General features: G+C 37.3%; 1 protein-coding gene across 2 annotated transcripts; it reads right to left on the reverse strand.

Annotated features, from left to right (window-relative positions):
* Positions 1-17,714: 17,714 nt before the first annotated feature.
* Positions 17,715-49,189, reverse strand: LOC149565387 (cytochrome b-c1 complex subunit Rieske-4, mitochondrial-like). 2 transcript variants are annotated; one of them, XM_089818892.1, is made up of 3 exons: positions 49,082-49,189; positions 48,764-48,931; positions 17,715-18,558 (listed from the first exon to the last, which is right to left on the reverse strand). In XM_089818892.1, the coding sequence occupies exons 2-3, from the start codon at positions 48,924-48,926 to the stop codon at positions 17,918-17,920; spliced, it is 804 nt and encodes a 267-aa protein (XP_089675018.1). In that variant the 5' UTR covers positions 48,927-48,931; positions 49,082-49,189; the 3' UTR covers positions 17,715-17,917. The 2 variants fall into 2 exon arrangements, with proteins under 2 accessions (XP_089675018.1, XP_089675017.1); XM_089818891.1 differs by having other exon boundaries at positions 48,764-48,943.
* Between the last annotated feature and the right edge of the window lie 22,900 nt (positions 49,190-72,089).

A 72,089-nucleotide genomic window follows, 5' to 3' on the forward strand; every position in this document is an offset into this window, starting at 1 on the left:
GTATATAAATATGTAGTGAATACAAAATAACATGAATTACCTTAATAAATGTATACCAATCGTGTGTTTTCAACCCTAGCCCAAATTCACTTTTATTTGATATGACATTGTTTATGTTCGCAGCAAATCCTGTGGAAAATCGTATTTTTTTATGACTTATTTTATAGCATTGCTCTGCTACTCTGACAATAACCAACTAAGGGCACTTGTATCAATCTGGTCTCCATTATTATTTGATCGACTGCCATTTTTCATTGCATGGTTGGATTCTTCAATGTCACTACAAGTTTTGACAATTTGATCTTTGTCACGCCTTCCATCCAAGATTTTCCATAATGTCTCTGCTACATTCTTTCCAATATGCATAGGATCAAACAAATGCACAATTGGGAGTTTCTTGTAGTACGGCAACCTAGTAAATTACGTAGGATAAATTTTTAGTCCTTTTGGAAGTTGGTCATTAATGTCTTGACGACCTTCACAAGCATCAATCACATCATCAGTAAACAAAACACAATATTGAAATATAAATTTGAAACAAAAATCATCAAATGGAATGACATTACCTCGACGATTTATTTTATTGTATGCCAACTTCCATAGGCGAGGTGTCATTCTCTGTGGCTTTGACGTAGTCTCTTCTAGACCATTGAAAAGATGTTTTTCGGTAATTCAGTACTTATGATTTTTGTGCAAAACATGTCTATTCTCATCAAACACCTGCTTTCTTAAACTTTTTGAATGACGAGATTTCATCTTTGGACCACAAACTGGACATGCAAATTTACCCTTTTTCTGAAGACCTACAAGATCGTGTATAATTGGATTAAATGTGTTAACTTTGACATACCAAAAAAGAGGTGTCAAGAAGAGAACATACCATAAAAATGTGTTAGCCTAGGGGCATCGTGTATTGTTCATACAAGCATTGCATGAAATTGAAATTGTCTTTGTCCTATTGGTCTACAAATGTCATACATAGTAACCCCATTCCATAACACCACCAACTCGTCGATAAGGGGTTCAATATATACGTTGATATATTTAACTTGGTACTTACGTAGTTGAATGAGCAACAACATTACATAATTATTTTGACCATTTGATGGATTAGTAATAATAAATTAATTTAGATGACCACTAAATAAAAAAATACCTGGAACAATCAGTGTCAACATTATGTGCTCTCTCTTTATGGACTACCAAAGAGGTATGTTATTGTTGATAACAAAAACAGGCCACACCGAGTAAGTAGATCTCATCTCTCCATAAGGATTGACACCGTCTGCTGCCAATGAAAGCTTGAGATTACGAGGTTCTTCTTTAAAGTGTGGCCATTTTTCCTCTATTTCCTTAAATTTCAAACCATTTGCAGGCATTTGCATAATGTCATCTTGACTTCTATTGTGTGCATGGTAATCCATAACTTGTGCCAAGCTATTGTACTTGAATAATCATTGCAGACGTGGAATAATGGGAATATGTCGAAGAACCTTGCGAGGCACCTTTTTTGTTAATCGATCTGATTGATATCTACGGATATGACAAGTAGGGCATTGTGTTGCAAATTCATGTTGTTTATGATATATAATATGATCATTCAGACTATCAACCTACAACCAAAATTATAATTTCTTAATTTAAAGAATATTAATTGCTACACGAACCCAATGTTAATTGTAAGGAAACTACAAGTAAAATAATGAAAGACGATGCCATACCTTAACATACGTGTCATTGCTACGTTGGATAAACCATTCATAACCTTCAAGTTCACCAATAGCAATACAGTGTCAAGAAGAGTTGTTTTGGAGCCTTCATATAGGGATTGTTGTGCCTTCTCAAGTAAAGGTACATCAAGCTCTTCGTCGTCATCATCATCATCATCATCTTGATCATCGTGATCATTTTGATCATCGTGATCTTCATCATCCTTGTCTTCTTCCATGGTATCATTACCTTCTACTTCAATATTCACACATCCATGTTTCCTCGTTTGGAAATCCGCATTCTCTGAATTGTCATGGTCCATAACATGAAACTCAGGGATGTTGACCTATATGAAAATGATGACCTTATATTAACCATGACCATGATGTCATCATCAAATCATGTCTTATGTAATGTATAAACTATTAAAATACATACCAATGGGTGATACTCGTTTCCCCCTTCAATGTGACCATGTTGCCTACAATGTTGCTCACCTGTTGTGATTAGATATCTTCGAGTCTTTAAGCCCTTAAACATTTTGCAAGGACAATAACATTTTCCATCACCTTTTCTTTTTAAGTTAGACCACAGTCTAGCAATTGTCTCCCTATTTCATTGTGCGTTGATATTGTCAAACATGGTCTTTCTTGAATGGAATGACTCGTTGGTGGAATAAGGATGATTTTTTTGCAACCTGCAGATGGAGTAGTAAGAGGAAGACACATATAAAAAGGAGTTAGGTCTCTAAACCAAGTAGGAGTTAGGACATGTTGGAGTGGGGTCAGCCTAAGATATTTTGGAATCTTGAAGAACCTGGTAAAGGGTATCTAGAAAGGTGAAAATAAACAAGTATTTTTATAGCTACAAAGAAGGAATTGAAAGCATTATAAATAATGAAGAAGAAACTTAAATCCATACAACTTCACCTCTATTTACAATTTGACCTTTCTACAAGTGAAATATGACAACATACAAACTTTCCAATCACATTTTCACTTAAAAAAGAACACCAAATATACCTTTGCTACAATATCTTCTTCAAATTCTTCGCTATCAGATTCTTCAGAACTGCAAGCTCCTGTGCAGAAAAAAGATGAGATGTACTAAGTCATTTTTGATGGGCAATATTTAAACAAATCAACCATCAAAAAAATAATTTATGAAATTTAGTTGCTTTATTATGTACTGAAGACTTGGCAAGATGTTCCCAAGTCTATCTATAGAATGCCTATCTGCATGGTTGTTTGCAAATAGTCTAGTATGGTGCTGCTTTTGAACAACAACAAGTGTCACTAGGGCTAGTAATTTGGCTCAAGAGATGCACAAGCCTATTGACACCACAGAACTTTTAGTTCATATAGCATTTAGCTATCTTCTTTAACAAAATCCAAAGAGAATACAAACAAACTAATGAGCCGTGTCTATCTCAATTAAATAGCAAGTACTATAGTGAGTATTAGGAAATTGACCTTGCAAATAGCATCTAGTTCATAAAGTATTAGGAAAGTGACCTTGCTGATTAGTTTAACATAGATTTGTGAACAGAAAATTCGTAATAAAAAAAAATTTCCACACTTGTTCAAACTATATAATGAAATGACAAAAAATGAATTGTATACGAGTCACTCCAAACCCTTAGCTTTTAATATGCTTCATAGATGAGATTGTATTATATGTTTTGAACAAGATATGGAAAAAAATCAAATGACATAGATATAAGCATTTTCACACCATGAGTGAAGCAATAATTGCATAAAGCTTTATTGCAAAAAAATTGTCAATATTATTTATATTGTACATACTTGTTTATATTCTTAAACTAAGAAACTATAGCTAGTGTTCTAACCATGCATAAAAATAAAATTACAATGCAAATGTATGAAATTATATGCATAACTACTCCTATACTAGTTTATAATACTAGATTATAATACAAAAAATCTTCATCTGAGATTTAGAATACTACTTTGATGATAAGCTCGAGGCTTTTGTGACCTAGACCAACACACAAGCTGATGGAATAAGATGGTCACATAATAAGGAGAAGAAAGAGGATCAAAAGTTTAGAGTTACTAACTCGAAAAACTTAAAAATGATCCCCTTGAGGTCTTCTATGAGGGACTCTCATGCACATTAAAAACTACACATGCACCCATATATGTAAAACTTCAAAAGATGAAAATAAAAAGCCTGCATGCAGTTTGGCAGGCACTACTCCATGTGGGAACGGTTAGTTAAATGGCACAATTCCCATCAAAACATGAAAAATTACCTACTAATTATTAAGAAGCAACACTTTGAAAACAAAATTCTTGAGGCATATGGGAAAGTGATGAGAGGATTGCCATTACTAAGGGAAGCCAACTCTTTTTTCTCATCCATATTGGATCTTGCGAATGAGATCCAACTTTAGGATATGTCCTGAGGATTTCTACTTCTCATCCACTGAAGAAAAGTATGTCTGATTGTAAAAACGTATGTCATTTGGTAAGCCAATAAAATTGCTAGAAGTCTTCACAATCTACATTATGTCATTTGGTAAGCCCATGAGAGAGAACAAAAAAAATGATCAAGAAATTGAAGTGGGTTATAGGATCAAACATTTCACATACATTTCCATGTAATTATTGGTCTAAAAGGTTGAGCCATATCTTCCTTATGAGAGTAATTTTGGTTTGGATAATATTTTATAAAGAAAAAAAGCTATGTTGTGGACTAAATCCTTTGGTAGATACATATCCGAATTAGAGAAGATTATAGTGCCAGGTTTAATTATAAATGCTTTTTTTGTGATTTGACTTCCATATCCTTGAATCTTGATCTTAATGTTTTGTTTTAATTTTTATTTTGATTATGTAGGTATAATGGGAGAGAATTGGGGTATGTATAATTTCTTTTGTTCCTCGTAAAATTGAGCTTCAAATGAGGTTCAGGGGTGGACCCAATATCCATTTGCAATGGATTTTTTGTAAGGTTTATAGTTTTGGCAGGTTTGAATTACATTGTGAATGGGTGTCATGGGTGGTGGCGGCATTGCTCTATTCCAGCATTGCTTCAAAAATCCAGAGGTGAGTCATTTTATCCAATTAGATTGGATTTGCTGAAAGTTTTTAACATTCTAGTTAATTGGAAAATTATTTTATTCTTTTAGTTGTCATCTTTTCTTAGTTTTCAATCTTATCCTTATTAGACATGGTTTGTTACTCTTGTTAATTGAGACCTTCACTCCTTTATTAATATTGAATCTCTAGGTAATCATTTTGTGTGTCATTACATTTTGCAATACTCCTGTCCCCGAGATGTTTTGGATATCCAGGCATTATATCAATCCTAGCCATGCATCCACATGGAATTTCATTTTAAGCCACTAAAATCTATATATTCAATGATATACTCCTCTCTAATTAGTTTCTGATAAAATAGATACTAACAATATAATTACGCTGTGGGATTTATCCTTCTATGAAATACATAAATTCTGAAATCTTTGAACTTAGGAAAATTTGACATATCTATCTATGAAGTCTTCAAAGATAACTAAAAATATCATGACTTTATCTTTGATGCCTTCACAGATCACACAAAGTGAATTTTTTTTTTGAAGCCCTTGAAGATTACTAAAAATATTGTAAATTAATCTATGAATCCTTCAAAGATTAGTCAAAAATAATTATAAATTTTGATCTATGAAGCCTCCAAACATGATCGGGATCTCAACGTCGAAGAACAATGTGGCTGCATCACAGATCATCTACTGTAAAAAAAAACATGTTAACAAGGTTATAGTAGTATATTAGTTCATGTTAAGGGTTCCAATATCTATCTTCATAAGTCACACAATATGATCATATCCCCCATATTTCATTAATTTTCTATATCCATTAGGAATGATTTTTGAATATTTATGTGCATTGATGAATTTTTTTGTGAATTGACTCTTTTCTAACAAAATGAATATGTTGAGAAATCTTTTCTAACAGTGCCTTATCAACCATGAACATGCTTGTGAGGTAATATGTTTGATGTCCAACCTCAACAAAATTTGGTTCCGTAGAATAAGAGCATAGCATAATTTCATAAGCTATGTCAGCTTCTTCCCCTGCATGCTCCAAGAGGCTTGAAAATTATATTTGGAAAATAAATGTTGATGACAGTCCTCGTTAATTATAATCCACCTTTTTCTATTCTATTTAGAATAATATTTACTCTATTAGATCTAATCTGTTAGTATATCAAATAAGATTTGGGGACATTACATTGTGATAGAGGAGTGAATCTAAGTAAGCAAAAGACTAAAACTACACTAGCAACCAAAGTAGGTCATTGAGTTACAAGCTCAATCATAATCACAATCACAAGAAATAGCTCATGGATAGATGAATGAAAGGGGGTATATTTTTTGGATGATAATAGCTCACAGAGACCGCAAATCAGACTTTACAGTCCATCAAGCTTGAGTTCCCTTCTAACATCTCAATGTATCGTACCTTGAATACATAGGATTAGCAGCACATAGATCAGCAAAATGGAGCAATTCCAATTGACAGATGAATATGTTTAAGTTCATTTCTATCATCTCGGTGTATTAGACCCTTGATGTACAACAATATCAACTCATTGATCATGGCATATGCTTGCAGTTTTGCGAATTGACTATTTATTATTTATTCAATATTTTTAGGCATCTGTCCCAATTGATTTTGTAGTTCCAATATCTCTATTCTTCTGCATTACTATTTTCTGTCTTATTTTTCATTCTATGACTTGTTTCAATACATACATAGACTATTGTCTTAAGATTTCTTCCTTTTGTCTATTTCTTATAGGTAGCCCAGAAGTGGGTATTATAATGGGCTCAGATTCTAATCTGCCAGTCATGACAACTGCTGCAAAAATTCTCAAATCATTTAGTGTCTCATATAAGGTTGGTTTGTGAAGCTTATTTGAATTGCACACAATTTCCTAAAGAATAATTTTAAGAAATGCTTAAGTGAATGGAATGCAACAATATTTGGTACCACACATTTTGATAAGATATTTGAATTCTGGTTGTGTTGCAGATAACCATTGAATCTGCTCATTGAACACCTGATGGAATGGCAGAATATGCTAAAGAGGCCCATGGAAAAGGAATCAAAGTCATAAAAGCAAGTGCAGGTGGAGCAGCACCCCTGCCTAGTGAGTGAACCTCTAATGAATGAAATAATAATGTATAAAGTCATTTTTGGTTCACATCTCTAAAAAGAAACAAAATGTTTGATAGGTTCTTGAATCTTTATTAATGAAACAATTAACTTATAACACAGGTATGATAGCTTCGATGACTACAGTTACTGTTCTTGGTGTCCCAGTTAAAGGTCCATCACTGGATGAAATGGACTCCCTATTATCAATACTTCAGGTGTTTGAAATGCTAATTCATCTTTCATGTTTGAAATAGACCAAAAAAATAGATTTGCATGACAAGAGACAAGATCGTGAAAGACCATATCCATCCAAATAAAAGAAGGATAGACTAGAAAAAAAACTAGTCAAGTCCTACCACCAACAAAAAGACACTAAGAGCTACCATTCTTCTTTCCCATATATGAGATCGAATAGTCATATCAAAAGAGAAGACAAATTTAGAGTTTTTTTCCTTTTTACAATAATCCAATCCTCTTTCAGCTTTGTAGCCTCAACTTGCTAGAAAATGGAATCTAGTAATGGAGTCCCCAGACAAATCAAAGAGCCAACAAAAACTAAGGAAACAAAAGCACCAATAGAAAAGGAACCAACATTCACTAAATAGATAGCACTAGAAACACCTTCAAGAAGCATAGAAGAGGCACTAATTGAGGCCTTATCAAAAATATTAGCAAAACCATAAATTCGAAATGGAACACTATTACTTGTTGAGCCTACAGAAAGAAAAGAACTAGTAGGAAAAACCAAAGAAGCAACAACATAACCAATAGTGCCAACAAGGACAATAGTGTATGCTAAGCCAGAAAAATGAGAAGAACTACAAAGAAAATTCTCATAAACACCTACAATAGCATCATCCCCCATCTGGGAAGAATCTATCCCAACTGCACCTACCAGAGGAGAAGAAATAGGATAATCATGAGCAACCATCTAGGACAAGCTCAGCATGGATGAATTCTTCTCAATAGTATAATGTTGGAAAGAGTAATCTTCCCACTAAGAAACAGATTATTTAGACTTCACAAGGTCGTAATTAGCAACAACGTGACATATTTTAAAGAAATTTCTACATATGAAGGGGATCCCTTCATAATTGAAAGGTTGAATCCAACTACCCGGTGCCATGGCTAAGATTGAGGAAAAAATGGCAGAAAAATGTGATAAGCACCTTGATTCCTTGCCTCTTCCTCAATTTTTGCCTCTTCTCCTAAATTGCTTGTGTAGCTCCCCCACGTGCGCTACGTAGAATCTTTCAAACCACCGGAAATGAGAAAGATGGTGTTCACATCCGTATCCCAAGCATATTCACATCCAAATCGAGATGCCCTACGAGCGATATACCTCCCACCCTCTGCCCTAACTCCTCTCAATTTAACAAAATGCAATGAAACGGGTGGCCAAACCCTTATTTAACAAAACATTGAAATGGGTGGGTGCAACTCTTTTTCATTTTGACATGTTCAACTAAGTGTTCGTCGAAATTTTGACCAACGCTAAGTGTTGGTCAAAATTTCGACCAACACGGGCATGGATATTTTTTTTAAAAGAGATTTTTCCATCCATTTTGCGACCAATCTAAAACATTTTAATAAATGGTTGCAAATTTTGGTCGCAAAATCACCTCAAATGTACTAGTGAACTACAATCCTTAAATAAATTTAAAAATAAAAAAGCAAGCTTAAAAATCAATGGCCTATATGATTTTCAGGTCGATTATCATTGCTGGTTAGAGTCATCCAAAATTGTGACATAAGAAACACTACACATGTCACATTGACTCTTGAGTGACTTTGGGACACATGTCCTGATTTCGAGAAGAAATAGACTTTAAGTTATAACTTTTAAAATTAGGCTCAAAATAGAGGCTTGGTCATTGATCTATCTTTCATTCAGCAATCTAGATCAATTCCTTAAAGCTTTTGCATAACAAATATTAAATTGTCAAATTGTTGCAAAATGCATTAAATTATTTCTCAAATTTACTATATTAATTGTAAGGAAACTTGCAACAGAGAATATAACCGTTTCCACATAACCCATAATATATCTTAAATAAATATACAATTATAATCCACATGCAAGAGAAAAGACAACATACCCACAAAAATGTGACACAATATATACCCTGGGAAACCCTCATTGAGGGAAAAAACCCAGCCTCCAAAAGCATCCATTACCATGTATTATTCAGCAAAAACATTATTGCAATACAACCATGGAAGCCTTCAAAGTCATGGCCACTACCAAGCAATCCATGTAAACAAGTATGAATTCACACATCCCATCCCATGCTTCCAACCTTCACAAATACTCCCTTGGCTAACCTGTCAAGCCTTGTCTTATTCAACTCTTGCTTTTTTGTCTTTTTCATTTTTTCCCCTACACCAACAATGACCCTTTTGTCTGCTTATATAGTAGAAAATTCCACAAAACCACCAAGTGGTATTACATAAACCATGTGCAACCTAACCCATTGACCCCACATTTAATATTGGGCATCTAATTCTTTTCCCCAATATTAAATAATTGCATGAAATATTATCACAATGTTACAATACAACTCATCAAATATATCCCATGGGAATCTTTACATGTTGCACATCCATCTAGGTGCAATATTACATAATAAAATAAAATAATACAATATAACAATATTATGCAATGTGTGCAACACCCATTATCTCAACAATCTCCCACTTGTTGTATACATTGCATAGGGTCCAATCTGTAGCCACATAAATGAACAAGGGAAGAATCCCTCCAAGCACATCCACCATCATGGATCAAAGTACACAAAGTGTTCCATCCTGCTACCCACAACAAAATCAAAGTATCCAGCATCTCAAACATGAATAATCTCACCTCCCATATTGCCACTACCACCAAACATACATAGAAGCCATCAAAAGAGAAAGCCACCCAACTTGTCGCATTATAAGATCATAAAATTTTGTACCAACTGAAATACCAAGCAAAAAAACCAGATCCAAAGGTAATCACATGTATCTGTAGTTGTCAAAATATCCATAGCTGAAATAGCACCCACAGCAAGTGTCAAACCCATCCAACTATCTATACCTCCAAATGTACACCAAGTGAATCTCACATCATCAACCTATCCAATTTATAATTTGCAATCAAAATCCTCAAGAGCAATACTTGCCACATATATACCAAGAAGCTCCCACTGCAAAAGATAATGTCAAATCTATAACCAATCCACTCACAGCATCTCAAAGAAGTGAATCCATGTGGTCTCAAGGACATCCACAAAACATAAACCAATAATCTAGAAGAACAACTCTCATAAGAAGTTTCCAACACTCTCCCAAGTTCTCCACAAACAATAGAGGAAAGAGATAAAGGAATAACCATGTCATCTCTCACATGACATGCATGTGTTAATCTCAGATTGGTTTTGACAAATGAGTGTCTATACACTTAAGTCATTTACTTAATTCATGTCGAACAAAGTAACATATGTCGAGCACAACATATAAGTAAGAGCATGTCGCGTAAATAGTGAGCATCAAGTCACTCATGTGCCAAGTCATTCAAGTGTCCAACAGATAGTATGTGTCGAGTGATTCGAGTGTCGAGCACGCAGTGCATGTCAAGTCATTCAGATGCCGAGTGACAGCATTAAAGTCATAGTTTGTGTCGAGCACTAGGGACTTCAGATGCCAAGTAACACATTTTTGTCATAGTTGTTTGTATTGGCACAAAATACTATGTAAACCATTTTTGGGCCGACTTAAGGATTGAATTATGATTTTTTTGATAAGGAAAAATCTTAAGTGGGAATCTTTATGTATTACATGAATCCAATCAAGTAAAGGGAAGGCTTAAGTGGCAATATGGATGAATCATAGTCGTTGATTCATACCTAACTCTAACCCTAAGTCACTTAGGTCTTCTTAAGGAGGATAAACCCTAAATTTTTAATGAGAAAATGAATGAATGATCAAGGAAATAGGAGAGTCTACATGTGCAAATAGGACATTCATGGTGAAAAAAGTATTATGATCTGAATTGCATTGTAGAATCAGTTAAAGGAGAAGAGAGGAGGGAAACAATGAACAATAGAGAGACATTTGACCAAGAAGGATCAAGTATACATCAATATAGAGGTGATCTGACATCAAGCAACAAAGTGTTAAGCACAGGATCATTGTTGAGACATTATAACAGGTGAATCAGTTAAATCTCTTAACACAGTAGTCCTAACAGGTTGTATTGAAATCCTCTAACAAGGTACTTACTTAATTATGAGTTGAAGTACTTTAACCAAACACACTTCTAACAAGGTGTTGAAATCTTTTAACAGAGTAAGACCTAACAATCTTTGTAAGCTTTTAACAAGGCAAACTTTTCACAGTGTAGATCATGTTTCATGATCAAACATTGTAACCTTCATTAGATACACTTTAGTATTGCAGTGGTGAAGATTTGTGGGAGTCTCCCCACCACCCTAGTTTTACCTTCTCATTGTAGGGTTTTTGGGTAATCATATCTTGTGTCATATATGTGTGAATGCTTACTTGCTTGCATTCTTTAGATGTATATGTTTTATATGGTATTTCAATTTACTTGTTAAATTGTGAGATGGATGTATGGTGAATGTTTTTATGGGTTAAAGTGGAAAGCACTGATTAAATTGTACACTAAGAAAAGTGCACTTCTCTAAACCCTTCTATCCAAGGTTTTCCATAGATGGGAAAGCTTGAATGGTGGCTTAGAGCTCCCTAATCATGGAGTGCAAGAGGCATACAAATGAGCACAAAGAAAGCTCTCAGTTGAGCCTTAGAAACACAGCCCTTGCTAGTAAACCATGAGATGAGAGATTCTTTGAGTAAGAGCAAAAATGCTAGTGTCAAAGAACTCTCGTGTATGCAATGCAAGAATAAGAATAAACTAAGATGAAATGCACAATGCAACTAAGCTAAGAAAATGAAAGTGTTACATCCATCCTAATTAGACTATGTGATCTAATATATTGCAAAAGAACTACACTAACATGCAACTAAGCTAGGATGCCATATGATAAAATGCCATGGATGAAAGAAATGTAGACAAGAAATAAAAGTTCTCCACAAAAGCTCTCAAGAATTCAAATAGAAAACCTGCAGCATAACAATACTCAAGAATGTGGATCCTTCGAGGGGCAAAGCTCTCTCCTTTTTAAAGTTGTATGGACAGTAGAGATCAAGATAGAGATGGTGGATGATCAACGGTTGTGTTTGAAAAAAAGAGTGCTCCATGTGCACACACAAGTCAACCAATAGAATATAAGTTGACTTCTCACATAAGACAAAAGTCTCAAAAAGCTTTTTCTTTTAATTGCAAAATAGAAAAAGGACTTTATGTGTGCACTTTAAGTGGGTTAGAAGAATGGGGTCTTTTATTTAATTAGAAGAGGACATGTTCTTTTAATTAAATAATGAACTTAGGATACCATAGTCAAACTATAGGTTATAATTAAATTAATTGATTATTAGCAATTTGGTCTAGGTAAATGATTAATTAAATTAGCCAAAATGTTGAGAAGGTAGCTAGTGGTCTAGATGACCATTTTTAGGTGATTACAAAAATCACCTTTGAAACTTCTTCCCCACAAACTTAACCCTTCTAAAAAATCCTCCATATAGCTAAAAATAATAATAATTTAAGCTTAGACAATGATAAATTATTGCAACGATAAAAGCTTCAAGTATCCAATGCAATACGTAAGAGTATAAAATAGTAGGGTAGAGTCCTACAAATAACAGTTACAAATAAGAATTCTCAAAAAGGTAGAGATAATATTTTGCAAGTCCCTTTTGCAAAAGTTTGGCATCCATCCAAATGGTATTATTACAACCAATTCACAAGTTTAGTTATTTTGAAAAATACTACATCTAAACCTTACTAATATCATTTATACATTATGACCTTACTAATACTACATCTAAACCTTACTAATATCATGTAAACCTTACAAATATCATCTAAACCTTACTCCCTGGTGATGTGGTGTTTGTTGTTGGGTATCAATCATGGACATTAGCGCTTAATTATGAGGGTCTTATCTTCTATTGTTGATGTTGCTTCGCTACTGGTCACTTGGCTTCAAATTGTGCCCTTCTACGTCACAAAGGTGTTGCTTCTTGGTGAAAGACTACTTGTTTCGGCCATTTAACTATTTGTGTTAATGACTCTTTCGAAGTCCTTTTGTGGCTTCATGTCTACTAATGTCTTAAGATATTACCCTTGCGAATGATCTTCTTGAGGTACCTCATGACCTGACCTCGTATGTCTTTTGTCGATAGGCCTCTGATGTTGTTCCAAGTCTTCCTCTGATTGTATCCCTTGTTGTTTACCCCAACTCTATCAGTGCTTGTCCCACAAGCTAGGTGGGCTCTTTTGCTCCCTCTTCTTCTACGGCCTTGGATCATAGTTTTGTTGACCTTGCTCAACCTCTTCAACACTTGGGTCATTGTGTTGTCAATTTCCCTAGAGGTGTCTCTTTTGTTTGGGAACCTAAGAATTCCATTGCCTGGACAATTGCTCGAAGGTGAAGAAAGAACTCTCGACCTCCTTATGTTGTGGTGTGAGTTTGCTCCTCCTTTGTGGGATTTCCCTTTGTTTTTTGATAGTTGTCTGGAGGCATCGAATGTTTCTCGGCTATCCTCTCTTGTAGTATGAGTTTTGTCCTGCTCTATCTAGGAAAAGGCCTCAGCACCTTGTTCTTTTAGTTATGTTTTTCATCAGCATCCTACATGCTAGCTTTGTGCAATCTTTGTGTTGTTGTTGGACTATTATTTTTTGGGCCTTCTATTTGTAAAAGGGTCAGCTCGATTATTTGGCGATAGTTATTTCTAAAAACATCATTGATACATCCAATGGGTTTGGCTTAGTTGGTTGAAGCAATGATTTCTCATTGTGGACGCCCTGATTCAAATCCCAAGAGGGACATCTTTGTGGAATTCTAAGTTGTGACTCTTGGTTTGTTATTGGTTGTATTCGTCTCATTTGTAAAATCTAGATTATAAGTTGTGACTCTTGGTCTTCCAATTGTTGTTTCTAGTGTGATTGCTCGAAAGGAGCTTGAATAATTGTCATTTCTTTGAAATTTATTTCACTTACTAAATGGAACATTTGAGTGATAAGCATCCAATATAATTGAATTTGTTTACAAACTATACAGTTTGATTTAATTGCTTTTCTCATGGATTATACAATGGTGATGGCATCTTAGGGTGATTACATGGAAATCGGCGACCAATAGTCTTAATTGGATACTTCATTTTCAATTTAAAAAGATTGATCGTAGATGAAAAATTGATGATAATTAAAATGTGAAGTGTAACAAGAACAAGATTCATTGTGTTTTGAAACTATTTTCTAAAACTATTTTCTAAACCATTTTTTAAGGATGCTACAATTAAGGAGTTCAAAAGTATGCAGCACACAATAATCCTATTTCGGTCAAAAAAAAAACATGGTTTGTACTGTACTACTCATAAAATGTTTACATTTTTATACATTTTTAAAATTACTTTAGTGATAGATTAGTTAACTATGTGTTCTTACTATCCATTTTTTCTATTTTTTTAATGAATATATAATTCTTTACTCATTTTTGATGACTCGTCTTAGTGTAGGCAAATGAAAATTGGGGACCAAATGGTCTTAATTTGTTATTTTATTTTAAATTAAAAAAGATTGATCTTGATGAGAAATTGAAGATAGTTAGAATGTAAAGATGCAACAAAAACAAGATTAGTTGTGCTTTGAAACCATTTTCTATACCATATATTTTATGCAACAAAGTATTCAAATTTCAATCAAAAAATATAACACTATGTTTGGTGTACTACCCATTCGATGTTAATTTCATTACAGTTTTTTTAAATTACTTCAAAGATAGATTAGCTAACTATATGTAATTTATGCTCATTTTTTTCTAATTTTTAAATGAATATATAATTCTTTGATAATTTTTAGAGCTTGTATATTCTTTAAAATAGCAAATTGTGTACTCCACACTATTTTTTTTAAGCTAACAACATGTGTGGTATTGGGTGTGATTTCCTTTTTTTTAAATATCATAATTTGATGGATGAGCCTAAACAAAGAGACCAAAATTATCATGCATGGGGTTATGTCAAAAATAGGGAAAAAAATGAAGATCAAAATCTTGACATTAATGAAATGCAGATCTCAATCCAAGAGAGTTCAATGATATTATGTCACTTTTTTAATTGAGAATGTGCAATCTTAAAGAGAGCACATTTGAGATTGTATCAATTTTATTACAATTTGGAAAAGAATGATCATACTTGAGATTGTGTCAATTTTATTACGATTTGAAAAGCTTAAATTGAAATGTTAGTCAAACCCTAGGTTGGAAATCCACAAAACTAACAATAATATGTGCACATTATAACATAATAACATTTTGTGACAATCTCTAACATTTGAGATTGTATCAATTTTATTACAATTTGAAAAGCTTTAATTTGAAATGTTAGTCAAAACCTAGGTTGGAAATTCACAAAACCAACAATAATATGTGCACATTATAACATAATAACATTTTGTAATGTAATCTCTGACATTTTGTGAGGTAACATCTCTGGGTTTAATCTTAACAATTTATATGAAAGTTGCATCAATGAAGGTTCAAATTTTTTATGTCAAAGTTTTAGGTTTCATCACATAGAATTATAGTTCTCTCCCTCTCCATTCCTCCAACATTCCCTTTTTAACTACCTCTTTCCATCCCTTCTTTATCTACTCTAGATAATCTTTGCCTATGTGAGTTTAGGTTTTCAAGTTTATAATGAAGGGTTCACAATAGAGAGTTTAGGGATTGATTTGTTTCTTGAGATTAATGTTAAATTACTATTATTAAGTCTTAACAAATAGTGTTTATAGCAATGAAGGGCATGTAATTTAGTGCTTATGGTTTAGCATTTATAAATTAGGATTGATGATCGAAGCATGAGGTTCTAGGCATACCTCCCCGTTCTCTAAATTAGTGATGGTTAAGGTTAATAAAGTAAGGCTCAAGATTGTGTTTTGAAAATGAAGCTCTTTCTGAAAAAAGTCTCTTAAATGATAGTACATGTAAGTAATTGTTTCTATCATCCCTTCACCTAAAAAGACTTGTAATAGCATTTTATTTTACAAGTCTTTTCTTTATTTTTTATTTATGAAAAAATGTTATGGAACCGAACCACCCTTGTCTACTTTAGAAGGAAAATTTTGTAACATAAAAAGTTTCCTTATGATATCATGTTGAGTGAGGTGGAAGCTACTCCGATTTCATAAGATATTTTTAAAAAAATTGAACAAATGGAAAAGCGCTGCCTAAAGTTGGGCTGTTATACGAAACAAGAAACAATTTAGTAAATGGAATATTTGCATTAATCCACAACTAGTTTGCAAATAATTAACAAGAAATTTAATATAACTGGTAAGCTCCACAACCATTATTTGGCTAAAGGACTAAAGCGAAGGAAAAGTATTGCAAAGGTAAAGGTAAAGGACTAAAGAGAAGGAAAAGTAGCATATTGATAAATATATTTTCACTTGTAATCATAATTAAAAGGAGGCATGGATGTCACAATTTCTTTTGGAGAGAGGAAATTCTGATTATTCAGTTGAAAACTGATTTTGGCCATCCAGACATTGAAAAAAAAAATTAATTTTTTTTAAACTTGAGAAAAATGTATTTTGTCCACTTCCAAAATAGTGGAGAGTTGTATAATAGAATGAACTCAACTGAAAAGAAGACATTTTAAGCTTCCATTATCAAACTCTGGCATTCGATCCCACCAAACTAAGAGTGGCATTCCATCCCCAGAAAATTCAACGGAGTATTCCCCCCTTCCCGCCCCCACATTCATCCACAAGGGTACTTGAAAGCAAGTAAAAAGTGTCAGCTACCAAGTCGCATTAACATCGGCACATTCACAAACGGCACAAATATATTAAGCATGCATATCATACATGTTCGCATACGCAACCTGATGAAACCTATTATCCAACATTGAGTTTGTTTTTACCCATACATCATATCCAGTCCGTCATTTTTCATAATAATAATTCACTGCAAATGTTTGACCAAGCGTTTAGTCCATCATCATGTCGAACCCCTTAATCGAGGGTTTAGTCCATCATGATGTCGAACTAAGGGGGTTTGAAAGCAAGCCCCGCGGCCAATATATGAAACACTAATATATCTCTATAAAACACACTTTATAGATGTACAACTATTAAAAAAACTCTTACCAGTGGAGAAGATTCAAATTCATTTCTATCCACAGATGATATTCAGTCTGCCAATTTCCTGTCATAAACAATAGTGGTTAAGGGTCAACACACATAAACCATCATATGCACAAGTCACGTTATATTCCTAATGTCCACCATGCACTGGTTGACAACATTAACACGTACATACAGCTTCAGTCGCATGTTTTTCCCTAAATGACAATCAATTTTGTTAGCCTCGTCACTCATCTGTATCACATGAGAAAGCCATCAAACGACAGACAACTCTAGCAACTAAGTTTCCTGAGCATTAATGGTAAACATAATGCACTAGAATAAGTTATATTGTTGCTCATTTATGTTTCTCCATACAAGTGCTATTATGCAAAAAGACATGGGATATTATTTGGCTTCCATAGCTATAGTTGTGTTTGTCAGGCACACAATCCTGAAGGACGTGATAAAACACCAAGTACAGGAAAATTATTGTCACATGACAAATTTGATATAATTAATTTTACACCAAACCATATCTGTGCAATCACAACACCTAATTGACGAAAAAAAATTGATCTATTCATTCATGAGGAAAAAAATTGTAATATTCTCAATATTAAATGTTGAATTTATTGAACATAGCATCTCATGCCTAAATCAGTAGCAACTCTTATGAAGACATTTAAAACAATTCTGTGCTATACTCATGCAATTACATGAGAAATAGAGTCTTTTTCAAACCTTGTTTGTACCATGGAGATCAACCGATCAACATTTTATTATCTTCCAAGAATTTGTAGGTTGGCACCTCAAGGTTGTAAGGAGCGGGACCCTTCCTGATTCGGCCAGATATATCATAATGTGATCCATGACAAGGGCAGAACCATCCTCCAAAATCACCAGCATTTGGTAGAGGAACACAACCAAGATGGGTACAAACACCAATCACAACCAACCACTCTGGATCAATCACCCTTTCTGTATCTTCCTGAGGATCACGGAGAGAACTCACATTTACACTGTTAGCCAACTGGATATCATCTTGAGTTCGTCGTCTGATAAAAACAGGCTTTCCACGCCACTTGACTGTTACCGTGTTTCCCGGATCAATGCTAGACAAATCCACTTCAAGGGAAGCCATAGCAAGAACATCCTTACTTGCAGACATGCTCAAAATAAATTTGAGAACTAACAATCGAATAAAGGAAGCATATAAAAATCTTCCACCTGTCAAGACAAAGTATGTAAATGCTCTCTTGCTAGGATCCCCTGGGGCAAAACGCTCATGGTTATGTTCATCATATACTATCTTTGAAGTAGGGTTTTTCACTGCCGCAACAGTGGCAGGCACATCAGAAACTCCTAGTTCATGCCTTGGAACAAGGGTCTCTGCCGCAAAACCTGGAATGCATGCAGCAGTTATATCACTTATCTGATGAGAGGAGATCATTTGTTCGCTACCAAAATAAATTCAAAAGCAAATATGGATAGTATTATGAAAATTGCAGATAAGGAAAATATAGGCATAAATTGAAAACATCTAATCATAGTCACCCTGCAAATCAGCATATTTCTTATTACTCTCCAATTACCATCTCCTAAAATATGCATAATAAATTAGTTTGTAGAAATTTTAAAAGCTAACAATAAGATATAAAAATAGACATCATTTCCAAATGCTTAAATCAATCCAAAATGGATAAAAGCAATATGTTTGACTGATTTGACTCGTGAAACATGTGTCGATGAGTTTGACTTGAAAATTACACAGTTGAATCCTGATAGCAGTATCACAATTTGACTTGCTGCAGAACATATCTCCTGCTTATCAATATGTTTTCTATCACCAGCTTATTTAGGTATTTTGCAAATATCAAGGTGAACTTTCAACATAAAACGAAAAAGGATGTTTGTCTACAGCTCATTAAAAGTATTTTCATCAGACAAAAAAAACCATAGTCGCAATGCCAAACATCAGCAATGAAAAGAAAAGAACAAAAAGACTAAGAAAAGTTCTATGCAGAAAAAATCACGTTGAGTCATTAAGTGCAATAACCAAGAATATCAAGGAAAGTGATAGGAGCCTTTGCTTATGACTACTGACACTGACACTATATGATCATCCTTAGCATCTAATAATAAGCTCGAATGCATTTCCCTCAAAAATATCCAACAACGGAATATGCATTATCTCGCAAACCTATTCTCTGAACTGAGAGATAGGAGAGCTAGAGCCATCAAGATGAGTAAATGTGGCACTATCCACACTGTTAGACTAATAATCACATTTTGTCTGTATGCTTCCAAAGTTCAGTGATGTAAAATTGGAATCAATAGTCACCCGAGGTCATGAGAGCACATCCACCCTTGAAATTAAGCACGTGAGTAAACAAATAAAGGTGAGACTGCATAAATAAGCTGGTTCGCTATTTTCAAAGCACAAGCAACCCAAAATGTCAAGAAAAGTGATAGATAACTTTATTTAGGAATAGTAACACGATAAATATACGATCATCTTTAAATACAGCTGATAATAAGCTCATAAGCTTTTCCCTCAACAATGTCCAGCCAGAAAAGAAATGTTATCTCACAAACCTACTCTATCAACTGCGATATAGGAGAGCTATAGCCATTAAGATGGATAAATGTCACATCGTCACCACTGTTAACAGGACTAAAGGTCCCACTTTATCTATATTGTTGCAAGGTTTTGTGATGTGAAATTGGAATCAGTAATCACCATTGTAACCCAGTGCGGGTGCTTCACGCACCCAAGCACCCCCGCCCGTGGCTTTTTCACCGCTGCACCAGTCGAGCATCGGGTGCTTGGGTGCTTCCCAGGTGCGAGGGTGCGCGGGTGCGCCACGGGTGCTCGTGGGGTGCTTCCTGGGTGCGCGCGGGGTGTGTCGAGAAAAGGCCCAATTTTTTTTTTAAAAACAATACTTTTTGCTTTTTTTTTTGTTTTTGTTTTTGAAGTATGCTAACCCTAATTTGGTGTGGGTCCCATGTAGTCTATTTGAAGGCTTAATAAGACCAATAGATCTCTTATTCATTTCATCATTTCATTTCACCATTTTGGAGCAGCAAGGAGCTAAGTGAGAAAGAGTGTTTGGAGGAGCTTGTGAGAGATTAGTGGGTGGTTTTGCAAGGGATTGCAAAATCAAGAGGAGCAAGAGGAGCAAGAAAGTTTGATTTGGCAAGTGTCTCCTCAAGTTCGAGCCTTCAAGGTAGGGTTTTTTTTATTTTACTTTGTTTTTTTGGTTTTAAAAATCAATTTATAATTTTTAAATTTAGTATTTAGTATTTAGTTTTACTAAGTTACTTTCAAGTTTCAAGTTTCATTCTTGAATCTTGTTGATAGTTGAATCTTCTTAGTTCTATGATTTTTTATTTTATTATTTATATTAATTTTTAATTTTTTTCATTGTTCTTAAAATAAAAATATGGCAATATGGCATATGCTGAAACGTATTTAGTAAAATACATTTCAGCATATGCCATATTGCCATATTTTTATTTTAAGAACAATGAAATAAATTAAAAACTAAAAATTAATATAAATAATAAAATAAAAAATCATAGAACTAAGAAGATTCGACTATCAACAAGATTCAAGAATCAAAAAAAAAACTTGAAACTTGAGAGTAACTTACTTAGTAAAACGTTTCAGCATATGCCATATTGCCATATTTTTTTTTAATATTTTCTTTTAGTATTTTACTATTTAGTTTCATTTTTTAATACTTTAAATTTTTAAATAGTAAATGCTAAAATTAAATAGTAAAGTTTTAAGTTTTAAATTATTTTTACTTGGGCTGAAATGTATCATGATCATTTTTATAATTTTACTTTCATTTTGTGAAATGCAGTTTTATAAATGGCTTCTAGATCCAGCCAAAGTGCAGAAGACATGGAAATTAATGAGCCAAGTGCATCTGATTATGAGCCTGAACTTGAGCCTGAAGGAAGTGATCATGGGGCTGATGTAGGTGGTCAATCTGAGCCTGCGGAAGAGCCTCCTTATGTTGCACCAGGGGTGCCTTCTACTGATTGCCCTTTAGAGATTTTGAGGAAGTATGCTAGGGGTCCTTATGACCCAAAGTCCCCTCTTAAACAGTTTGCTACAAAAATTACACGCCCTACACCTTCAGGGGGTGGCACACGCAAATGGAAGTGCAATATATGTGGAGTAGAATGGTTTGGCAGCATTACAAGAGTTAATTCACACCACCTTTTTTGGAGTGGCTATGGTGTGAACCCATGCATGTTCTTATCAAATCCTGAGAATGTCAGATACAGAATTGAAGTAAATAAACTATGGGGCATTCCTGATGATAGTGTTGTTCCAGTGCCTAGATCTTTGTCTGCTAGGCAACAGGTACAGCATTTACAGCAGTTACAGGGGCAGCGAGATACATCTACTCGTATCTTGCATCAGAGAGCAGGGACTATGTCACCTACACCATCATTCTCCTCACCTACACACAGTTCAGCTGGGGACAGCAATAGGGGGAAACGAAAAGCAACTGCAAGAGGGACCGGTTAGATGATGTTGTTGGTGATTTCTTCTTTGCCAATGGCATCTCTACACATGTGGCTCGATCTCCCTATTTTGTGAGGATGATGACCATGGCAGTGAATGAGGGAGAGCCATCATATGTGCCACCAGGTGACCACAAGCTGAGGACTACAGTGTTGGATAGAGCCTATGACAAGGTTGGGATCTTGATGGAGCAAATGAAAGCATGTTGGATGGACTCAGGTTGCAGCATTATCATAGATGGGTGGACGGACATTAGTCATCGTCCACTCATCAACATTATGGTTACATGCACGGAGGGCCCATATTTTTTGAAGGCAGTTGATTGTTCAAGGCATCGTAAAGATGTTGATTTTCAGTTTCATGTGCTTAGGGAAGCCATTGAGGAGGTTGGACCACAAAATGTGGTCCAAGTTGTGACAGATGCAGCACATGTGTGAAAAGCTGCAAGGAGGCTTGTTGAGGCAACTTATAGGCATATTTGGTGGACTCCATGTTGTGTGCATGCCATGAACAATGCACTCAAAGACATGGGGAAAATAGAGTGGATTAGAAAGGTGGTTAATGATGGGAGAGAGGTGCAGATGTTTATCTGCAATCACCATACAATACATGCACTTTTTAGGAGCTTTGCAAAGAAGCAATTCCTGAAACCAGTTGAGACCAGGTATGCATCATATTATATTCTCTTGGAGAGAATGATTGCGTTGCAAGAGCCATTGCAACTCATGGTTATGACACAAGAATGGAATCGATGGCCTGAGTCCAGAACAGAGCTGGGGAAGAGGGTAAAGGAGACAGTGAAGAGTGATCGGTTTTGGAGTGATGCAAAATACATAGTCTCCATCATTACTCCAATGTTTCAGGTGATCAGATATGGAGATGCAGATTCACCTAGCCTTGGAGAGGTTTATGAGTGCATTGATTCCATGCTTGGGCAGATGAGGGTTGTTGTGCGTGAGAGAGACCCCACTCTAGCATTCTATACGGAGCACATTGAGCCTATCATTCACCGCAGGTGGGAGAAGTTGAACACTCCTTTGCACATGGCTGCCTATGCATTGAACCCGAAGTGGTACATACCTAGGCCTGGTAGAGTCACACCACTTCAAGATGATGAGGTGAAGAATGAGTTCTTTCGATGCATTGCCAAAATGTACGATACTGAGACTGCTAGTGAGATCCGCACCGAGTGGTCCGAATTTGCTAGTCTTTCAGGTAATCCTTAAATCTTGATTCAATGCTCTAAACTCTTTATAATTATAAGTTCTTTTAATAATTAATTGTTACTTATAAGTTATAACTTTATTTAAGTTATTTATAATTTTAATATTATGTTGTAAACTTTAAAACTTGTAACTTGTAGGATACTCGGATATTGCAAAGGTGGATCTCAAAACCATGGCACAAAACAATCCCATTTTGTGGTGGAAATGTCATGGGTCACAAAAGTTAAAGATCACCTCACTAGCCATTCAACTGCTTTGTCAGGTTTGTAATACTAATAACTAATTCCAGCCCTTTACAATCTTAACTTGAAGAGTTTTACCTTGTTGATTTTAATTTATGATTCATTGATTCAATAATTATTAATCATCGATTTACCATTTATCATTTGTTACAAATTGTATGAACATTTGTTTGTAACTTGTAAATTGTAACTTTCAACTTTGTTATCTCAGGTGTCTAGCTCCTCAGCTGCAGAGAGGAATTGGTCCACCTAAAGCTTCATTCACTCTGCTAAGAGGAATAGACTTACCTCTAAGAGAGCGGAGAAGCTGGTTGCTGTACATGGTCACTTGCGGCTCAAAGATCGCAAGACACGTGAGTACAAGGAGAGCCCTGCAGCACGATAGGATGTGGAGCCACAGGATCCAGCTCAAATTGATGAGGATGCCGATGCAGAAGCCAATGTAGGTCTATTTGGTGTTCCTTTAGAGGATCAGGATCTTACCCAGGAGGAGTCTAGTAGTTCCAGTGATGAGGACTTTGGCATAGGGGATGATTAGAGAGCACTTGAGAATCATCCATTCTCATTATTGGCATTTTGTCATTTTGTTGATTATACTCACTTTGATATGGCTATGATACATTATTATTATTTCATTGTTTCATGCTATTCAGCTCATTGTCATCATGAGCATCTTTATGATATATGATATTCATAAAATCATATTTGAACAATGAATTTTGAATCTTGCATCTTGAACTAAGTTAATTTGTCAAATGGTCATTAGTAATAGTAATGGTTATGAAATTTCAAGTTTCAAGTTTGAACTTATGGTTTGTGAATCACATTTTAATTTTCTCTATTCATTGTAGTCAACTATATTTGATATGTTAATGTTACGTTGTTATATAATATATTGAAGTATCATTTCATAATTAGCATTTTCAATCATATATATTAATAATATTATATATATACTATGCAACCCCCTCCCCCCACTCCCTCTCCTCCCCCCCTCCCCTGAACCCCCCCCCCCCCCCCCCTCTGCTCCCCCGCCGCACCCCTGCCGTCCCCAAATTGAGACTATTTTTTTCCCGCACCCGAAACTCGTCCCGACGTCCCCCCGCATCGCCGCACCCCCGCGCTAGGGTAACACTGGTAATCACCTGAGGACGTGGGAGCCCAAGTACTGGTATGAATGAATACACCATTATAAATGATATCAAGGTAAGTAAACAACTGATGGGAAGGTTGTATTACATAAATATTGTCCCCAAAGATGTGGTTATGGATATTAAAGCAGTCTAAATCTCAAGTCTCAGAGTCTCTTGGAGACTAGGAACAAGCAATAGGAAACCTGCTTAACCAATTAAATATACTCTGGGTGACACCTAAATGTACTATATGAAACTTAGCAAGTTCTAGCTACAAGACTAACAAGGAAATCATAAGCTTCAAGGTAACAATAGTGTAAGTACATAAGAGAATTTCAACTCACATATTGCTCGTGTAGATTTTCCATTTTTCTTACATGAGGGCGGATCTTTTTTTCTCTACGCATTATTTATCATGCTTAGGCTATTAAGACTTTGGTTACTATTTTGACCATTGATCATCTGCCGTGCAAAGTGTGTGTGATCTAACAACTCATTCCTCACAGAAACACCCAAGAAAAATCTTGAAGATCAAAACTCAAAACGCACTGGTACAAAAATTATTTTAATATACAAAATAAATAATAAAAAGATAAGTCCCTCAAAGGTTTGATGAGGTGAGTTCTCTTAAGGCCAACTTGGTATCTATTGTGGTTATTACCAAAAACAAAATTGATTTATCAACTTTTCTGGAGGTGACAATAAGACAACCCAAGAGCACTTCAAGCAACTATTTAGCACCCAGGTATAATTCAAGAGTTCCAACTATTTTATATTGACAGTGCAAATGAGTTGGACCACTTGTATAAGAGAGCTGGGCTTGAGTGGCTGTTGTGATTGATGTAATTACTAATTAGCCAAATGATGTAGATTCGTCGACCAGTAAAAGAGGTGACAAACAGACGGCAATTCTAAAACACCAGTTCATTAAACCCCTTCTCTCCACCTAGCAATAGTCTGCAAGCAGGAAGAGCCTCAAGAATTTTTAGCTAACATTGATATTTCAACATTGCCATGAAGTCTCAAAGCTCTAATTCGAAGGATCAATTTCCTACAAATATTGAAGCTGAACAAGGCTACACTCTTAAAACACATTTAATCTACTAGCAACAGTAACTATTGCCAAAAGATGGCATGTCTTTCCTCACAGGAAGCAATCAGCTAAGTGCAGGCATTTCTCTAAAGCTTATTTTTGGGAGCACTAGCAACAGAGCAGATAATCATATAAGAATAATTGTGAAAAGAAATAGCAAAGGTTAGCATACTCTGCATCAAAAACAATTTTCCCAAAAATGACTTTTGAAAATTGGAATTAATACTTAGAGAGGCTGCAAGGTAATAGAAATTATAATGAAAGGAAAAGAAAAACAGCCACAGAAGAGCATCCAATAATCTATAGAAGCCGATGCTTACAATCCATGGAGTCGTGGACACAAGTCTACAACAATATTGTGATGTCCTCCAAGTAATGCATACGACTTACCCAACCAATTTGTTTGACTACATAGTAGATACTTTACAACCTATTAACTAGGCACATAAACTGAAGAAGTTGTCTTATAAATTTGTAGTCATTTAAATTTGATTAAGATCTAAAATCTAACAAGAAAATCAAAAACAAATTTTATTTTATCAACATTTTATTATGTTGTAAGCAACATTTTACTTCCACTCTATAGGGTCTTTCTTTACTTTCATATCATGTAAAGCTTCTACAGAAGCAAAATCATGTCATGTGAAAACTTATTCCATTGACTCCTTAAAGTTGAAGCATTCCTTACCTCAGCTATAAATCTTTTATATTGCAGCTCAAAATTGTTTCATTACCTCTCTACCCTAATAATGGAGCCCTCTTATTGCTCAGTTGTATATCATACAATTTAGGATTAAAAGCATAGACGACACAATGAAGAGATGTATTAAACTTGTTCCATCTTCCATGTAATTTTTTCTCTATCAAACAATACATAGAAAGATCTTTTGCATTGGCTATCGTCTTGACTCTTTCACAGATGGAATCTATTGCTTCATAAACTTCTCCCAAGCATGCCTCTTCTGAATTTGCAAATCTAATCACCTCACATATGGGCTTAATCGAGTCTACAACAAAATTAACATCCGCCCAAAACAGTCATCAAAAACCATGCCTCTCATCTCAATTGCAGTCAGTATCTATTGTAGGTTGTTTCCAAGCTGTCCATGCATCACTAACAACAATGGAACACAAAGCTCCTTTGACTTCACAAAAGCCGTCAAGAAGAATAAAATAAGAAGCAATACATGTATTAGCAAGTTTGAGTAGTTACAATCTGTGTCACAGGGTTCGCCGCATTTCATGTATAAAATTCAAAATTCGGCGAATTCTAAAAGAATCTATAAAATTCGTTCTAATTCGCCCAAAATTTGTACAGAATAGGGTCAGGGCTATTTTAGGTGATACATTGGTTCTTTGAAACACATTCTTGGGCAGAATGAATGGAAGTCTCGAAAATGAAGAAATATTATTGATGCAAGACACGCCAACCGTCAAAAGAAAATCCCTACAAAAGAAAATTCACACAGAGAGATTGTCTACTAGGCGTCTGGATTGTTCCCTGCAACGCAAATCCTTTTCCACATGGTGAGCGGTCAAAATGAGAGTCGATAATACAAGTCCCCAAAGTATTTTCAAGTCCCGCAAAAGTATATGAAGTACTAAATAATACATTAGAACACATCATTTAATGTACATATTTAAGATATATTATTTACTTAATATACATTTAAGGGAATTATTATTTCATATGCTATAAATAACACTTTTCTAATTTATATATTAATTAAATAAATAATTAAAACTTTAATTTTGTTTACATTATAATGATTTTAAATTTGTTGTAATGTTTACATTGATCTATTTTCTATAATTTTAACTTATCAATTGTAAAACTAAAATATATACATAAAGTTTCGAATTTAAAGTAATATTTTTTTATTTTAATAAATAATTAAATTATTTATTTTATTTCAATTTCATCTAACGATGTTAAGTTATTTTTATAATTTAATCAATTTATTATTATATATAAAAAATTAAATTTATATAAGGAAAATTAAATGTCGAAAAAAATTTGAACTTTTCACCCTTATCGAACTTCATCCGAATTTTATTGTTGTCGAACACGAACTCAAATTCGAACCTTGGGACTTAGGTTACAATTGATGGCTTGTGTGATGGTTACAATTGAACATTTGTGTTTTTCTGTCCTTTTTTATGAAACTTGAAATCCATTGGAACTTGTCGATATATTGTCGATATATTTGAGTGCACTATTCAACAAATGCACACAACATGGTGTCCAAAATATATGCTTGTACTTTGTTTGCACCAACATACCTGCTACTTTACAAACAGGGGCAGCATCAGTAACAACTTGGACAACATGTGAAGCCTTCACCTCCTCAAAACCCTCCCTGAACAATCTTTTGCCTTCAAAAAATTGTCTCTTGCTGCAGGTTACCATGATATCAAGTAGTGGATGATTTCTAGCATCTATCCACCCATCCATTACAATATTGCCTTTACTAGCACACTCTTTTCATTGGTGCAATTTGTTCGTCCAATCCAGTTTTTTCTTTACCAATTACAGTAGTGCAAATTTTTTCATACCTAGGTGATTTATACCCTACTAGGGCATTTACTGATATATTGGACTATCTCAGAGTAGAAAGATGAGTGAGCAACATTAAATGGTATTCCATTTGCATAAAGAATCATGTAATCATTGCATCAGCTACTTCTCAACTTTGCAAATCAAACAATCTTGCAATAGGTTTGAGCTGCCAATGTTTGGTCTCTTGCCAGCATATTCTGCTGCTACAACACTAGAAGACACACCGTCACTGACTCAATTTAGGCTCTCAAAATTCCATGGGCATTAGTAATGCATGGGTAGCTTAGAGACGACAATCTCATGAAATAGTACAGTTTTTTATGACAAGTTTTGAGCAGAAGTTAAATTTATTGTGGACATTGTTAAGCCCATATGTGGGATGATCAGATTTGCAAATTCAAACAAGGCATGTTCGGTAGAAGTTTATGAAGCAACAGATTCCTCCCATGAAGGAATCAAGACAATAACCAATGCAAAAGATCTTTCTAAATCCTTTGATAGAGAAAAAGTTGAATGGAAGTTTTGGCTCTCAAAGTTCCATGGTTGATAGTGATGCATGAGCAGCATAGAGATAATCTGCATGAAATACTACAGTTTTGGTGAAAGGTATGGTTCTTGATGACTCTTTTGAGAGGATTTTATATTTATTGTGAACATTGTTAAACCCATATGTGAGGTTATCAGATTTGTAAATTCAGACAAGACATGTTTGGTAGAAGTTTATGAGGCAAAAGAGTCCATCTGTGAAAGAGTCAAGACAATAACCAATGCAAAAGATCATTCACTATAAAAGTTACATGGAAGATGGAACAAGCTTAACACCAGTTCACTGTGCTGCCTATGCCCTTAAACCTGAATTGCATGATATATAGGTGACCAATAAAGAGGCTCCATATCAGAATGGGGAGGTAATGAAAGGATTTTGGACTGCAACAAAAAATACTAAGGCTGGGGTGAGGAGGCTTCGCTTTTGAGGAGTCAATGGAATACATTTTCACATGGGCAAGATGATTTTGCTTGCTTGAAAGCTTTATTTGATATGAATGTAAAGAAATAGTGGTGGGAGAACCACGGAAGTGAAACCATTGAATTGCAATCATTTGCAATAAGATTGCCCTTATAAGGAGCTAGCTCTTCATCTTGTGAGAGAAATTTTAGTACTTACAGATTCATTCATTAACTAAAGAGGGAACCCATACAGATAAAGAAACCTACAGAAACAAACATCAAATGTAGTCAAAGGAAGCATCAGGGTAATCTAAAAAGTAATTTCAACCAAGAATTTGAGGAAGGAGAGATCATAGATATGACCACTAGCAACATTTTAAAAAGTAGGTGCACACTATTACAATAATAGATAAGACGTCTATTATTAGTTAATGGTTATCTTGTAAATATCTTTAGCTTTAGTTTGCTTTCGTTTTTTGCTTTCTCTGGAATAGAATGTTTCTATTCTTTACGATCATTTCCTAAGGAAACATCGTCTCTTCCTTTTGTATAAATTGACCTTTCGGTCTTTGTCATTAATAAGCAAGTATTTACCAATTACCTTGTAATATGGTATCAGAGCTAAATACTTAAATTTTTTCGGAAAAATTTATAATTTCTTCTTGAAATTATTTGTTTAAATTTTTCCAAAATTATTTCAGCTAATTTCTCCAAAACCCACCTAGGGTTTTTCTGCTTGGAGAAATTCCCGAATTACGGGTTTGCAAATCGCGTGGAAATCGTGGCCATTTTTTGAAGACTCGCGTTTTTGGGGTGAAAATTTGCATGTTTCTGTATCAAATCTTCATGCTCTTAGCCGTCTCAGTCTGTCATCGTGCTCTGGGAAGCAGATTCGACCATTTTTCATCAAGAAATCTGAAGTTTTTTCAAATTTTTTTCAGCTAGGGCCGTTTTTTTTTTAAACCCTAATTTTTGGGGTTAAGAAAAAATTTGTTTGCAGATTCTTGGTGGGTTTTTCGAGAGCTCAACTGGGTTGTTGTCCATTTTTTTGGGTGCCTCGATTTTTGTGCCTCAATTTTCGAGCCAGCGATTCAAAAAATGACAGCAGATTCCTTCTGGGTTTTTCGAGCTCTCTTTTGGGTCATTCTCTGATTCTTCTGGGTCTTCCGTATTTTTGCCTCGAAGAACGTGCCTTCACAGATTTTCACAATTTTTCATTGAAAAACGTGCCATGGCATCTCTGACAAATATTCTGCTCGAGCATAATTCCAAATTCAATGGTCACAATTATGGAACCTGGAAGCAACGCATCATTGCAATCTTCGAATATCGAAACACTGATCAACTTGTTCTGGGTGTTACGCAGCGTCCGACTTCTCCGAGTCCTAATCAAGATACATGGGATCTGAATAATCGAGAGGCAGTAATGCTTCTCAAACTATCCGTAGTTGATGACCAGCTTTCTCAGATTCCATCCGGCAAGACAGTGGCCGAAATCTGGACACATCTAAAAGGTCTTCATGAGACTTCTGACAAGAGCAGAGCCTTCTTTCTGAAAAACACTCTGTTTTCTATTGTCATGGATGAGCGCACCTCGCTCCAAGCACACTTGAATCGGATTCAGGAAATCCGTGATCAGTTACTTGCCATCGGTCGCAAGATGGAGGAAGAGGATATTGTGGTAATAACTCTTCGGAGTTTACCAAATTCCTATGAGCATTTTATCGAGACTCTCAACATCACATCTACTGGTGTTGATCTAAAGTTCACTGATCTCTGCACCCTGCTACTTCAGCAAGATCGGTGGAAACAACAGTTCGGTAGCAGCTCCAGTTCCACCTCCACTGAGCAAGCCTTTGCTGCGAAATCCTTTCAGAAGGATAAGGGCAAGTTTCAGCAACCATCTCAGCAAAAGTCTTCTGCTCCAGCATCCGATCGTACCAAAAAGAAGAACATTCAATGCAACTATTGCCACAAGTATGGTCACATGAAGGTTGCATGTCGGAAACACTTAGCTGCCCAGTCTAAGCAATCAAGTTCACAACCCAAAGCGAACAGTGCAAAGCACACTGAGCAGGAGAAATCTGCCTTTTATGCCTTCATGGCTAAAAGACCCGCAGATCATGTACAGTCATCTGCCTGGTACATTGATTCAGGTGCCTCTCGACATTTCACTCACCACAGAGACTGGTTTACTGACTACCAGCCTTATTCAGATTCTGTTATCTTTGGTGGTGGAGAAGAGTACACAGTTGTTGGTAAAGGCAACATTCAAATTCAGTCTGTTGGGAGGAAGCTCATATTCCTTGATGTGTACTACGTTCCAGGGATGGAACTAAATCTACTCTCAGTCAGTCAGTTGTTGCGACATTCTCCACACTTGGCAGTCACCTTCAGTTCACATCAGTGCACCATAACTGATCGGGCTACTAAGTCTACTATTGCAGTTGGTCTTGAGGATCATGGTCTTTTCAGACTTACTGATTCTGGTGATTCTCAGGACTTAGCTATGGCTGCTCGGCGATCTTCCATCAGCACACTTTGGCATCAACGATATGGGCACTTAAATGTGCATTATCTCTCACAACTTGCTCGAGATGAGCTTGTTCTTGGTTTGCCAGAGATTCAAACCCAACACCTTGGAGTTTGTGACGCATGTCAGGCTGGGAAGCAACATCGCACACCTTTCCCCAATGGCAATTCTTGGCGAGCTTCTCAAGTACTTCAGCTTGTTCATGCTGATATCTGCGGCCCTATGGCCACTCCTTCTGTTCTTGGGTACAGGTATTTTCTGTTGTTTGTAGATGATTTCAGTAGAAAAATGTGGGTGTATTTCCTTAAAAAGAAATCCGATGCATTTATCGTATTTCAGAAGTTTAAACCCTTAGTTGAAAAAGAGTCTGGGAAATCTATTATTACTCTTAGATCAGACAATGAGGGGGAATTTTGTTCTAATGTTTTCTCCAGCTTCTTGGATACACATGGCATCCAACGCCAGTTCACCACACCCCACACGCCACAACAAAACAGTGTAATTGAACGTCGGAACAGGACAATCACCGAGATGGCTCGTTCCATGCTCGAACACAGACATGTTCCGAAGCGTTTTTGGGCAGAAGCAGTTAACACTGCAGTTTATCTGTTGAACCGGTCACCCACAGTGGCGGTCAAAGGTAAAACTCCGGAAGAGGCCTGGTCAGGTCGCAAGCCCAGAATCAGTCACCTGAAGGTTTTTGGCTCTCTTGCTTTTGTTTGGATCCCTGATGCTTCACGCACCAAGTTGGATGCCAAGAGTCAAAAACTGGTGCTTGTTGGATATAGCAGTCTTCACAAAGCCTACCGCCTTATTGATGTTGAGACATCTCGTCTCATATACAGCCGCGATGTAGTCTTTGATGAGCAACGAGGACCATTCATGCCTATTTCTCCTGTTCCTGATCCAGCAGACCAGCCTATGCAGGTTCATGATTTGGGAGTTCGGCTTCCATTAGGTCCACCTGATGGGAGGGCTCCAGTAGCTCCTACAGCTCCAGTCCTGCCAATGATACCTGTACAGCCACCTCCGGCTTCTCCTGCAGGATCACCTCGTTTTGAAGATGCTTCACCTGAGTTTGATCCAGATTTTTCTGATCAGGATCCTGCTGATCAAGCATCTCCTAGTACTACTGTTGGTCATTCTCCTCTCCGGCCTAAGTGGTGGGCTAAGACACTTGTTGATCTTCATGATGATGAGCTCATTGATGGGAGAACTACTCGGAAAAAGAGCAAAACTATAGATTCTGTTAACTTTGCTCTTATGGCCAACATTCACAATGTATTTGAACCTCAAACATATTCCGAGGCTAAAGGAATTCCAGAGTGGGAACAGGCCATGCAATCTGAACACCAGAGCCTGCTGAAGAACAACACTTGGGTCCTTTCTGATCTTCCCCCAGGGAAGAAACCCATTAGCTGCAAATGGGTCTACAAAATCAAATACAAATTAGATGGTACTTTGGATAAGTACAAAGCTCGTTTAGTGGCAAAGGGCTTTTCTCAGCGTCAGGGCATTGATTATGAGGAGACCTTTGCTCCTACTGCAAAGATGAGCACCATCAGATTAGTCTTAGCCATGGCAGCACAGTTTGGCTGGAAGGTCCATCAGATGGACGTAAAGAGTGCTTTCCTGAATGGTGATCTCCATGAAGAGGTCTACATGACACAGCCTCTTGGTTTCAAGGTTGCTGGTAAAGACCATCAGGTTCTCAGATTGGTAAAAGCTCTCTATGGTTTGAAGCAGGCCCCTCGGGCATGGTACATCAAGATTGATACGTACCTCAGTGATCAAGGCTTCAAGAGGAGTTCTTCAGACTCAAATCTGTACATCAAGACTACTGACAGTGACATCATCCTTCTGGTTATCTATGTGGATGATCTGATCATCACTGGTAGTTCGGCATCTTTGATTCAGGGAATCAAACAACACTTATGCCAGTCTTTTGATATGACTGACCTTGGGCTCATGCATTATTTCTTAGGTGTTAAAGTTTGGCAACAGTCTTCTGGTATATTCATCTCTCAGTCCAAATATGCCAGAGCCTTGTTAGACAAATTCCGAATGCAGGATTGCAAACCTACATCTACACCTATGGAGAAAGGTCTCAAGTTATCAGCCAAGTCTGATTCTCCTTCCGTTGATGATACTACGTATAGGCAACTAGTAGGCAGCCTCATCTACCTATCTGCTACTAGGCCTGATATCAGCTTCACAGTCAGCTATATTTCACGCTTTATGACAGCTCCTAAGGCTGATCATTGGATGGCAGCAAAGTGTGTGCTTCGTTATGTGAAGGGCACTTCTGATTATGGACTTCTGTATTCTCGGAGTTCTAATCCTAAACTCAGTGGGTTCACAGATTCAAATTGGGCAAGCTCTGTTGATGATAAAAAGTCAACATCTGGATATGTGTTTAGTTTGGGATACGGTGCAGTCACATGGACCAGCAAGAAGCAGCAGGCAGTTTCTCTCTCTTCTACAGAGGCTGAATATAGAGGGACTGTTAAGGCAGGATGTGAAGCTATCTGGCTTCGTCGGATGCTTGGGGATATGCAGATGTCACCAGCAGGACCGACTACTCTGTTTGTTGATAACGAAGGCGTTATCAAGTTAGCACGGAATCCAGTCTTCCATGAACGAACCAAGCATGTGGATGTTCATTGTCATTACATACGACAGCTGGTTGAAGACGGGACTATAGATCTGCAGTATGTTCCTACCTCAAATCAGACTGCAGACATTCTCACCAAGCCTCTTGGTCTTGATAAGTTTGTCAAATTCAGAGGACAGCTTGGTGTGTTAGATAGATTAACCATTAAGGGAGGGTATTACAATAATAGATAAGACGTCTATTATTAGTTAATGGTTATCTTGTAAATATCTTTAGCTTTAGTTTGCTTTCGTTTTTTGCTTTCTCTGGAATAGAATGTTTCTATTCTTTACAATCGTTTCCTAAGGAAACATCGTCTCTTCCTTTTGTATAAATTGACCTTTCGGTCTCTGTTATTAATAAGCAAGTATTTACCAATTACCTCGTAATACACACCTCAGCCATTAGAGAAGGGAAGGAAGGACATTAATAAGAAAGCAATTCCAAGACTGCAAAAGAGAAAGGTGTATAATCAAAGATATGGAAAAAAGGACATGAAATTTAGGATTGTATGCAATGTAAAGATAGTAACTCCTATATCAAAGAAACTAAGGACAACTTGAAAAGATATAGACAATTGATACATGAGAAGCTACTACTCGAAAGCGAATTAGAAGATCTGGTGACACTTTGGGAAGGTGGTCACATTGATCATCAGAAGCTAGCAACAATGGGAAGTAATCTAACCATTATCAAAAGCTCAATAACTGAAGGGCAACTAAAGAAAGACAAATCAAAGACAGTGAAGAAAAGGAAACTTCAGCAATAAAATCACCAGCATATAAAACTCTACCTCAACCTTTGGATACAGAAAGGACAGAACCAGTCAACGGTGACAGCCCCAATATAACCACAATAACAGAAAACAACCAAACAGTTTGGAACAACAAAATGAAGCAGGAGAAGAAATCATAACAGAAGATAATGACAGCAATACCTCCATAGTTGGTAATTTGCTAAGGAAGATAGATATTAATAAGCTATCAGAAGAAATGATGCATACTCCAAACCGAGAAATAGAGCAGAAAGAGCTTGTGGACAATAGAGATAAGACTCGGCAAGAACAAAACAGCAACTATAAAGAAAGTGAAATACCTCCAGCATCCTCAAAACAATGGGATAATATAACAATAAGGAAAAGGGAGAAAAAGAGAAAGAGCTATAAATTTTGGGAAACGACATCACATAGAAAAGATCCCTTTACCACCCCTCTTACACCAATGGAAACTGAAGAAAGGGAACAAGCAACAATCTCAGGAACATACTTGTACCTATAGAGATAGAAGCAGTAATGAGTAAATGGAATGAAGCAATCCAAGAAAACAGCAGCATAGATGCAGAAACTGGTAGTAATCAGCAGAACAGGAGTAATTCCATAAAGAAATGGGATAGAGATAGAAGCAGTAATGAGTAAATGGAATGAAGCAATCCAAGAAAACAGCAGCATAGATGCAGAAACTGGTAGTAATCAGCAGAACAGGAGTAATTCCATAAAGAAATGGTAAGAATATGGAGTGCAAGACACACAAGAACAGGAAAAGGAAAATTGGTCAACAACAAAAAGAAATGATGAGCAAAGGGAATATCCAAAAGGAATACAAAATAAAGCTGCAGATTTAAGTAACCAGATTATAGATGAATTAAGAGAGCATGACGAAGAGGTCCCTGAAGAAGAAATTACGGTAAGTCTACAAAATGCAAAAGAGAATCAAGACAAATTAGGTTTTGAAGAATATATGGCAGGTATCCCAATCCCAAGATGTGGAAAACAGTCAAAAAAGAGAGGTAGGAAATCACTTGTTGAGCTCAAATCGGCAATAGGCAATGAATGCAACCAAAGGCAGATTGAAGAAACACTAAAAGCTGGGAAGGGGAAGATCTTTCCCAATGAACAATGAGGATAACCACATGGAATGTTAGGGGACTAAATGCCCCTAACAAGAGGCACTTGCTAAAGCACAGTTTAACACTATTTGAATCAGAAGTATTAATAATCCAAAAAACTAAGTTAAATAACGAAGAAGGGGAAAAATTAAAAAAGAGACTTGGAGTTTGGAAAACAGATTTAATAGCATCAACATGAGCCTTAGGAGGCATTGGTATATTATGGGACCCGAGGAAAATCAATTATAACATGGTCAAACAATTGGATGGGAGAGAAAATTCAGAGCTATAGATATAATATTCAATTCATACTTATCAATGTATATGGGCTGATACCAACAGCAAATAAGAGGAATGTTTGGTAAGAGATCAGCGCCTTTATGGAAACAGACAAAACAGCCAATTATTGCATGGGGAGAGACTTCAATGAACTTTCGAATCTGGATGAAAAACTAGGAGGACCTAGACAGTAACACAAACTATGATAGACTTCAGAGATTGGTTCTCCACAAAAAAATTAACTGATAATCCACAGAACAGTTTATACACATGGAATAACAGAAAATTGGGATCATGCCACATTGCGGAAAGGATAGATAGATTCATCTTCAAAGGGGATCTAAGTAATTTCAATTATGCAATACATTCAACAATTCTACCAAATGCAGGATCAGATCACTTTCCGGTCTAATTAGATATAGAAGAACAAGTCAAACCCATAAGAAATTCTTTCAAATGCGAGAAAATGTTGTTTCTTGATGATAAATTGATGGGTAGCATCAAGTAGTGGTGAACAGAGTATGATTTTGAGGGATCCAAAATGTTTCGTTTTGTACCTAAACTTGAATACTTAAAAGAAAACATCAAAGAAACTTAATGAAGAGGTAATAAAAGATGGTATGGATGAAGAAAAATATTTCAAAGACAACGAACTGCCAACAAAACAAGAAAATATATTACAAAAAGAGGCAATCTTCTAGAAGCAAAAATCTAGGGAAACTTGGCTTTTAGAAGGAGGCCTTCTTCAGAAATTAACAACACTTTTATAGCATTAATCCCCAAAAAAGATAACCACAAAGAACAGAGTGATATTAGACCAACAGCTCTCTGCAATACAGTATACAAAATATTATCAAAGGCTTTGGCTAACAGACTCAAAACAGTCCTTCCAAAGTTAATTTCAAAAGAACAAATAGGATTTGTACAAAGCATATCGGTATTAGATGGCATCATTACAATACAAGAAACAATCCATTCAGCACAGTCAAACAAAGAGGATTGCATGCTAATGAAGCGAGACATACAAAAAGCTTACGATAAGGTAGACTAGTGTTTCCTCTGTAAAACATTAGAGGCTTTTTATTTCTCCCAACAATAGACCAACATAATATATAATTGTATAACAACTCCCAAAATATTAATCCTAATTAATAGTACCCCGGAAGGCTTTTATAACATTTCAAGAGGAATAAGACAGGGGATCACATATCCCCTTTCCTCTTCATCATAATGGTTGAGGCATTCGGAAGAGCAATTAAAAAAGGTCAAGCTAGTGGTATAATAAAGGGTGTTACAGTAACAAAAAGGAATCCTTAACATTATCCATCAACAATTTTCAGACGATACCATTCTCCCAAGACAAAGTACAATAGTAAAAGCCCAAAACTACAAAAAGATTATTAAAACATATACAAAGATTAGTAAAACATATACAGAAGCCTCTGAACAAATAGTCAACACAGAAAAATCAGAAAAAAAAATTCTTAACACCAAGCTAGATATGGAAAGAAAACTTTGCAACATCATGGGACATAAGAAAGGCACCTTCTCATGCAAATATCTAGGAATTCAGCTGGAAAAAAAACATGAGAGAAACAAAATCCTAGAATACTATAATAGATAAGATCGATAAAAAATTGGAAAATTGAAAAGGGAAATGGCTAACAAAAATAGGTAGAGCGACAAAAATCAAAACAGTGTTAATTGCATCCCTACCTACCAGATGTCCTACCTACCACTTCCCAATTGAGCAAAAAAGAAAATCGACCGTAAAAATTATTTTTGAGTGGGATCAAAGAGAAGAAAAAACAAGCATTAATTAATTGGGACAAAACATGTAGACCCAAAGACAAAAGAGGTTTAAGAATCAAAAATCTAAGTTGGCAAAACGAAGCATTAGGGGCAAAATTATTCTAGACTCTGGAGAATGTATCATGAGTATGAAAACAAATGGGCTAAAATATTATACCAAAATAACCTAAACAACGAAGACCCGTTATCATTATTTCGATGCAAAAACCCGCCAAAGGGATCTAAAACTTTGAATTTCATGATGCAATATTGAACCCATATAAACAAACACCTAACATCGGATATAGGCAATGGTGAGGGAAATCAATTAGTAGCTATAAACACAAACTAGAAACCAACCAAGTAACAAGTTGGGAATGGAAATCTCTAGAAGATCCTAATCTAAAAAGGGCTATGAACAAATCACAAACTCTCAAAGATGGGAACAGATAGAGATATCCTTAAATTTGTATTGGAATCGAGTTTGTCTTCCTGAAGCTAGCATATTCCTCTAGGCAGCCATACAAAATAGGATCCTTGCAACAGACAAGTTTACAAAAATGGGTTTTGAAGGCCCATCAAGATGTCCCCTTTGTAAAAATGACTCAAAGACCACTGAACGCCTACTACATCAATGTTCCTTCGCAAAATCATGCTGGCATTGCCTTTGTCAAAAACTCAACTAGCTCTCTGTTTCTTCAAAAACACTATGGGATCACTTAAAGAGCTGGCCCAAAAATGGATACCCTAAGATATATAACAATCTATGGAAAATTTCACCATCGACCTTACTCTGGGAAATTTGGAAAGAGAGGAATAGGAGAATCTTTTTAAACCAAGAATTGATAATACCTTCCCTTCTCAACAAAATAGAAGCAAGCATAACGGAAGTTATGAACAATGACCTAAGAAATTCAAACAAAGAAGGAGCCTTCTTAGACTGAGATGCAAACATGCGGAAAAATTGGTGTAAACCTTAGTTACCGGATTCGTGCCCTAGAGGCCGGATCTGGATTCGGGTCCGAACCGGATCCAGATTCGTGCCTGGATTCGTGTAGATCCAGGCAAGATCCTTGTTTTACACAGTGGATTCGTTCGGATTCATGGCCCACGAATCCTGACGAATCCACTGTGTAAAACAAGGATCCTGCCCGGATCTACATGAATCTAGGCACGAATCCTCAAGGATCCAACGTGAATCCTCAAGGATCGATAGGTTTAAGTGAGTCTAAGTTATTTAATATGACTTTTTTAAATATATTTTTTTGCTTTCTAGTGCTAAAATGACCTTTTTATGCATTATATATACTAATAAATGAGAGAAACAAATATATATATATATATATATATATATATATATATATATATATATATATATATATATATATATATATATATATATATTCACGAATCCCCCACGAATCCTAATCGGGGAAAAAAAAAAATCACGAATCCACGGATCCGATTCACGTGCCCGAATCGGATTCGTATCCCGAATCGGTAACTAAGGTGTAAACTTATCAATACCCCAATGCTATACACCAAAACAAGCAATCTAGCTAGAGCAAATTGTAGATGGGAACCTCCACCTGTGGAATGGGCAAAATTGAACTTTGATGGAGCATTAAGAGGAAATCCTGGAAGGGCGAGTATAGGATGCATCATCCACTCAACAGATACTTTGTAGATTAAAAGGGCAAAATATTTAGGGGATTATACAAACATGGCAGAAATGGAGGCCCTCTTAGAAAGACTAAGACTTATTCTAAACTATGGGTTCAAAAAACTTATCATAGAAGGGGATTCTCAATTTTTTCTAAAACGCTATAAGGGGTAGATATACACCCAACTAGAAACTCAACTCAAAACTAGAAGAAGATTTATCCCTATTACATAATTTTGATGAAATTCGGATACAACAAATATATCGGAAAGGTTATAAAATTAAAGATAAACTAGCCAATCTATGTCAAGAAATGGGCTAACAATAGATCTAGAGAGAGTAAAAGCAACTCTCTCTCTCTCCCACTTCCCAGTCATAAAAAAGGATTGCAAAGCTTTCTTGGCAGGATCAACTTCGTAAGGAGGTTCATCCCTGACCTTGCTTCCATGGTAAAGCCTCTCACAGCTATACTGAAGAAGAAACTGATGTTCACCTGGACTAGGGAAGGAAAGGCTAGTTTTGAAGAAATCAAGAAATCAATTGCATCAGCTCCCACTCTTGTCAATCCCAAGTTTGACAGGGACTTCATCCTTTACTCCCTTGGAGGGTCGAGTATATCGCCTAAATCGCCAGTTTGGCGATTCGATTCAACCTGGGAGATTTTTCATGAGTCATGAATCAGATCAATGAATTTTTTCTCATGAATCACCTGAATAGCAAATTCATGCAATTCATGGAAAAAATCAGCTGAATTAGCTCCATGAATCGGCAAGGCAAGGCATAAAGTAATTAAAGAAACAAAGGATTAAAGAATCGTCATTCATGGTATGTTTGAGTAGACTTGCAAGAGATTCAAGAAAAAATAGACAGAACAAAAATAACATCCATGGCATTGTGTATATTACTATATATACTTCACTTACCAAATCCAGAATAGGAACTTCATTGTTGGAGACTCATGACTAATAAATGCAGTGCTGAAGGTATATGTATTGCATTCTTTTTGTAAGCATACGGGTGATGGAATATCGCCCAGTATTAAAGAAGCGTTGAAGGATATAATGTACACAATAAAAATATTGTAGCAAGACAAATATTCCAATCAGCATATCATGAAGTAATAGTGGAAAAACGTAATCCTAGATACACATCATGCCATGTACAACAACCAATTTTGCACTATTAATATGGAACAAAATAAGAGGATGAAATCAGTAAGATGCTCAACGATTAGTATGATCAATTCAATATACAAGCAAAGACATACACATGGACCCTGATAAATCTAAGAATGTGGCAATAAAAGTTAGGAAGTAATCAGCGAAAACAATAAAATCTCCAAAGTTCAACCAACAACAATAAAAAGACTCGAGCTGTTGTGTGTATATGCCTATGCAGCGATAAAAGTCAAACCTATTGCGTCAGCAAAGTAATAAGAATGTCGAGTCATTTATTGTGTATCTAATATTTTAGAAGTGTCATTTATGGAACCATTCAGAGCAAGGATTTTTGTGTGTTTCAACTTTGAATCACTATGATCATATGATTTCTATTTACTTCAGCTACAGCCTTCAATTTACATTTTACATGTAACATAGTTACGTATGTGATGGATTTATCATTTATGTTCCATGTTTATGTATGTTAACTTCTATTTGATGATGTTATAGTGTATTTAAGTTATTTTCAATAAAGGGTGCATGTTCTAAATTGTTGAAATCTCTACATTTAAAGGTTTTTTTTTCAATTTGCCGATTCATAGCTGATTCATGGGCGACTCATGGTCGATTCACAATTCGATTTGGCCTTGCCAATCTGATTCCGATTCTGATTCTCGTTACTTTGGTGCTAACATAGTTCAATGATGAGAATTTGGAACAACCCATAGCTTTCTTTAGTGAAGGGCTCAAGGATTATGAAGGAAGATACAACTATGTAGAGAGGTCCTTGTTGTTGTAAGGGCTCTCAAAAAATTCAGAGACTTGTTGTCTCACAACAAAGTCCAACTTCTAGTCCCACATGCAAGTGTGGAGGAGTTCCTCCTGAACAAAGACATCAATGAAAAGAGGGCGAGATGGATCACCAAGGTCATGGAATATGACATAGATATCAAGATCACCAAGCTTGTAAAAGGCAAGGGATTGTGTGAGCAGATGGCTTCATCTTTTGAGCTACATGAGGAGACTGCCCTCTTAATTCAAGGAGAGCAACCAGTAGAGAATGAAGATCAGATTGATTGGTTGCATGACACGACAACCTTCTTGTTAGAAGGAACATATCCCCAAGGCCTAGATAGAGCAAAGAGCAGACAATTCAGATTACAGGGTGTTCCCTATATCTTGGTGGATGGAATATTATTCAGGAAGGATTCTGATAGAGTCCTATTAAGATGCATAGAGACTGATCAGATCAGCAGGTTGCTGAAGAGTTCCATGATGGCCCTGTTGGTGGCCATTTCTCAGCCAGAGTGACTGCAATGAAGATAATGAGGGCTAGCTATTATTGGCCAACCCTATTCGATGACTGCCATAAGTGGGTGAGGAAATGTGAGAAATATGCTTTCTTCTCAAGAAAGCAAAGATCAGTTGTCCCTCCTCTCCATCCTACTCAAGTTGATCAGTCTTTTACTCAATGGCGTTTGGATTTTATTGGTCCAATAAACCCACCCTCTAGTGTTGGTCACCAGTGGATCTTGGCAGCCACAGATTATTTCACAAGGTGGACAAAGGCAGTAGCTCCAAAAGATGCAACAGAGGCCTCAATTGTTGAATTCCTTGATGGAATTGTAGCCAGATTTGGTGTTCCATCAACCATCATATCAAATAATGCCAAATCTTTTGTTGGAGCTCATATATGCTCTTGGGCTCTAGAAAATGGGATATATTTGAGCACTTCCTCAAATTATTATCCCCAAGGGAATGGCTTGGCTGAATCCTCTAATAAAAACCTCATCAAAATCATGAAGAGGACAATTGAAGATAACCCGAGGTGTTGACCTGCCAAGTTGAAGACTGCCCTTTGGGCTGACAAAATCACACCCAAGAGAGCAGTAGGGAATTCACCTTTTATGTTTGTATATGAAAGGGAAGCTAGGCTTCCTATTTTACTGGAGTTCCCCTCTCTTGAGCTTGCTCGTCGATTGGAGCTAGAAGAAAATGATCCATGACAATCAGGTTAACAATACTGATTGAATTAGACGAAAAGAGACAACAAGCTATGCATACACTTGAAACTTGTCAGCAACATGTCAAAAGGAGTTATGACAAGAAGGCTACGGCCAAAGTTTTCAAAGAGGGAGACTTTGTCCTCAAATGGGATGCAGATAATGCTAAACCTGGTAGGCACTCTAAATTTGATGCTATGTGGAGTGGCCCTTATGTTATCACCAGTTGTAAAGAGGCCAACGCTTTCCAACTATCTAAGCTTGATGGTGATGTTCTGCCAATTCCAATCAATGGAATTTACCTTAAACCTTGCTTCTAGAAGAGGGTTAGGGTTTTCTGTACATATTAGAGTAGTTTCTCTTGTTTTTCAAGAAGTGCATGGGCACAGGCTTCTCTCCAGAAGATAGCAAAGTTTTGAAGTTTTGAGGTTGCAGAGGAGGCAAATTCTTGTGGTTTCAAACAATGTATAGCAAATCTCAATTTTTGTGACTCTAGCCCAATGGATTGCTCAAGGTCACTGATCTATGCTTAGCAAGCAAGCATCCCCCACGCCAAAATTTGAATTTTAGGGTGCCAAACTTGTCCAATGGTCATTTGACTATTCAAATTTATTTGTCCTAAAAGCCTAATAGGAATACGACAAAAAATCCTTGACCTTTACTCTTTATATTCCTCAGTCTTCAAGTTTTTTTCATGTTATATCCTTCACCGCTTGGCCGCTACAGTGAAAGGCTTAATAGTCAGTTGGACCGCGAAGGCACGAAACAGTTATCTCAACAGTCGATGCGGCTATGCAGCATTTCATGCTAACATTCAAATGCAGGTTGCGACAGTGTGAAAGTCAAACCACAGCTCAGTCATTTTCAGTTCCACATCGTTATAGATGATTAAGGCTAACCCCAAGGTTTGAGCTGCGAAGCAACGAGGCCTTCTATTCGCATGTTCGCAAGGAGTAACGCATGGTCAAGATGGTGAAGTCACAAATCACCTTGTTCAAATAGTTGCGGGAGTTTAAGAGTTAATCAGAGTTCAAGTTGTGACACAATGATTACCTTGATCACTCACTCGCAAGTTTAGACATCAAGGTTAGTGGTTAAGTTGCGAAGCTACGAATGCAATTTGTCTCAATGTTCTCGCATGTTCGTAGGGGATAAAGTGCAAACCATGGTTACGGTGGCAATGCTGCAAAAATTTTGTTCGCTCATTCACAAGGGTTAATGATGGGCAAAAGTTTCAAGTTGCGAAGTTGCACAGAGCCTTTATTCGCCTGATCACACAGAGTTGAGCTTAACCCGAGTTTTGAGAGGCAAAGCAGCAAAGCCTTTTGTTCGCTCATTTGCAAGGTTAAATGCCAAACTCCACTTCCGGGTTGTGAGGGAGTGAAGGTCATAGGCATCTGCAGTTGATCTTCCTCGACCGTCAAATCTAGAGCGGATCAACATCCGACGTTTCCCCGTCTCTTGAAGGGTGTACGACGTTTAACTGAAGTTGGAATACAACCAATGGACACGCGTCCAAGTGGGCCACCAATTATTATCTCTTCATCGCATTGTCGCAAGAGTAAAGAAATCTCATCGATTGAGGACTTTTTCTTTCAATCGATGCTTTCCATCAATAAGCTTCAAAGATTTAAGTTGCAACTACGAAGGTCAAACCAACCCTCAATCAAGCCCAATTGTCGTAGCATCATGGGTGTAACATTCAGAGGCGGTTTCGATCTCACGACAAAGGGAGGATTGCATGTTCGTAAAGATGATTTCTAAGGCCTCTAATCTTACAATAAGTCAACAATGGTCAACCTAGTTCTACGTCGCATCACAAGTATGTGTTTCAATGTTTGTGATCTCATGACATCTCTATTATCGTGGCATCGTAAGTGTTATATAGCTGAAAAGGCATAAGGTCGTAGCGTCATAAGATCATGAGAATGGCGAGGGCAGCTATATTAATGGAGTTACGATGCTATGACAAGGATAGTCAACGATCGTAAGATCATAGGGTCAAATGGTGAAGCCTCTGAAGCTACGAAGTGGAAGTGATTGTAAGATCATAAATTAAAAAGGGTCAAAAGGATTGATAGGGTGGCATGGTTGATTGGTCGAGTTGTTGACTATGCATGAGGGCTTCTGTTTTATTGTGATCATTTGATCTCAACATATCAATGGCTAGCTTATGTGTGCTTTCTGGAGATGCTCGATGTTTAATTGAAGCAGGGAAAAGAGGATCAGCCACATGTCATGGTGGGCCAAGTTTACAAGGGTTCTTTGGTCATTGCTTCGCAAGGGCCAATTTTCAAAGGGATAATTCATCGAATGAGGGCTAAATCATTCACCCGACATGCATTCCATTGACAAAAGCCAGCAAAAGGTCTTTTGATCTCACCATAAACCGTTGTAATGAGATCGCAAGGGTAAGTTGAAGGATCGTCAAGGCCACGACAAAGGGATAGTTAACCGCAATCATAAGATCATAAGGGTTAAAGTTGTTGGTGTCGATGTTATGATAAATTGCGATCGTAAGATCGTAAGGTCAAGATGACTCTGCTCATAACAACATAAAGGGAGTTAAAGGGTCCCTCAACTATACAACAAGAAGGTGATCGTAAGGATCAAATAAGGTGGGGCCAGGCCATTTGCATGAGTTATCCAGTTATATCCTCCCACGCTACGACAAACAGCAAATCGTAAGATCTCAAGGGCAAATTGATAGGCCTCCAAATCTACGAAGCAAATGTTGTGTGTTCGTGCAATCAGTCGATCATGAGGTCGTAAAACAAAAGAGAAAGGGACTTGTGACCATACAACAAGCTGTAGATCATAAGATCTCAAGGGCAAGTTCAAGGCTTTACAAAGCTACGAAGTTGTGGTCGTTGTAAGATCATAAAGGTAAAAGTTGATGCTTCTGAGATTATAATAAAGAGAGAATTGTCGGAATGTGGTTGTAGGTCAATGAAGTTGTTGGGGGTAACTACTAAAGTTACAAGATGGTCCACTAACTGCGATTGTAAGATCATAGAGGTTCTAAAAGACACCTTCAACCATGAGATATATCGACAATCGTAAGATCATAAAAGCCAAGTTCCCTACTAAAGATGATACAAGGGGTTTGACTGCAATGACGATCGTAATATTGTAAAACTCTAGGTTGACGTGAAAAAGTGCTTTGCTAGTCTAAGCTGGAAAATGACAGAGGGTCTTCGACCAATGAAATATATGAAGGGTACAGAGTGGAGTTTGAATATAGTTGACCTAATGATAAATCTGATTTGGCGTGTTAAGAACGAAGCAAGCAGATCTCTAATGGCAAATCAGATCTATTGATCGTCTGCAACCAATTTTTAATGTCTTCGGGGCCGTTGCACTCCATGCTTAAATGCATATCATGATCGTTTTGTTCTAATTTTATCTTCCGCGGCTGAGTCCACTCTCCCTGTTCTTTCTACACAGGCCCATGACTAATTGCACTTCGCGTTTAGATCTCCTGATTCTCAGTTATTACTCTCATTCGTAGTCTAATCCATGATCAGGGCAGTTCAGAATCAAGGTTGTATCTGGGTTATGCCTGCACCCTATAAAGGCAAGTTTTGTTATTGTTCAAAGGGCTCTCTCTTTTCTGATCATTTAGAGACACTCTGTAATATTTTGCCTCTTACTCAATAGAAATCTCCTCTGTCATATCCATTCTCATCAGTGAAGTTTGTGCACTCTATGTGGCCTCACTTTCCGAATGTATTTTGACAATTGTAATATCATATGATTATGTTCATTTTGGATAACTAATTTGATTAAGTGAATCTATTGTATTCCTTCTCTAGTTATGTTATCTTCTTGACTTATCTAGGATATTGAGATTGATGAAATGCAGATAATGGTATATCTTGTCAAATCTGTTGGATTCTAGAGCAGTTATTGGAAAAGAATTAGACCCAACATACTATTTGGTGTATCACCCCCTCTAGACTAGAATAGGTAGTTTGCTTTCATGCATTCCTTCTCCCTTTTCCTTCCAAGAAATAGTTAGGTGCACCATAATAGTAAGCATGTCGGCCTTCTCCAAAGACTCAATCTCACGTTACAAAGTCCCACGACACCACCTCATAATGATGGTTAAGGACCACATGAGGCCAAGAAGGATAAGGTCCTGCCTGAGGCGTAATGTTGTATGTTAAGGACACTGTATTATAGCTCCCTTACAAGCTCCAGGGTATAATATTGTTAAAGTAAGCCAATCATAAAAGGTGGGTCAATAATAAAAGGCGAGAAGTTGACATGAAGAAGGAGAACAGCATAAATCCCTCACCAAGTATGCCACCTAGTGATGATGGTTAAGGAACACACGAGGCCAAAGAGGATAAGGACCTCATCATGTGCTCCAATACAACCCTCATTATGGTTCAGCCCCCATGTAATATTTAAGATTTGTTATTGAGATTTGGATATATATTGCATGACCCTAGAATCGGACGTATGTCATAAATTATACCTACACTAGCATCTCATCTAATAGAAAGTTTCTAAACCAGATCTATCTCATCTTATTTTGAGAGAGCAGATAATATAACTATGTTTTCTGATTTGCTATACTTGGATCTGTGAAATTAAGGCAAATTATAAGGAAGCATAGGAAAGATAAGGGACATTACACATAGTATAAATATACACAGATGCAATTTTATAGAATTCGGAGTGTTCAGAGATGACAAAAAAAAAAATCAAAATGTTTTTGCTTCATTCTAAAGGTTGTCTTCTTCTACTGACTCTGGTAAGAAATTCCATTGCATTTTATCATCTCTTAGTCAAAGTAGGCAGCTAAAGAGAGCCGCCACCCCTAAATGTGTTTGCATACTCAATCCAGAAACATGATCCAGATGTTTAATTGAAAGGGCTATCTTGCACAATGCATTTAAGTTGAAGAAAATGGATCTGGTACATGCAGTCTTTGCATTTGGGCTGTCTATAATGCCCAGATTTTGAAAAGACATATTCATCCAAAAATAAAAAAATAACAATTCAAACCATGTAAAAATATGAAAATAAACCACCAACATGTACTTCAAAAATAATCCCTGTGATGTTAGCCCCGAGTTAACATGATCAACAAGGGGAAAAATATACAACTGTGAAAACTTAACTAAGCTGTAGAGAAAATTGAAATAATCTTTGAGATGTTTATATCAAAACCTTGAATCAACGTGGCTAAGTAAGGAAAAGCAAGAGCCAATAAAAAAAATTGATAAACTGTAGGAAAGGTTCAACAATTCTTATGATGTATATGCTCCCAACTCCGATGCAACAATCGCATCGCAAAAGCTCGAGTGACTAGAATATTAGACATTTGATAAAATAATCTCAATTTAAGGGACATTGTAAAGTATTAAACTTGGGTCGTAAATGGCACCCAGCTTTTTGGCCAATTAAAATGAACTCACCTAGCAAAAACAAATGGCCTTCCACAGAACCGTCCCTGGTTGAGACCTATTAGACACTGTAAATTCTTGAAATTGGATAAGATACTATACCCTAATTTCCAAATGGGTGGAATTTCCATGTGATCAATGAAAACAAGTTTGGCAGGTACAAATCCCACGAGGAAGACCTAACAAAGTATTAGAATTGAGAAAAGTATTATTACGCATGTAACATATCACCGAACGTTTGGAGGCCGAGAGACAGTCCAAGGTCTGTTTAAGGAGAAGATTTTTTTTTTTTTCAAAAGAAAATTACTCAATTGTGGCATCTAAGAAAAATGAAACCTTGAGAGCAAAGTTACTAAATCAAAGTATACGGAGCCGTTGCGAGCTATGTATTTCCTTCCTACCAATTATGCCCACAGCAAATCAGAATATGTGGAATTTCCAAATCATAACTAATAATAAGGAGATATGATCTACTAACCTCGGAAGAGGAAGCGTGATTTCCATGAGGTATTAACAGCCTGAGGGTTTACTTCCTCCTTCAAGCAGACATCACCGTTTCCCAGCAAGCCCGCTGGCGAGTATGTCGATGCCGATGTAAAACGACCATACGTAATTAGCCTGCGTCCCGCCCCTCGCAGCATGCTTCCTTTAGCCGAACCTGCCAATGTCGCAAATTAATTAAAATGTCCAGCCAAATCAATACAAAATGCCCTTGTTTCAGGCAATACAGATCCACATATGCTGTAAAACTTAAGTCCGAAATGAGAATAACGATCGAAACCAATTAGGTTACAACCTCCGCTAAAAATGAAGAAAAATCACTCTGCTGCTCCTTTCTGCCCTTCCAAGTCTGTGGAATGCGTACAAGGGTTATTCAGCACACCGCTCTTTTTTTATTTCCACCAATTAAAATTTGCTCCATTTAGGTAATTAAACCACGCGCGCACAAAATAGGAAAATGACGACCTCTACCGGTTGATTAGGTTTTTCAAACATTTAACCTGCACGTGTGCTGGGCGCTAGGGTCAACCGCCTTTTGCTACCGTTCCATTCCTCCCATGCGTGCCTCTAGAAAGGAGAGGTTGTATAGGCGGATATGTATATGTATATATTTTTTTTTTTTTTTTGGCCGTACATTAAAATTTGGTTTACTTCATAACTATAGATATAATGTAGAGATATAACGTAGAGGATGAGTATAGGTACATTAAAAAATACAAAATCAAAGTGAAAAATATAATAAAGAAAGGCATGGATTAAAAAGAGAATAGGAGGATTATGTCATATTGTGAAATGATCAAAAAAGATAATAGGGGTCATTAGGGTGTATTATGTATGTATCATTTATCGATATAGATATTTATTAATATATAAAGATAGGTCATTGAATCGTTGGAATATTATTTCATTAATTTTTAGTTTAGATGTGTTTATTAAATTCAATTATGTTATCATCTATGGGATATTATTTCATTAATTTTTAGTTTAGATGTGTTTATTAAATTCAATTATGTTATCATCAATATTTAGGTCTTATTTAGCACAATCATGATAAACCATTCTTGAATTCTTGGAAATCTAACTTATGAAATAAGGTTGAATGGTGAGTGGATATAGTTAGTGAATGGAGTAAACCAAAGTAAGGTTAAGTGGAGGTTAACTTTGATCATGCTTCAAGGGGAATTCTCAATACCTCTAATGTATGATTCATAGCAAGAGATCATGGTGGTAACATTTTAGATATTTGGGCTAAGAGGTTGTGTGATGGAATTAATAATTGAGTAGAAGCCCAAGCAACCTAGTTTGTACTAAATAAGTCAAATATCTTTCAACTGAGAAAGTGCATCTAGAAGGACATTTGTTGGTTGTCATTAATGCCCTAAAAGAATGTGAACCATTTACATAGAACCTGAAATAAATTTATTATATCCATATGTACAATTATAAACTCACTTAAGAAATTCAAAAATTCTCACATCCTTGGAGTAGGAGATGGGTGGGTGAACACACTATCTAAATATGTGGTTGATTTAAGTGAGAATTTGAAGGAAGGCATTTGACACAATCACACATATTTAAATTTAAGAGGAACAACTCCACGTGCATTGTTTTTGCACAATTGGAATCATTGAAGAGTATTGTCTCAAGTCGATGGGTTGGCAATGATGTTTGCATAAGGAAGGAAACGCATAGACATTGCTCTTCCTTCAATTCTTTTTTTTGTAGTCCCTATACAAATGAAGCAGTAACTACTATAGTTTTTTGAAGTAGAGATAATAATTTCCAATTGAGGTGAATTTCATTATTGTCACATACAAACAACAATCAACAAAACTGGGAGTTATTATTGAGAATTATTATTGAGAAAATGCTTAAAAGAGTATTCAAGATGCATGATCCTCTTTTTATATAGATCATTAGTCTCATGTTACGTAAATAATTTATGCAGACTAAGCATTAAGGCTGTGTTAATGTGGGTATCATCTATATGTTCTTTGCATGAGCTTTAGCATTGGGAATAGTCAAAGATGTTATGGGGCCAATGAAAGATATTGGTTAGTGCTAGAAGCTAGGGTTGTTGTTGTACCAAAAGATCAACCTATTAATGCTTGATATAACTAATAAACTTATACAATACATAGAAGGTAGGTAAGCTATGTCATGGTGCCTTTAAAGGACATTGACCCACTGCCAATAATCCCCCTCCTAGTGTCACTCAGTATGACCTACATGGATTTGAACTTGTGACCAAGCTCTTATACCACTTGTTAGAAGCTAAGATTGTTGTTGTACCCAAATATCAACTTATTAATGCCCAATAGAACCACTAGACTTATAGAATCCACATGAGGTAGTACAATCATGTTGTGAACCGCATGAGGGACGCTTGCCCACTGCCAACTTGTAGGAGGATTAAATTTTGGACAAGTAATGGTGGTAGCCATTACAATACCTATTAACAGTTTTAAATCAAAGGTAAGAGAATAGTGTGATTGAAATTGTAATGAGTGTATTTCTCACCTTTTCATTATTTGGAGTACAAAAACACACATTTATGAATGGTGGGAAAGAGCTTTAGTGGGTAGGACCACACATAAAGATCTCCTTCGAGAACAAGAAGCTCTTTGTAGTGTAGAGATAAAGAAAGGAAATAGGAAATGACCAAAATTAAAATTACATGATTACTAGGTCAATGGTTCAATTGACACTTGAATGTAAAAGAAATATCCAATGACTAAGTAACTAAGTAGTGCTTGCTCCTTCATGTTTCTATGTATTTTCATCTCTATTTTTGTCTTGATGTTTTTTATTGTATGGTGTATTGTTTGTAAGTGTCATCATTGATATCTTTGTAAATTTTGTGCATATTATCGTAGGGCTTGATTGGGAAAGATGAGTGTTTTGAAGGCTTGGCGCCTTTTCAAATTCATGATTATTGTAAGGATGATTGTAAGGGTTTGGGGTACACTATTTTATGGGAATTATTAGCTTATGTAACCTCATTTGAGATTTAATCATATAATTATATTACTGATTTTTTTTTTAAATGCTAAATGGGCCTATATGTTTAAATAAACAAAAAATAGTTAACATTATGTAAATCCCTAATAAATGAATGTTTGACTAGAAAAAAAAATGTAACCCCCAAGATTCAAGGTAAGCATAGGATTATTCAACAAAAAAGGATCTTCCATCTATACAATATTCAAAAGCTTATTAGAATTTTTTTTCCAACACTTTTTCCTCTCGTGGTGGCTTATATCTCTTTACTCAATATTCATTCAAAGGACCTAATACTAGTTAAGCAGTACCATATTTAAGTAAGATTTTGTTGAGATGTCTAACAAAAAAGCAAAACAAGGTCCTAACCCTACAAAAACACAATTAGAAAACATTCTTTTTCACTAGATTTTTTGTGATGCTACCTAGAGATTATCTTCTAAAAAATTATAAGGATAATGATAATTTCATATGTCAAGGAGGCATGCCCACCTTTCAAAGGTTGTTACAAACTTGCTATTGGACAAGCTCCATATTTTAAATATTTTTTCCAGCCCTCCAACGTAGAGGAGAAGAGATTGTACTTGAAAACAAGTATACAAACTCTAACTCATTTGAATATTCCATACTAGGAGATTCCCATAATCCATCAAATAGAGATAATCATTTCTGGCTTTGGTTGTGTGTCAATTTCTACATCAACATTTCAAATCACACTTCAAATTGATCATTAGTATGTGAAGAGTTGAAGGAACAAAAACTTACACATAATCAGAGCCATACATTGTTATCTTCATTTAAATAGTGTTTTTTAAGAACAATTGAATGACTTTTGGAAATGTGCATTTTGATTAAAGTAATACATAGATAAGTTACATGTAAAAATAAAAAAATATTTACAATTTCATAGTGAAAATCAAGCCCATGTATAATTGATGATAAAAGATTGCAATGATGCATGAACCTATATATGTATATATATATATATATATGAAAACAATGTAGTTAGATTAGAAGTTATTGTATATCAATCAATCAATGAAGAAAAGGGAAGGAAAACAAGAAAACTCTAGAGTAGGATAAGAGAAACTTTTATTCACTCATAAACTCCATAAATCTTTACAAATAATCTCCTTTCATGGGTGAAATGTTGATACATGATTTAAGGAACAAGGAATAAAAGAGAAATTTTGTTGTCATTATATCTCGATGATGAGAAACTCTATTTCTCTATCATTGTAGTATTTAGAGATTGTATAATTTGAATCTTATCAAGATATCCCATACTTGGTGTAATATTTTCCCTACCATTAGATAAATGAGTAATCCTTTCAAGCATAGATCTATTATATTAGCTACATCAAACTTTTGAGTATCACTCTCTATTAATAGACACAAATTCCTCCAAATAAATGTAGATGATGTATTTGTGTTAGAGTGGGGTTGTCATTACACCAAAAGACTAATCTATCAATGCCCTATACAACCACTCAAATTTTAGTACACAAGAGACGGTTAAGCCCTTGTCATGAATCTCGAGTGGATCGCAGAACAAATTTCCAACAATCTCCCCCTCAGTGTTACCCAAGGGTCTGAGGATTTGAACCTGTGACCAAGCTCTAATACCACTTGTTAGAGTGGGGTTGTCGTTGCACCAAAAGATCAATTTGTCAATGCCTGATATAACCACTCAACTTATAGTACACAGGAGGCAGTTAAACCCTTATCATGAAACCTTGAGGGGAGCGCTGAACAAATTTCCAAGAATTTGACCAATGAAGACTTTTTTTTTTAAAGGATAAAAACTATATATATTATTAAAGTATGAAATTACATATAGGAGGTGGCATAAAAGCCATATAGTTTGGATTGAAAATATAACAAGCCCAAAATACATGCTAGAAATGAATTGCAATCATTACGAGTTATAAGATGGCATGGAACCCATGATTGAAAACCTTAAACCTAGAGAAAATATTGCAAGAAACATAAAACTAAGACCATTAGACACACATTCTTCTATAGAAGAAGATCAACTAGGATCAAGCATCATCATCATCATCATGGCAACACTCAGGATGATGTCCTCTAGCAAATCCACAAAACCCTTGATGATGACGATGTTCGTGGGAAACAAAAGATAAATCCAAGTGTTTTGTGTGTCCACAACCCCTTGATCGAGCTTTGTCACGACTTGATAATGACATGTATATGTGTTTATATTGCATTAAGATAATAAGGTGTTGGCAATTCCCTGAATTTTCTTCACAGATTCCTAGCCAATTTCATCAGAATGCTTGTTGAGGACATTATTAACAAATCTGAAATCCATCTTCTCTAGTGATGCTTTGATGTAATCATAGATGAGTTCGAGTGGGTATTCATCTAAGATGTTATCCCACTTTATAATACCACCAACCAAGACATTTGTCGACCATAGGTTACAATTCTCCAAGCCTAATTGAAGTGCACAATTTGAGATGATACCCTATCAGAGAACCTTGCAGGCCAGTGCAATTAGATCCTCCCCCGACTATATTAAATCTAATGTGTTGGATAGAAAGATAGAGTCCACTTGATTAGGGTAAACAAGGCACTGAGTGAGTGGAGACAATACGTGCTCATTGAAGAGAATGTGAATATTTTTGCAATAGATTTAACAATCCATGCAAAAAAAATGGTGTTCTTGTTAGCTTGCCTAAAATCCCCCTTTGACCATTCACAAGACATATGAAGACCCTATAATTCGGTGGTGAGTAGTCCATTGTTTTCTAAATACACCTTGAGCAAGTTAGGGTTGTCTTATCAAAGACTGGTTTAGAAGAACACATTGAAGTCATTGATAAATGGGCAGAGAAATGTGTGAGGAATAAAAGGTAAATAATAGAATGGGGTGGAGAGATTTGGGATTAATGTCAAGTGGATGTGAATATACTTTGAGGGAATGCGAAATTAGGGACGTGTCTAAAGATAATCAACTCGAATGTACTATTGTTCCGTGAGGAGCCATGGATTTAATAGAGTCACCCAGTTAAGGCAAAAAAATCATGCAATAAGGATGGAATGAGCTTGCCTTATGCTGGAAAGAAAAGAATGGGGACAAAGGAAATTTTTTGAGATCAATGTATGAAAATATTGTTTGATATTATGGCCAAGTGTATATGGCATATGTGACTATAATGACACAAGGTCGTAATCATAGAAGATCTGGCCAAATGAGTAGGATTTATGCAAAGAGCATAGGTAAAGGGTTGGAGACATAAAGCATATGGTGACTTATCGACATGGGTGACAAGTATGAATATTTAAGCAAGGTAGATAGTATTATGCGCCAACATCACGCGATGGTGTAATACCCCAAAATTGGCTCATTGCCATTATACCAATTCTGGTCTATTCCTGATAATTTCAAAGTCCTATTCTAATAGGCAATTCTCATTCTGCTATTCGCTACTTGACTTAATTGTCAGATGCAGAAAACCTAAATCTGCATTCATCGTGCTTATTATTTAATTCCTACAGTATTTACTCGTATTAGTCACATTAAACCTATTGATTAATATTTAATTTAATTATTAAGTATTTATACTTTAATTAAATTATAATTATATCCTAAGGCTAATGTACTATGGAATTAAATTTATTTAATTTAATAAATACGCCTATCTTAATTAATTAAATGTAATTATTTAATTAAATGGGAAAGGTATTTCTAATTAATTAAAAGAAATTATTTAATTAAATGGAGTACTTACTTCTAAATAATTAAACAAAGTTATTTAATTAAATGGGAAGACATTCCTAATTAATTAAATGAAGTTATTTAATTAAACAAAAGTGTCTCTAATTAATTAAAGATTATTTAATTAAATAGAAAAAGTAATTATGAGAGCATATTTCATTTTATTAAATTAAATATCTCAACAAAATCTCTCTTCAGTTCAAAAAGGGGAATTTCCAGTTCACTATTGATAAAAAATGAGTTAACTCAGTTAACTCCTTTTTCTACTCAAATTAAAATAGTTAACTCCTTATTTTACTCAAATTAAGTCTGTTAACTCCCTTTAATTTGGGAATCTCCCTTTATGACTGAAACTCATCTTCAATCCTGACCGTTGATCTGAACTGATCTCAATCGTTGATGGATTCCAAGAGACTCTATTTAAGAGACCCTCATCTCTTCATTTTAAGAAGGATGAATTGATTTGCTATCGAATTACTATTGAAATTCATGCTCATATTTACTTACATTTCTTGCATACATTCTCATTCTTAGTTTAATCATGCATATGCTTAATCTAGTTTGCTTCATTTGTTCTTAGATTACATTGCATCTTTCATTTTTTAGATTAATCTGTATACTCATTCTTAGCTTAATTCCATTGTCAAATCCTTCGTTCTTAGAGGGTCTGGTTGCCTGCACCTTGATTCTGAGGATATTAACAGGCAAAATCCCTTTAGATAGAAGGCAACAGGTCGCTTTGCAGGGCAAATTTCAGATGAACAATTCAATGTTCATTCCGCGATGAATCCGCAAATAAGGACCGTGTTGAAGTGTGTGTGTTAGCATAGGCCGCATTTTCACATATACATTTCTGGCGCCCACCATGGGGCTTGAAAATCAATTTTTTTGGCCTCTTTCTGTATTTTTTAAATCATTTTTTTGTTCTTTGTCCGTACTGTTCCATACAGATTCGGATCTTCGCGCAAAACTGTTCATTTTCGCGCGAAGATTCTTTTCGCATCGCGCGAGAAAGTTCTTTGGCGCGCGAGACCTGTTTCTTCGCGAGAGCCGAGTTTAATTTCGCACGAGCCAAATTTAATCTCGCGCGAGCCGAATTTGATTTTGTGTGGGCCGTAAAACTTCTTCGCGCGGACTGTCAGGAATTTCGCGCGAAACTCTGCTGCCAAAGGCAATTTTTTTGCATTGATTTGCGTATTTTCTGATTTTCCTACTGATTGTTCGCGATTTCTAGTGTTTCTATGTTTTTTGATTTTTTTTTTAATAGCATGGCAGCGGTTTGTGGAACAATGGGAAAAAGCGTGCTAAAGTTGTCAGAAACAGGTAAAAATCTACTAAGCGCGTTGCGAGGATCACCAGGTAATCTTCATCAGCTGATAACATTTCATTTGGATCTAAAACAAACACCTTTCGTGTTGAGCTTGTGTGTTTCCTTCTGTATTTCCATTTTACAACACACGCATAAACTCATACTAGGGTGTGATCTCTGTTAGTATTCATTTAGAAGGCTTAGTCTTTAGTGATAGATCTGATTAGCTATCTTGGGTTATTGGACTCGCTAATCCGCCGGCCCCTCATTCCACCCTATGGTTGTAAGCTCAGCACCACGTTAAATAGGGGAGGGGTCTACAGGACATAAGCGTTAAAGGCTCCACAAGGCAACCCTTTTGCGCTTTTTAGAACTCACTAATTTTTGAGTTGTGGACTCGTTTTGGCTTGTGTGAGGGGTTAAATGTTCCACATCTTTGGACTCACCTCAGATTAGTTAAAGCGTTAAGTGTACCACCTTGTGCTTTTTTATTACTTTTAGATAGATTTGCTTTCAGGAATTAACATCTGTACACACATAGTAATTAAGCCCCCATGAACACTATTCGTGGATCTCGAGGGAGTGGGTTCCTAGTGAAACTCCTCTCTAAGACGGATTCCTTATGGGTGGGGAGGATACTTTGAGCATCTCGTAGATAGATGAATCTTCGACTTGTTGATTAAGGCATCCTTTCTCCGGAGAGGTTGATAGATCACAGGAAGATGATATCATAGATCTTTAAGAGATAATCTTAGTCTAGCGTGTCAGATTAATTTGTTTGTTTTGATTGGGCTAAAGGTGAAAAGGTGTCAAAACCTTGAATCTGGAAGCTAAGTCCCCTTGTGGTATACTATTGTGAGTCGGTCACCTTTAGAGAGGGTTAACCGTAGCAGACAATCCCTCTACAGGGAAAACTGTGGTGACGGAACCTCAAGCGGTAATAGCCATTTTCGCCATGGTAGTGACAACCGCTATATAAATGTCCTTGTGGAAGAAATCTCCACGGGTGTGGTTCATTGTGGGTTGTCAGATCTCCCTAGCAGCTCTTGAAGATTAAGTTCTCAGACTGTGTCAAAACCTCGGTGCGCCGGGATTGGAGGTCACCCTTGTGAGCCATAAAAGTTGCAGAGTCAAACCATTATTAAATACCTTAGAGAAGCCAACTTTTATTTTTTAGGAATGTGTGCAATGATTGTAAAACTCTTTAAAGATGTACACAAATAGCTCTCTTAGGGATTAACACAAACTAAGTCACTTGATTGTTCATGCGCAAGGTTGCTTTTGCCCTTGCTCATTGTTTTCAAACGTGCTTGAAATCACTTGCTTGTTGTTCTACGTGCCTGTTTATCTGCCTGGTTATTGGATCGATCAAAATTTTTGTCAAAATTAGTTGTTGTTGTGAAACTGTTATGTCCTTTCGTGCGAAATCATTTTGGTCTCACGCGAAATCATTTTGGTCTCGCGCGAAATCATTTTGCTCTTGCGCGAAATCATTTGGCTCTCGCGCGAAGCCATTTTGCCCTCACGCGAAATTAAAGTTCTGTTGCGCATCTTCGCGTGATTCACAAAACATTCTCGCATGAAATTTAAAACTATTACTGATCTTCGCGCGAGACAGAAACATCTTCGCACGACCCGTAAAACTTCTTCGCGTGACCCGTAAAGGTTTTTCGCGCAAGATTTTGTATCAGCATTTACAATCTGGGTCTGTTCTAGCTATCTGCGGCCTGCACCCTGTCCTTTTCTGTGTCCGTTTATCGCACTCTGTTTGCAAACAGTCCTGGAACAACGACACTTCGCTTAATTGAAAACTTGTGTCTTATACCTTGACTAGTCTCGTCTCATACGTAATCTTGGTCCTCGTCTTAATGCTTGCCATACTTTGTGCTGCAGTGGTCATAATCTCTGGCTGTTCTAGCCTTTAAATCAGACCATTTATGCCTTAGTAAACAACAATCTTGCTACTATCTTGTCCTTTTTGAGACTCAATCTTAGTATAGTCCTTGTCTAGGTTCTAGCTTCTTGTCCTTGCCTATGACTGTCACAACCAAAAGCGGCAACGTGTTTTATCCTAATAGCATTAGATGTGGTCGTGCTAGGGGTCATAATCGCAGCAGAGGTAGCTTACCTTTTGCTACGCAATCTATATCCAGTTTGGCTAGTGAGGCGTCTTCACGGTCTTCCTCACCTGCAAGGTCATCTCAAGTTCAACGAACATTTTTCAATTTGCAACAAATTAGGAATCCTTTTTACCAAAAGGATACTGAGATAGGTAGGAGTCCTGCATTCTCAAACACAATGTATGACCCTTTCTCCATGGACCCTTTTCAAACACAACGTACGGAAACTAAACAAGTTCCTATAATGACTAATCGTGAACCTGAATGGGGTAGCCATAGTCGATATCAAGAACAACCTAGGGATGACAAGGAGAAAGAGAAAGAAAATGACACTGATGAAGAACAAGAAGAGGTGGAAATCCTTCCTGAACACATAGCAAGATGTCGAAGAGACAAAAACTTTCAGAAGGTCATGGGAATCTTATTCAACGAAGAGAAAGAAAAGTACTTTCTCAAACTCGCCCAAGAGGGAGCTGAACTGCCCACACATTTCGATGTGGAGACCATTATCACACGTGAAGAAGAAACTGAGACCACTAAACTCCAAAAATAACTGAAAATTATGCAAGACCAATTGGCTCAGATGATGCATGACAAAGAGAAACCCAAAAAGACATACACATTGGACGCTCTTTGTTCATTTCCATTTGACAAAAGTATAAACATGCTGCCTTTCCCAAGAGGTGTAGAACTACCCAAATATGACAAGTACTTTGGTACTACTGATCCCCAAGATCACTTGCGGGAATTTGGTGCTTTGTCTATGGAGTTTATACACAATCAAACGTACCTCATGCGTTTATTCCCTAGAAGCCTAGGTGGTCAAGCTTTGGAGTGGTTCTCACATTTATCTCCTGGTATCAAGACATTTGACGAAATTGCTAATTCATTTGTTCAGCAATATTCTCATAACATTCAACATCCTGTAAATATTTGAGATCTATGCAACCTTAAACAGAAGGTTGGTGAGCCTTTTCTCACTTTCCTCCAACGGTGGAGACAGCTTTATACCAAGTACTCCCGTAAAATCCCAGAAACGGAGAAGCTCGACATTTTCACTGATAACCTCTTACCTGATTTCGGGTATAGAGTCCAACTACAAGGTCCACGTACCTTTGAAGACATGATTACACAGGCTATCCGTATCGAAGAATTTATGGTCAAGAAAGGTGAGCTCACTCTTCAGAGAGACTCAAAACAAGGTTCCACTTCCAACAAGGATAAAACCAAACATGTCAACAAGAACCGAGAAATTGTACATGATGGGGTTGTTGATAATGTCACACCAAAACCTGCTAAAGCAACATTTAATCTCACAGACTGCTTCCAAGAAGCCAAAAGTGCTAAGAAGCCTCCTCCTGATAATAAAACGTCTGGGAACAAACTGAGAAACTCATGGGCAGCACGACCCAAGCGAGAGTATACGCCTTTAGGAGAACCTTTGGATGTGGTTTACAAAACATTGCTACAACACAAGATTATCTCACCAATGGATAACCCTTATCCCTATGATCTACAACCACGCCCACCATGGTGGAATGAGACCTCATTTTGTGAGTATCACCAAAACAAGGGACATAAAACCATCAACTGTATAAGCTTACGTCATAAAGTCCAGGACATGATTGATGCTGGTGAACTTGTGGTAGATAGACATAACAAAAACTCGGACCACAAGGCGTTCAAAGAGCCTTTCCCACCTTATGAAAAAGGAGAGACTTCGAAACCAGAACCCTACAATAAGGTCAACTATACGTATTCCAATGATGACAATGTCATTCACATGGTTGAACCTGTAGATTCTGAATACTGCGACGTTATTACCATAAAGGGGAAGCAAGATAACGATAAACCCAAGACACCATTTGTCTTGAGAGGCCCTACTTCCAATAACATGGATAATGCATCTTCGCAACACTGTGCTAACGGTGTTACTCGCTCTCATGCGAAATTGGTGCTCAAAGGCCCTACACCTCCTACTTCAAATCTCGAACAACACAAGGACAAAGCCCTTGCTGGTCCATCCGATAAAGGTGCAAAATACACGACGAACTTGACTGCAACCAGTTATAGTGTTCTAGATCAATTGAAACGAACCAATGCTCACATTTCTATACTTGAGCTACTTAAAATCTTGCCTGCTCATAGGCAAATTCTGGACAAAGCCCTCACTGAGGCAAACATTCCTCAGGATCTTGATCTTGAATGATTTCAATCCATGGTAGGTCACCTGACCTCACCTCATCTTATGACCTTCTCCGAGGAGGATGACAACTCATTGAATCACCCACACAATCAGCCTCTACACATTGAGGTTATGATCCACCAGACCCGTGTTCGTCGGGTACTCATTGACAATGGCGCTGGCCTAAATATTGTTTCTGCGGCTCTGCTTAGACAATTGGATTATTTTGAGGACTTTATTGATCCTCGATGAAAGATCACTATTAAAGCATACGATGAAGTAGAACGAAAGTCACTAGGTCTTGTGACTTTACCAATTCGCGTCGGTCCTGTCGAAAGGGATGTCACTTGTCAGGTGCTTGACATTCCCTTAGCCTAAAACATTCTGTTGGGATGACCATGGATACATGAGATGCGCGCTGTGCCATCCACATACCACCAATGCATTAAATTCCCATTTCATGGCTCTGAAGTTACTATTCCTGCAACTACTAGCTACACTTGCAATATGCTCAAAGCTGCTGATTCTTTCGTCCCTACTAACCGTGAGTCTACTGATTGTCACAACAATAAGCTGAAACAAATTGAGCAGTCATTTAAATTGAAAGAAATTGGTATGGGAGAGTACCACATGGAACCAGTGTTATCATTAACATCAATTCCAGAGTCCCCTCGACATTTTGGGAGACCCTCACTAGCAAAGAAGCCATTCGTGTTGACACCTCAGACCAAGTTTAATGGCTCTTTTGTCAAAGCTACAGTTCCCTTAGAAGATGAAAGCAAAAACAGAGTCATTGCTGCATGGCTTTACAAAGAAGAGTCTCCAGTAGACCTAACAGAACAAGTTCGAGAAATCACTCCTAAGAAGTATGGACCTGGTCTTAAGCTTATGAAGCGTTTTGGCTACAAGGGAACCGGCCTTATTGGGTGCAATAACAATGGTTTAATAGATCCTGTCAAAGCAACAGCTCGAAGCAACAGTGACACAACTGGCCTAGGGTTCAAGAAGGTCCCTTTCCATTTGGGATCCAATAAATTCATACTCGTACCTGAGAGTTCATCTGAAAATGAGTCACAATCTAAATCAGGTACTCAAAAGGAAGAATCTAATGATGAGGATTCTTACCCTCATCCTATTCCTTATGATCTTGCTAAATTCTTTGCTGAGCCAGATGACTTTGTGCCACATGTTAGCACTGTGGATGATACTAGTGATTCTTCTGACGACAATACTGAGCAACTCAAATATCATTTAGAAAAGGGGGAATCTAGTCAGTCATGCCATATTGAGTATTTGTGTAAGAATCCAGAGGCTGAAGGAGAGTATGTCCCTATCACTGTTGGGGAGTTCTATAGTCTCTCACCATGTAGCACCGATTCTCATGAATATGAATTTGACAATCTTTCAGAAGCGACTACTGATAAAGACATTGACCAAGTGCATGTCTATGAAAATCAAATCGAAGTGAGTGAAACATCTAGGGATAGGTCACAGGGGTCTGATCCAACTAGTGTCTTAGAGTCATCAATTACTAACGTTTGTACTTTGAGACGTTTGAATACACCTATGAGTGAGGTCGTCATAGGTCTCGAATTGTTGGTCCACGCATTTAATAACTATACTATGAACGCAATTGAACCAACCACTACTCTCTCACTCGCACATCCCGAGCTTATAGACTGGAACCCCAATGCATCTAACAAAGTCCCCATGTTCCAGAATGACTATACTCTTGCCTGTTACCTAAACGCTATCAAACCTGTAACGTCTTCCACCAATGAGTAGAGTGTCAACATGACTGAGGCCGACATCAAATATCTCAGTCACATAATTAAAAAGAAAAAATGCAAGAGGTCCGATGGTGAAAACCACATTGTCGCAGTGTCGAATCCAAAAATAGTAAAAACAAAAGACGTATCCAAGGGTGAAAACCTCTCTAAGGCACCCGCGGATGAGATATTTGATGTCCTTCCCAGTCACTTTCAAGAGAGATCATCAATGTTAATAGAGCCAACACAACTGATTAACCTAGGCACAGAAGAACATCCTCATGTGATACATCTGGCTCAGTCATTGTCAACTGAAGAAAAGGAACAATTCATTGCCTTTTTCAAGGGAAAGAAAATAAATTTTGCCTGGACATATTCTGACATGCCAGGATTGGATCCTGATCTTATTATGCATCACTTGTCCATAACACCAGGCATAAAACCAATTAAACAGAAGCTTTGGAAAATGCATCCTCATGTTGCATTGCTAGTCAAAGCCGAATTGGAGAAACTTCTGAAGGCTGGTTTCATTCGCGCAATTGATTATGCTGAATGGATATCCAATATTGTCCCTGTGTCCAAACATGATAAGTCTATCAGAGTTTGTACAGATTTTCGTGATCTTAACTTGGCATGTCCTAAAGATGACTTCCCACTCCCTAATATTGATATGATTGTGGACATGACGGGTGGCTATGAGATGTACTCACTTATGGATGGTTTTTCTGGATACAATCAAATAAAAATTGCACCAGAAGATCAAGAGAAAACAACCTTCACATGTGCATGGGGAACCTTTTGTTGGAATGTGATGCCATTTGGTTTAAAGAATGCTGGAGCTACATATCAGCGGGCTGTTACTACAATTTTCCATGACATGATGCATAGAACTATGGAGGACTATGTTGATGATACTTTGGTCAAAAGCGCTAAACGCAATACCCATTTGCACGATTTGGGACCAATCCTAGATCGTATGGAAAAGTTTAGTCTTCAGCTCAATCCTAAGAAGTGTGCATTTGGTGTCACATCAGGAAAACTCTTAGGATATATTGTTTCTACAAAGGGAATTGAAGTAGATCCAGAAAAAGTACAAGAAATAATGGACATGCCACCACCTCGAAACATCAGTCAGATGAGAGGACTACAAGGAAGGCTTCAATCTATTCGCAGATTTATTTCATAATTGGCGGATAAATGACAACCCTTCACAAAGACCTTACATAAGGGTGTGAAATTCAATTGGAGCCAGGATTGTGAGCAAAGCTTAACACAGATTAAACAATATCTTGTCAATCCACCAATCCTGATGCCTCCTATGCATGGGAAACCTTTGATTTTATACATTTCAGCCACTAAAACATCTTTGGAAATCCTGTTGGCTCAGGAAGACAATGATAACAAAGAAAGAGCTATTTATTACTTGAGCCGAACATTGGTCTCTTATGAGAAAAACTACAGTATTATTGAGAAAGCTTGCTTGGCAGTTGCCTTTGCTTCCCAAAAGTTGAGACACTACATGCTTGCCCACACTACACGGCTTGTGGCTAAAATAGATCCATTAAAGTATTTGCTCAGTAAGGCAGCTCTCATAGGAAGATTGGCTAAATGGGTCATGATACTAAGTGAGTTTGACATCCAATATGTTGAACGCAAAGCTATAAAGGGATAGGCAATTGCAGACCAGCTGGCTGAGGCACCCATACAGAGTCTTCTACCAATAAACATTGATTTTCTAGATGAGTTAATTCTAACACTCACTTACCATACATGGGTTATGTTCTTCGATGGATGCTTCACACAACAAGGATCAAGTGCTGGATTACTTTTCATCACACCACAAAAATACTCATTGCCCAAAGCATACAAGATTATGTTTCCTTATACAAATAACATTGTTGAATATGAAGCTTTGATCAATGGTATGAAAATTACAGCTGAATGGCGAGTAGATCAATTGGATATCTTCAGTGACTCTCAGCTTGTCATCAACCAAGTAAATGATGTGTATCAAACAAAGGATGAAAAACTAATTCCTTACAAACGCATGGTTGATGACTTGACGAAATATTTTGCACACATCACCTTCCAACAGGTTCCACGCGCAGATAATAAAGTGGTTGATGCCATGGCCACTCTGGCCTCCCTTCTACAAATGCCAGAAAATGATCTCCGACATGAGTTCTTGGTGGAAGCGTTACACTACCCAGCCTATGACACACCTGATTCCAAGATGATTTGTTCTATTATAGGACAAGAATCATCCTGCTACCATCACATCTATTCCTACCTTCGTAATCAAACCATTCCAGAAGGTCTAACCTGGAATGAGAAACGTTACCTAATCCGTAACGCTTCACATTATGTCATTATTGCTGACGATCTGTATAGGAGAGGTCTCGACGGAACACTCCTTAGTTGTTTAGAACCTGACGAGTCCAAACGTGCACTAATTGACGTTCATGAAGGCATTTGCAGATCTCATTCCAATGGCCTAACACTAGCTCGCAAACTCCTTCGTGTTGGTTACTACTGGCCTAAAATGGAGCAAGAAGCTATTAAATATGCTAGGTCCTGCAAACAGTGTCAACTACATGGGAATCTCATTCACACTCCAGCTAGAGAGTTGATTCCCTCTACTATAACATGGCCATTTCAACAATGGGCCTTTGACTTGGTGGGACAGATTCACCCAACCTCTTCTAATGGACATAAGTTCATTATCACTGCTACAGATTATTTCACGAAATGGGTAGAGGTAGTCCCTCTCACAATTGCTGATGGCAAAATTGTAGCGCTTTTTATCACAAACTACATCATCTATAGATATGGTATACCGTCCTCAATCATTACTGATAATGGAGGACAATTCAAAAATAAAGACCTTAAGGAATTGTGCAAGAAATTCAAAATTACACAACATTGGTCTTCCATTTATTACCCCCAGGGTAATGGGCAAGCTGAGGCATCCAATAAGGCGATCCTCAAAATTCTTCATCGCACAATCAGTAAGTCAGGGTGAGACTGGCATCTCCAGATCAATCCAGCCCTGTGGGCATATAGAACAAGCATTAGAACTCCAACGGGCACGACTCTTTTTGCGTTGGTATATGGGGTGGATGTTGTGCTTCCGATAGAGGTCGAGATTCCTACCTTGAGAATCTCTATGAAAGGCCTTATCACTGATGATGACTATAGGATAGCCCAGCTTCAAGAACTTGTGTTGCTGGATGAACGACGACAAGTGGCCTATGATCATCTACGAGCATATCAAAAAAGAATGGCACGAAGCTACAATAGGAGAATTAGGCCACGTGACTTCCAGCTGGGTGATCTCGTCCTAAGAGAGAACCCTAAGAATCAACAACAACGAATGTAAAAGGGAAAGTTTGAACCAAACTGGCTAGGTCCTTACATCATTACTGCAGTATATGGATCTGGCGCCTATCAACTTTCCACAACTGAAGGAGAAGTGTTTAAAGAGCCTATGAACACTCTCCGCCTGAAGCAATTTTACAGTTGATTCAATCTCAGCAAGCTCTCTGTACATATCTAAATGTCCTGGAAAAAAAAATCCTAAAAATCAGAAAATGTTCTGAAAAAAAAAAAAAAAAATCTTGCCAAGAAGGTGGAAACTTGGTAAACAAGCTCCTCTTGTTAGTCACTTTCATGCTTTCGCTTTCTTGCTTTTCCTGCTCATGTATCCATGGATTGAGTCTTGTCATAGCTCGGGAACATTCCCCCCTTAGTGTCACTCTTTTTCGAGATTCTCATCATAGAATCTCCTACGCGACAGTCACCAGTTGTTCTAACTGCGTTTGCTTACTGTCGTCAGTGTCACTCTTTTTGAGATTCTCCTCATAGAATCTCCTACGCGACAGTCACCATTCATTCTAACTGCGTCTGCCTACTGTCACTAGTGTCACTCTTTTCGAGATTCTCCTCATAGAATCTCCTACGCGACAGTCACCCGTCGTTTTGACTGCATCTGCCTACTGTCGCCAATGTCACTCTTTTCAAGATTCTCCTCATAGAATCTCTTTCACAATGGTCACCAGTCGTCCTGACTGTGTCTGTCTACTATCGCTTAGTCCTTCTTAGGTTCTTCATTGTTAAGATTCCCCTTTGACCTCAGTCACCAATCGTTCTGACTGCGTCTGCCTACTAAAGAGATTTCTTTCTTACATATTCTGGACATTGACACTTGAAATCATCCTGAAAACATTAAACTCAATGATATACTTGTTTGGATATGCTGAGCATTTTCTTTGTTTGCTTTGTTTTGCTTTATCATATCTCCTCAAGTAACTCGATGATGTCATCTTCGACTAGAGAAGTAATGACTGGGGGCATGATCTTTTTTTTTGCTTTCTGTTTGCGGTTTAGTTCTAATAAGTTGATCTATTCCTATAAGAGGGGTGTCCACTATAAGAGCCTCCATCTAGTATTGGATGGTCGTGTGTACCTCGACTCTTTTTATACAGATACATTAATGACATTGGTTCTTCTCCTTGTTTGTTGGAGTGAACTCTTCATGCTACAGTAAATATTGATACTCGTCCTATTAAGTGAACGTACGGGTCACTGCGAGTATATCTAGCACACTTCTGTCTCAGGTTACGAACGCAAGGGTCGTTGTGGACAGGATGAATACTGAATGCTTCGCATAAGAGGAATCTCCTGTGTGTTTGGTGTGCCTGTCATGCAAGCAACATTCAGGTCATCCTAGCATTCATGCTTTGATGCTTATGTTAACTTGCTACATTAAAAGGGACAAATGTTCTGGTCATTCTGGCTTCTTGTGCCTCGAATGCTTACATTTAATCCCGACATCCCAATAACATATGTTATATTCATATTTTTATGATTGCAATATCAGTGGAAATTGTATAACATACGAGCTTTATTTTATATCCAATGATGATAAATCATTGAGGCTTGGTAACCAGACCTAGGGTTGCATTTAACATAGTCTTGCATACTTCATTTGCATTAGCACACGATTCGATGGTAATCCTGTTCATACTCCACATGCATCAGATTCCTCCACGGCTGCACAAGCGTTTAGTTCATCGATTCTCGTTCCTCAATGGAATACCTATGACTGTCAAACAAAAACACACAACACTACGTCAGATGTTAGTTCATACATATGCATTATATCTAAACATACATCTCATGTACATCAGAGCAAAACAAAATAGACAATGACATGTACACAGGAATACTCGGCTCATAATCTCGTATATATATATCAAAGAATGGGTCAATACAAAAAATGGGCGCTACTCGAGCGCAATCGATCAAAAATGATACATTTGGTGCTGGCACACCAATCGATACATAGCCAGAGATCAAAATAAAAATCAGGCACAGAGCATCTAACTCTGTCCCGAACTCTCGCCTCCAGGAGGAGCAGGAGGAACAAGGGCAGCAGGTGGTGGAGGCGGTGGTGGCATATCCAGCCTGACAGGAGGTCGTGCACCTCTGGACTCTCTGCGTACTGAGAAAATCGCTGCACCTGCAGTGTCTCATCAGGTACTACACTAGTGTATGCAACATAATAATATGCAACTCGAGCAAACTAAAAGCGAATCTCATCCTGTGCCAGCTCTAGCCTCCGCTCTGCAGCCTCTGCGCGCGCTCTCTAGCGATTTGTCTCTGTTTGTCTCTCTACCAGCTGCGCATCCTTGACTGCCACTGCAATCTACAACTCTCCCAACTGTCGGGAGGCTACACGAACCCGCTCTCGATACCGCCATACCGCATCTTGTACCCCACCTATCGGCTGATCTGGCATATTCTCATCGACCATCTTTGGTGCATGATGCTGTGGAGGTGCCTGTTGTGGTGGAGGTACCTGTGGCTGTGGAGGCACCTGCTGCTGTGGGACCTCCTGCTGAGGGGCTTGCTCCTCTGTCCTCTGCCTCCTTCGTCGACTATGTCCTACTCCACTGCCCCCCCCCCCCACCCAGGTCTGATCCCATCTGACGTGGGGGAATAGGTATCTGCTGTACCTGGTGCTGGACCTGTGGTGGCACCTGTGGCTGTGCCTACTACTACTGAGGTACCTGTCCCTGCCCCTGTACCTGCCCTGCCATCCCTAGTGGATCTGTGAAACGTGGGAATGGATGGCTCATAAAAAATGCCTGATATGCAGGTGTCATCACGACATCTACTACCTCTGGCAGGTAGTCCCACTAAACTGTAACTAGGCTACGGATATCTATCATGGATCATCTTGGATCCATTCGTGGAGGCCATCCCCGCTCTATATCCTTCTGCACCCTAGCATAGGCACAGTACTCAGCTGAAATGTCCTATGGTCGGCCATACTACCGCCACACTCGTGAGATGACAAATCTCTCTATGACTCATGTCGTCCTGCCTGCCAGCGGTTGAGAACTAAACATCCAGAGCAGCTCTCTCGAGGCATCATCCCGGTCCTTTGTCTCTCTCCAGGGTCACCATATAACAAACACTAGGTCATCGAGATGTGTCCGCCAATGCTCAGTCTTACCCAAGTGGGCTTGGGTAATATGCCCTTGATATCTGCAGATGTAAGACTCCATGGGCTCCCGAGAATCCTCAAAAATCGGCCCACATACAGGGAGATGCTCCCAAGCCCAGATCTGTAGCACATAAACACTTGCTGCCATGGTCTTCTTCTCGTGGAAGATGACCTCATGCATCTCATGAAAAAGATGGGCCAACATGCACTGACCCCACCCAAAGATCTCAGGTGCCTCAACCATCCTAAAGAGCATGACACCCCATCCACACTCCAACCCATGTTGTCCCCTGTCAGGACATAGGAAGCAGCTCAAGAAAATACCCAACACAAATGCTAACCTGTGTGTGGGTCCATAAGTATGCATCAGCTCATCCCAGCTGATGGCCCTGCCTCTCGGTAGCTCTCTCTCAAAAACAATGGATAGTGCCTCTGTCCCTAATCGAGGCACTGTATCATACACGACCCGGGCACTATGAAATGGGATCCTCAAGATCCTCCATATGTCCTCTGGTGTGATGGTCATCTCACCCATCGGCAAATGAAATGTGTTCGTCTCCGAATGGAAACTCTCTACCAATGCAGTCAGTAAACTGTGATTCACCATCATGGCTGGAATCCGGCATAGTGAAGACAACCCCAATTGAGCAATGTGTGCCCAATCTGCATCATCCAAACACCGCAATAACTCTCCATAAGGCGGATAATGAGATCTAAATGATGCATCTTTGAATACCTCCTACACGCACAACAAAAAAATGACAAACAAACGATCAGTATCAAGTTGAATCGAAGCATCAAAACGAAATAAAATGCAATTTCTAAATGCGAAAATCACAAAACTAGCACAGAATTTCGTGCGAGATTGGTGAAATCTCGCGCGAAGATGTACAGTTTTGCGCGAAATAGTTCTCTCTTCGCGCGAAGAATCTTGACTTCGCGCGAAGATAGATCATCTCGCGCGAGAAAAGAGGTTCTCGCGTGAAACACGAATTGCCTCGCGCGAAGAATCTCCATCTTCGCGCGAAACCAAAATCACCTCGTGCGAAGATATTCCGACCGTGCGTGAAGAAACAACACATCCTGTTTCTTCGTGCGCAGAAAGAAGATCTTCACGCGAGAAGAGATCGGTCTCGCGTGAAGAAAGAATTGAACATCCTAAAACATGCTAAAAACGTGCATAAATGAACTCGAAATGTGTGAAAATGAAAGTACGAAGATGGAAGATCGATGACTCACCGATGGTCCGTAGTCTGCTGGTCGGTTGTGTCGTCTAGAGCGCTCAAAATGATGATATCTCAAGTTCACTGCCATGTCTATATCAGAGCTCAAAATCACTACAAGAAAAAATCACAAATGAATTGAAAATGACCCTTCGAGCCATTATATAGGTGTTGACCAAATTTTTTAAAATGCTCGAATTTGCGCAAAGATCGCACCCCTGGCTAATTGGACCATTCTGGATCCATTTTCGGGATCAAATTCGAAATCTGACACGCCTAAGAGCCTTAAAAATGCGTTTTAAAATTTTGGGGACCGACGTGATCGAGCGCTTGTGCAGCCCAAATCTTTCTGATACTTTATGATTCTTGGAATCCTTTCAACTTTACATTCTCCATATTTTCAAAATTCATTTTGAAAATAGTCAACTTAAGTCAACTGTGACTGGCTGTGGTCAACTTTTGGTCAAACTTGGATTTTGCGACTTCGCAATCATTTCAAATCAACCGAATCTTTAGATTGTTCTGATCCCTTCTAGATTCTGCGGACATGATATACTGCTTCAAATCATATTTCTGGTGTGTCATCTTTCGATTTTGCTCCCGAGGGGGCAGGATGATTACATCATTAAATACTTATTACTCGGGGCATTTAGTTCCCATCTTATGTCCTAGTCACTTGGGGCATCTCATCACTTGGGGCTTTTTATTCCCTTCTATCTGACATCTCTGCCATCTATCTTATCTTTTCATCAATTGATCAACCTTATAACAACTCTTCTCAGAGTTCGATGGACAGGTATTGGGACAGTCTAAACCTCAACTCCTGAGGATCAAGCCTCGTTCTGGGGATGATTCTATGACTCATGATGGGACCTTGTTATCTTTTATCAATTTCGGGTATCTAGGTGTTCTATCTGGATCCTTGAAGGTTAAGCTCTGTTCTGGAGATAATCTTCTAAATGCTTATCAATCTTAGGTATCTAGGTGTTCTATCTGGATCCTTGAAGATTATACTCTGTTCTGGAGATAATCTTCTAAATGCTATCAATTTCAGGCATCTAGACGTTCTGTTTGGATCCTCAAAGATTACGCTTCGTTCTGGAGGTAGTCTTTTAAATGCTATCACTATTAGGTATCTAAGTGTTCTACTTGGACCCCTTAGGATTAAGCTTTGTTCTAGAGATGGTCCTTAAAAACTTATCAATTGGTCTCCATGTCATCAACTTCGGAACCAATCTCATCTTTGCATCATGCTTTCTGATTTTCTTTGAATTAAACGTGTTGCTCGCACATCCATTCAAAGAGGGGCAAAATGTAATACCCCAAAATTGGCTCATTGCCATTATACCAATTCTGGTCTATTCCTGATAATTTCAAAGTCCTATTCTAATAGATAATTCTCATTCTGCTATTCGCTACTTGACTTAATTGTCAGATGCAGAAA

This window comes from Cupressus sempervirens, chromosome 3 (genome assembly GCF_028749045.1).
Source record: "Cupressus sempervirens isolate cs-2001-9-10 chromosome 3, ASM2874904v1, whole genome shotgun sequence".
Lineage (NCBI taxonomy): Eukaryota > Viridiplantae > Streptophyta > Pinopsida > Cupressales > Cupressaceae > Cupressus > Cupressus sempervirens.

What these genes read in the sequence shown, in the direction of transcription:
- LOC149565387 (XM_089818892.1), bottom strand. Translation starts at nt 48,926, where the DNA reads ATGCTGCGAGGGGCGGGACGCAGGCTAATTACGTATGGTCGTTTTACA. An exon ending in ATCACGCTTCCTCTTCCGAG is followed by an intron (nt 18,559 to 48,763) that starts GTTAGTAGATCA and finishes CATGCATTCCAG; the next exon opens with GTTTTGCGGCAGAGACCCTT.